Genomic DNA, 72,089 nt, shown 5'->3' with positions numbered 1-72,089 from the left:
TAAATATATTTACTTGCCACTCAAAAACTCCTTTGTAGATTATAGTGTGGCCATTGTCTTACCGTCTGTCACACAAAATGTTTTTCCTAATATAAAGTGTGGCTATTGTAAAACTTTTCGTCACACATAGTGAAGTACTGTGTGGCTAATCATAACTTATAGACACTGGAGGTTATTGTAAATGTGGCTAAAAATGTGAACTTGCTAGTCAAAAACTCTTTTGTAGTTTGTGGTGTGGTCACTGTATTACCGTTTGTCACACATAATGCTTTTCCTAATTTAAAGTGTGGCTATTGTCAAACTTTTCGTCACACATAGTGAAGTACTGTGTGGCTAATAATATCATATAGACACTGGAGGTTGTTGTCAATGTGGCTAAAAATGTGAAGTTGCCACTCAAACACTCTTTTGTGGTGTGGCCATTGTCTTACCGTTTGTCACACATAATGCTTTTCCTAATTTAAAGTATGGCTATTATCAAACTTTTCGTCACACATAGTGGGGTACTGTGTGGCTAATAATATCATATAGAAACGGGAGGTTGTTGTCAATGTGGCTAAAAATGTGAAGTTGCCACTCAAACACTCTTTTGTAGTGTGTCCATTGTCTTTACCGTTTGTCACACATAATGCTTTTCCTAATTTAAAGTGTGGCTATTGTCAAACTTTTCATCACACATAGTGAGGTACCGTGTGGCTAATAATATCATATAGACACTGGAGGATGTTGTCAATGTGGCTAAAAATGTGAAGTTTCCACTCAAACACTCTTTTGTGGTGTGGCCATTGTCTTACCGTTTGTCACACATAATGCTTTTCCTAATTTAAAGTGTGGCTATTGTCAAACTTTTCGTCACACATAGTGAGGTACTGTTTGGCTAATAATATCATATAGACACTGGAGGTTGTTGTCAATGTGGCTAAAAATGTGAAGTTGCTACTCAAACACTCTTTTGTTGTTTGTGGTGTGGCCAATGTCTTTACCGTTTGTCACACATAATGCTTTTAAAGTGTGGCTATTATCATACTTTTCGTCACACAAAAATGTTTATGTTGTGGCTAATGGTCATTTATAGACTCTAATTTTTGTAATTTCAGGTACTTTTGGTCACACCTATTTAATGTGTTCTATGTGGCCAAATTGTGTGTAATTAGGCAATATATAATTATTTTTATTTTTGGTGTAGTAATATAAAACAGCTATAAGCAAGCATGACAAAACAAAATTAGAAACAAATTATATTAACAATAATATTCACTTAAGCAAATGTATATGCAAAATATCTTACAAAATACAAAAATAACGACTACCTAAGGCGTCAGTTTTTTGGCACTGCTCCTTATCTTCTGTTTGGTCACCCGGTCTATCGTTGTGTACTTTGCCTTTGGCTTCTTGCCAGCTCTGTCTGGTTCTTTTGAGGATGAGAGTGGTGGTAGCTGGAACAACAGAATATGAAAAACAAATATGTATAATTAATGTCGTATTTTGTAATTGAAATAGAACAAAATAGCAGGCCTGCAGACGAACCGAATGTTCGTTTAACTGTTCGTGAACCTTTCGGCTGGAAGTTCGTTTATGTTTGTTCAATTACGTTAGTTTAAATTATAAACAAACGAACATAAACGAACACAAGTGTTCATTTTTTAAACTAAATGAAAATGAACATAGATATTTGTTCGGTTAAGTTAAAAGGGAACAAACCTCCTGGTCACATACGATTAGGTGTTCTGGCCAAGCAGCAAAAGAACCACGTGCGTTGCCAACAGTCACAATTTCACCAGCCTCACAAGGAATAATTGCTTGTTCCTTTATGACTTCATCAATATTAACTTTATAGCAACCCTCCGGGATTGCTTCCATGCAACTGTTGTGGAACCGGTGACCAATAAACTTTACCATTTGCCACCTTGTTACGCTTGTCATGCACACACAAACGACACTCATACACCTATAAACCAGCATGTGAAATTAAGATGGCTTAGTTGAAGTCAATATATAAGTACATACCCATGTTGGTGGGAAATTAACAATGTTTCGCGCAGTACATACCTTTATGACAGCAGGTGGGGAAGCTTCATCCGTAGATACATCAACTTTTCTTTTACGGCTTCTCCGTTTTACCTAAAAACCATTCAATGAATCAATCAACAATTAAAGGAAAAACTGAAATTGCCAAATACTTACTGATGGTTTTTTCGAGCCATTACTATCTGGAGTGTGGTGTAGTTGTGTTGATGCTTGGTCAACATTGTTCTCTACGGGCTTCATTGGTAATATAACAGAAATTGGAATTGTTAGGACTTATTTTGTTATAAAATATAAAAACTGAAACTGCCAATATCTTATTGATGTCGCGCTATGGGGACCGACTACCGTTTGGTCAACACTTTTTTCCACATACTTGGCCTGCAATTTGGTAAATAGAAAATAAGCACACTCACATTGGAAACGAGTTATAAAAAGTACTGAAATTGTCAAATGCTTACTGATGTCGCAATATGGGGAGCAGGTACCGTTTGGTCAACACTTTTTTCCACAGACTTGGCCTGCAATTCGGTAATAGAAAATGAGCACACTCACATTGGAAACGAATTATAAAAAGTACTGAAATTGTCAAATACGTACTGATGTCGCGATATGGGGAGCGGGTACCGTTTCGACAACTATTTTATCCGCATACTTGGGCTACAATTAACTTATGCAAAATCAGCACACTTACATGGAAAGTAAATTATTAAAACAAATCAATCAAACTGTCAAATGGTTACCTGAGAAGCGGATCCTTGTTGCACAGCCTCACATGAGGTTAAGATGTTTCCCACAGAACTGGCCTACAAATCAAATTATTAGGTTATGGAAAATGAAAAATCACATGGAAAGTTGTAATAAACAAAGAAACTGTCAGATACTTACTGGTGCTGGCATTTTATTTTGCGCCACAGCACTAGTACTTTGGTTAGAACCAACCTGGTTGGGAACAGGATTTACCTACGAATTGTGACAAAAACAGTGCCAATTATGTATGTCGAATGCATTAATAATATGTAGCATACGTCACTTACTTGACTTGCCGACATTTGCGGCAACAATCCTTCGAGATGTCTGAACCTGGCCTCAAATGCTAACTATTCCTTCTCACGGCTTTCTAGCATAGCACTCGTGGATTCAAGTAGAGTCGTCAACCTGTTCACCACTTCATCTCTCTGCACCGCCTCATACTCAAGTTGGGTAATCCGTTGCTTAAACGAGCATTTTACCCGACTCACACCCCAATATTTACCTGTTGTCAATCCGTACCCAATCCATTTTAAAAACCCACCTTTCTCTTTGCCAAGAACTAAGGTGACGGCATCTGTGCACGGTTCAAGTGCCAGGGCTCCGGAGGCGATCTGCTCCTCATGCTGAGCCTGCAAGAAAACAAATATTATAATACACTTGTAACACGCTTATGTATCCACATAAAGTGTTGAGACAAGTTATACAGACTCAAGTTTTTTTTGTAAACGAGTCTATTACGCTTGTAACACGCTTATGTACAAAAACACATATAACTATTCTAATACGCTAGTAACACGCTTATGTACAAGAATCAAAGTCTATTACTCTTGTAAGACGTTTATGTATCCACATCAAGTGTTGAGGCAAGTTAGACAGACTCAAGTTTGTTTGACGCCAATATAAGGCTGTGTGTGTGGCAATGAATTGACTTTAACATGATTTAAAAAGTTTAATACTAAAACATACTAATTTGGTTGCCACGCCTTCGACAACAGCATTCTTGTATGCACCATCTTTGTCCTCCCTTCCTTTCATCCACATTAATGCACGGCCGGGGATCTCATCCGGTCCAATTTCCTTCTTTTTGACCTTGTAAAATATTCAAGAGAAAGCAGCTGACGGTCATGCGTTAGACACATAACCAACAAATCATTGAACTAGAGAGAAAGCAGCTGACGGTGATTACCAGTTTCTCTCGAAGGTAGGTATAACCCCCTCGTCCCATGTGATGATCAAAAACATTCTTTGCTCGAGCTCCCTTTGATGAAGCCGATTTTTTCTTCAACCACACATTATAATCATTTCATTATATTTAAACAAAAAACATAAACCATATATAGTCATCAATCTACGTTTGCAGAGTAGAGGATTTATACCAGAAACTGCTCTGATTGTGTGTACTCAACGAAGCGATCCCAGTCTTCTTGCCTGATCATCGTCCTGTGTCCCTTGGGTATCGCCTTCAGCTTCAGAGGTTTACCGATGTTCGGCATAATGTATTTGACATACATTTTTCTTCTGAAATCCCGAAGAAGGTGTCCGAGCTGATTCATCACAGAAGGCCTGTGAGACGCCTCAATCTCAAAATATTTCTGCATAATATAATACAATAAAGGTAAATTACTTCTCAAAATATAAAATGCACAAATAAAAATTAAGAATAACCGTTATTTGTTCCCACAGTTTATCTCTAAGCTCCTTTGTGACCTCCCTCCAACTTAAATGTCTCAAGCCAACTATTTCCCTTACAACATCTCCTAAAAACTTGCAAACTTTGATCTGTTTTGGCCAGTGAACCTACCCAGATTATCAAAATCCACTGTTAGTTTGACACCACCAGAGTTTGCATATTGGGTACGCAGCTTAGGTAACCTCGTCAACCCCCTTGTAGGTTTTTTCGTAGTAGCAAAACTGTTGAGGGGTTGAATAGCCTCTAAACTGTTGAGGGGTTCGATAATCATCGTCCCTATAACCTCGTCTGCTTGACCGTCGTCGTCGTTGGCTTCCTCGCTGGAGTAGCCTTCAGTGTCGTCTGATTGAGCGTCGTCGTTGTAGTTGGCTTCCTCATCGGAGTATAAAACATGTTCTTCTTCGATTCTTTCATCTATAAGCTTCATCTTCAATTGTTTTTTAATAATTTGGAGTGTAATTTGGAGTATAAATCACTGTCGGCTGATTTGTGGAGTAGAAAATTTTTAATAATTTGGAGTGTAATTTGATTTTTGAAGTGCTAAATGTAATTTGGAGTTTTTGAATATTTGGAGCCAATATTTTGGAGCTTTTTGAGTTTTGCCTCCCTTTTAATTAAGAACCAATAGATTATTGGCATAGTTTTTACGGCAGAGAACCTGTGGCTGAAAATAGGCACTTTGACAGAAGATGGTTGGATAAGCGTGTATTGGTATTAGGATATTTATATATGTTTATGTATATTAGCGTGTTACAAGCGTATTAACAAAGTGTTTTTTGTTTTATTTTTAGATTTAACCATAATTACCGTTCATTAAAAGTTTTCATACAAAATGCACCATTACAATACATTCCATGAAACAAAATAAGAGTGAATAACAAAACAGATGATACAAGAAACTATAAAATTAAAGCATTTAAAAGCTAACCAACCAACATTTAACACAATAAACTAAAAAGTGTATCAATACAACCATACATATACAAATAACCAACCAAATCACAAATGTTCCAAAATTCACCAAACACGTCACCAAATATTTCCCAAATGTTCCAAACATCACCAAATCACTAATCAACTTTTGAAACTAACAACGTAGCTTCATTGAAGTCATATTCAAATCTGCACTTATCACCAATCTATATTTCATTTTCCACCTTGAATTTTTTCCATTTTGGTAACCGATATCTGAATTTCAGGTTCGACAGTTCACCAAGAAGTCTCATTTTTTTTACGACCTTCGAGATTGACCAAAGTGATTGGCATTCCATCATAGGCATCAATCTTGGTGGCAATGTGACTCGGAAGACGCTGTGAAAAGCAAATTTCAAATATACATGTAAATAAAAAAGAAATTTAAAAATTCAATTTACCAATTTCTTGGTGACGTTCATGTGGAAGACGATTTTAGAGTCATCATCTTGCTCATCAAAATGAATTGGATTTTGGGAGGAACTACCTTGATTGCTTAATTGATAGTTGAGAAACAGCTGATTTGGACCAGGAAGGATAAATTCTATGCCATCTTCATGAAAGACATTAATATGAAATGTCTTATCTGATATGATTTCAAACACAACAAACGAACCACCTTTCAAGTTGTTTTGTATAAAAACATCAATCCATCCATCCTCTAGCCTACAACCCATTCCATCCCAAAGACATGAAACTTTAAACATATATCTATCTGGAGCAATAAGCTCGAAAAGCGAATTCATGTAATTGTCACCAAATTCTTGAATCACATACCACTCAGGGAAATCCTATTAAACATGTTAATTAAAAGACATTTGAATTTGGAAACAATCATTAAAAACATAAATTAAAACTTACCAAGTAATGGACATGTCGGTTTCTGACTGGAATACATATCATAGTACCAGATTGATCATTTACGTTTCTTTTGAAAGTAAACATATTCAACATAGATCTTGATTTAAGCTCAAAAACAACATATGTTCCAGCTTGTATACAACATTCTCTGATTAATTCAGTCCAACTGGTTCCAAAATAAAAGTCATCAAGTACTTTGATTATAACTACAGAAAACGTTCTACCACTTTGATCATAAATCAAACAACAACCGGTATTCGATTTCATGTCAGCAAACATTGGTTGAACAGCTTTAGGAATGAGCTATAAGTAACACAAAAAATGTTCTTAGAATGTATATGTTGCAAAACTATAAAATGTTTCATAAAAAAAATTAACCAGATAACATTAACATACCATCCTACTCATGAATCACTGTCGATATCTACCAGGAACTTAACTCCATTATTGAGACGTGGCATTTTTATGTTCTTACCAGGGAAGTAGAAGTCGATTTAGGGTTTTGAAGTTAAAGGGGTTTTGAAGTTAAAAGGGTTTTGAATTTTGCTTTTATTTATTTCTACACATTTAATTATTAATATATTTTGGTTTTTTGTTTTATAACTTTTTAAAAAAATAGTATAAAAACATAGTCTTACTTTTAGTTTTTTTTTAACTAACATTCCGGTAATAAATTTCGTTAAAAGTTGAGTTCGTTTAATAAATCGTATTTTTAAAATAAATTTGAAATTTTATCCATTATTGAAGTATTATCTTAACCGTTAGTAAGATTTTCTGGATAAGATTTACAACTTCGTAATAGAGAGGCTCATAACATTCTAGTGTTATCATTATCATATGTAGTTTTGTATCATTATCATCTTCTAGGTTATCATCATCACCATATGTGTTATGATGATGATCAACATCATAAAGTTATAATCGTTATCATGTATTTTAGTGGTTATCATCATCATAATCATCGATCACCATCACCATGAAACGGCATCATCATCAGACGTGCGGGTAATCAACGTGGTCATTGTATAGGCTATCGTAGTCGGCATTGATCATACGGGTAACATATATCTCGCTATCAGTGTCGTCATCATCGTCACACATCTCCATCATCATCAGCATCATCATCATCATCCGATTGCCATGTACGGGATGTAGTCAGCATCGTATGGGTTGTTGTAAACAAACGCCCAATATTAGCGATCACTCTCGGCACCATCTTATGAATTGTTGTCGTCATCAAACGACATCATCAGTCGTACATGCTACCATCATTATAACCATCGTATACGTTATCATGGTCGTCGTACATATAATTGGTCCTCATCATATATATGTGTGATCATCATCATAGACGTCATGCTCGTCGTACGAGCTACAGTCGCCATCGTATGGGTTGGCGTAAGAAAACTGTATATATAGGTTAGCAGCATCAATATGATAACCACCACCAACCCAGGTAGTTATATTAGCATCGTCTTGTCATAATTGGGCCAATCATCATGGTTATCATACGGGATAGCACCGTCATTATCTCATGTATTACATATCAGCAATCATACTACACACCACCGCCCACATTCGCCACAACGACCCCCAGCACCAACCACTAACCACACTCCACCACCACCCACCACAACCACCCACCACACCACCACCACCCACTAATATTATATATAAATATATATAATATATATATACATTTATTTATACCCATCCACCACCACCACCCACTACCCACCACCACCACCCACCCACCACCACCACCGACATCCGCACCCACTGCCCACCACCACACATCCGCCACCACGAAACACCGCACCTCCGCCACCGTCCACCACCATCATGACCACCTAAACCCACCACCACCCACTAATATTATATATATATATATATATATATATATATATATTGCTACAATAAAATACTAACCGTACAATTAAAATTTAAAAGCACGCGCCTTCTTTTAAAAGGGTCAAATAACTACCCTCGTAAGTCACTCATCTACTTCTGGAACGTGGATAAGTAAGTCAAAATTCCTAAAAACCGTCGACGATTCGTTTCTACTGTGAAGCACAAGCACAAGCTCGAGTGGTTTAATTCTTCTGGAACGGAACCAAAATGAAGAACCCTAACTCATCTACTTCTGGAACGGAACCAAGGACGAAGCAAAAGCACGATAGGTCTCAAAATGAAGATGGAACAGGTGTTACTTTATGATTTTTTTAGCGTTTTAGGTTTACTTAATCTTAAAATGTAAGCATTTGTTTGAATCTTCTTATGTATTAATGCGTTGGATAAGCGTGTTATTATTGTAATACATATCCTTGTTTTTTTTAAATCTATGTATAATATTAAAGCATGTTATATGCGTATGATTAGCGTGTTATGGCTTTGGTATGAGTTTATCATTGTGATGTTTGATAAGAGTTTTCTGTTTCCTTGTGATTCGTGTTGTTATCCCCTACCCTCGTGTTTTATTGTATGTATGTGATTCAGTTGTCGAAAAAAACAAGACTGATAAAAGGAAGACTAAAAAAGTTGCTCCGGTGGGGAAAACAAAACATGTTGTGGAAGCAGACTCTGATTCAGACCTTGACACAAAAATTGACAGGTTGTTGTCAAAGCGGAAACAGGTGGAACACAGCACCTCTGACCCGGACTTTCAGCCTCCGAAAAAGAAAGCCATTAAAGAAAAGTAGCCAGACGAAAGGGGAAAACCTTTTGTTGGAGGCAATGACCACTGCCCAAAAAACTTGTGTGGAAGAAATGGGTTTCGGGTCAATGTTAAGACTTCAAGTAACCCAAACTCCAACAACTTTGCGATATTGGATGCTCATGAACTATAATAACCGTTTAAATGAATTGAACATTGGGAACGGTGTTATTAAGATAACACCACAAAAAGTACATGAAGTGTTGGGGATACCAATGAGTAAGATTCCTGTTTTAGACAAGATTAGACCATGATTGTGGGAAGATGTTACTACAGATTTGTTCAAAAATCAATTCTCGACAAATTCAAGAATATATATAAAGCATGTGAAAGACAAACTGGCCGCGGATCAAGGAGTTGGTGAACTGTTTAAGATTAATTTCATTGTGTTGTTTAACACCTGTATAGGATTTGTGACAAAATCAACAACAGTCAATCAACGATTCATCTCCGCAAATGATAAAACCTCGGATATTCCAAATATGGACTGGTGCAGCTATCTTATTGAAAACTTGAAAATGACAAAGGAAGAATGGAGAGGTATCAACGATCAATACAATGGTCCAATGACCTTCCTTGTGATGCTTTACACGCATGAATACCAGAAAAAATATGGTCCATTTGGGACTCCCGTCACAACGCCTGCAGTCAACTACATAACAACAACTACTCTTAATAAGATGGAAAAATACTTGGAGAATAATGGTCCTCCCTTAGAAGAAGATGCTACTGAGGTTGCTGCTGTTGCTGCTGTGACGTTTAGTGTTGACGGGAAAGGGATTGATGCGGCTGCTGCTGTTGTGACCGTTAGTGCTGCCGGGAAGGGACTTGATGAGACTGTTGATGCTGCTGTTGCTGATACTGCTGCTGTGACAGTTAGTGCTGCCGAGAAGAGACTTGATGAGACTGCTGTTGCAGCTGCTGCTGCTACCGCTGCTGTGACGGTTAGTGCTGCCGGTAAACCTGGAGTTGAAGAAAACACTGCAGTTGAGGAGAAACAAGAACATGGTATTAAACTTGTTATTTTCTTCTAAAAAAACTCTCATATCTCTTATCTCTACATGCATTTTATGTAATACAACATTATATGTAATTAAAAAACAGATGGTCAAAGTGCATCTGAAACAGATAATGCCGATCAAACAGCTGAACAAGATTTGGATGATTATGTAAGCGATTATTCACCTTTAAGTTTGCAAATGCCTATCGTGCTTGTTGACTATTATTTAACTCCATTACAACTGGTTGGGATAAATTGAAAATGTTTTTGAATTAACAATAACTATATTTTCTTTTTACAGTCTTGGAATAAGGCAATGGATAACAAGTTGAAGAAATTTGATAAAACTTGCTCCGAGATCAACGAGTTGGTCCGTCAAGGAAAGGATAGACATCCATCAAATGAGAATATCTTTGCTAGATGTTGTGAATGGGAAAACAGATTCACTAATAATGTAGTCCCTAAAACACAAGATTCAGATGTTGGTGTTGATGGTCCAGTGGCTGCTCAGAAAGGTATTTGGGCTAAATTAATTATTAGTATAATTAAAACGCTCTTAAAACACTTATGCTGTTATTTTAAACTTATTACATCTGTGTGATGCAGTTGATTCAGATGTTGGTGTTGGTGGTCCAGTGGCTGCTCAGAAAGGTATTTGGGCTAAATTAATTATTAGTATAATTAAAACGTTCTTAAAACACTTATGTTGTTATTTTAAACTTATTACATTTGTGTGATGCAGTTGATTCAGATGTTGATGATGTTGTTAATACAGTGCTTGCGAAATTAAAAGAGGGTATTTAATTATAAATAAAAACCAAAAGGAGTTGAAGGTATTTAATTATAGTTACAATTATTTTCAGTCAAATTTAATGTGAGTTGTTTTATGTTTAACAGTTGACACCGGATTGTCAACAAGTGATAGCCCAGATGCACTGAACTCATTTTCTGAGAGAGGTTGACGTATCCGCTAGTGTCACGCAAGATGAAGATATAATTTTAGAGTATATATTTTTTAGTCTTGGAGACATTTGGGAGGAGGTCTACAAGTCCACTCACATAGAATCGTTCAAGGTGGTCTGTGAAAGCTTCTGTCCTGGCATTTATATAGACGCCAATGCAATGGATGCATTCAGCTATATAATGAACTATGAAGAAAAGAAAAAATCTGCAGCATCACCGTTCAGATTCTTTGCTTCAAGCACTGTGCTGGTACAAATTAATCTATTTTGTTTGTACTATTAGAAAACACACAATAAACGCTTTAATCATCTGCATTTTAATTATTATACAGACAAGTGACCATTATTCTGAGTCAAGGGGTTTCACAGACAAAGAAAGACTGGATGTGTTGAAAGACAACATCGAAAGAGAAATGGCAAGGAGTGGAATTCTATCACTCAAGGAGGTTGCTATAGTGCTCGTGCCAATTCTACAACGCGATCATTTCTTTGTGGTTACCTTCAATCTTCAAATAGGAGTGATAGAATTACTTGACAACAGTGCAAATCAAGAAATACCAGCTAATGCAAAGTTTAAAAGCTTAGAAGACAAATCAAAAGCAATTAGAGAGAATTTTGAAGAAATATACGGAAAGACTCCTGATATACTGGTAAACATATATACCTTTAACCCAAAAAACATACATACCTGTTATAAAAATTGTCAAAATACTTAAATTGCTTTCTATTTTGTGTAGAGAAACGTTTTTTGCATGTATCTTAATACAATCAAACACCCCATTACTCAGCAAATCCAAGTAGCAACAATCAATAGATTGAAGATAACATGGAGAACAAAAAGTAATGGAATAGATTGTGGTATTTTTGCTATGAGACACATGGAGAAATATGATGGGAAGAGACAATGAGGGTGTAATCTCCAAACGGAAGGCCCTGAACAACAAAGACAGCTAAAAGGGTTGAGGTTAAAGTATTTGTGCAAAATCCTCCTCTCGGATACAAACAAACACGGAAATACTCTTATCCAGAATGCACTGCTATTCCATGAAAATGACGACACTCGTTTAACCGGAGAAGAGTTGATTGCTGAACTTAAGATAAGGCAACAAAAAATTTGAATGATTTCAAAACTGACTGTTATGTACTTTAAGATACTTGTTATAGAGATCTCTAGTCTTCTGTTAACAGTTTATAATGTACTTTAAGATAATAGTTACATGTTGAATCAATGTTTTAACACAAACATAAAAATTTTATTATTACCAAAACACACCATCACAAACATACAAATTTTATTACTACTAATCTCTGGGTGACACACATAAAAACACACCATGAAACACCATCACATACTAATCTTTGAGTGACATAAGAAACTTCAACTTCAATTCCATTGAGCAATTCAGTTCAAGAATTGCCTTGCCCAAAAGTTTTAACTCGTCAAGCTCTCTCTGTCCTACATCAACCATAAACAAAACAACAAGATCTCGGATAGTACTAGCGGGCATTCGAGTAAGAACTTTTGCAATGACATCCCTGGCATCCAAGTTGTTGCTAGTCTTTACAAATTCTTCAGTAAGAGTTTCCCGACAAGCTTTATCTATCTAGATTTGAGCCTCAATATGCCTTCTAAGGGCAGCCTTGTAGAATCTGGATGATGATGATGATGATGACGACGAGCAATCCATTATTAACTAAAAAAAATAATTTAAAATTATGTAGGTATATGAGTTTCACAAATGTGGTGTAGGTATATATAACCAAAAGGCTCACAGATAAAGAAAAAGGGTGTCCCACGCATGGGAAACGCACACGGACGAATAGTAACTCTGTAATAAAAAAACAAAAGGGTGTCCCAAGCTTAGGAAACGCACCGGGCGAATAGTAACTGTATTAAAAAAACAAAAGGGTGTCCCACGCTTGGGAAACGCAACAACTTGTCTCATGTGTTTTTGTTTAATCTAGAGATTACTTGCATTTATATCACCTGTCAGAATTAATTGATCACAATTATACGTCGCCTGTCAAAAATGCCAGGAAAAATATTATGGTAATGATAGCCAACATTAAAGTTAAGCTATATCTTACTAGATCTTACTATATCTTACTACAAATCAAACTTAACTACATTAAGTTTGGTTATTCAATCACACTAACAGTTTCAGAAAGATAATAAAAATGGATTCTTCTGAGAAAACCGTGAAGGCCATAGTGAAAAAAACGATGGATTTTCATAAAGAGAAAGACGACTCTTTGTTGAAGAAAGTAGAAGTGATTAGGGCTATACTCGCTTGGGAAAAAACAAACACCTTCCAATCCTGTAACCTCATGTTGCGGGAAGACGACATTGAGTTTCGAGCAATGGTTGCTGATTATCAGCAACAACAGTCTGAATGCTACGACTCAGTGTGTGAGACCCTGGTTGACACCATAACTATGGTGTCAACCGACATGAGTTTTAAGGAGATGGGGGTGGAGACTGTGGACAAGGCGGAGTGATGGTGATGTTAGCTTCTCTCTTTTTGGTTTTTTTGTGATGCTTTATGTATTGTAATTAATGGTACTTTTTGTGATGCATCTTTTGATGAATGGTAAATATGGATTAATGGTTCTCATCTTTCTTTGTTAAAAATGTGTGTAATCAATTAGCTTAAAATATGTTATATATTTGTTCAAAAGAGTCTATTACGCTTGCAACACGCTACTGTACAAAGACATATATAATTAATATCCTAAAACGCTGGCAACACGCATGTGTACAACAACTCCTTTCTAAACCCTCGTATATATATACTTATATATCTAGTTATGTTTTCAATAAAAACTCCTTTTTCACCATGGAATAAACCTCATTGCGGACCACAACATCCAGTAACAATCGATCTCAGGTTTATTGTTTTTGTGGTCAAGAAGCCATTCTAAGAACATCAAGGACCACCAAAAATCCAGGTCGGAGGTTCTACAATTGTGCATCTCAGGTTAGTGAAATTGCAAATAAAGTTGGAATTCATCTACAATTGTTGACCCTAAACTGTATATTTTTTAACTTAGGGCAAAATATGTGATTTCTTTTCATGGTCTGATTGTGTTTCGTTCACAAGATCTTATGTGTGCACAAGATGTACAGACATAATTCCTATCTTGATAAGGGCAAATAAGTCATTAGAGGATCAACTTGCAAGGAGTTTAGCTTCACTGATTGAATCAGAAAAAAAAAAAAGTGAAGATATTGTATTTTATTTGCTTCTTGTTGTTTTTAGGGCTTTTAATTAGTTTTGTAATTAAAAGCTAAGAAACTTTGTTATGATTTTAGACCAGCTATTATGATGTATTTTTATGTTTCTGAACGGATTTGAAGGCCTTTTAATGAGTAGTTTAGTTTGAGTGTTTTCAAAATCACAGTGTATTTATTTCATTAAAAAGAGGTTATTATAAAAAATTAATAAAAATATGTTCCCTCCGGAGTTTCGAACCCGCGGTATTTGCAATCTATGTTTAATCACAAGCGCCTCAACCGTTTGAGCAACACCCTGAGAACGTAATAGAACCTCTTCTAATATTTATATACCAACATTTAGAAGTTTAAAATTTTCATTTTTACCCGCCAATTAATCGAGTTATCTTCTGGAAGACTCCCAAATCAATTAGTATTTATTGAACCAAATAAAATCTCACCAAACCCTAATAAATGATCTGCTAATGTATTTATTGAACTCTCATTAATCTCAGGTGAGTACCAAATATTTTTGCTTTTAATTAGTCAGTTACATTTATTGGCGTTAATTAGTATATATATATATATATATATCGTTGATGACACAGTTAATAAAAAAATTCTTGGAAGATGGATAAGTTTTGGATGTCAGTAGGCGACAGGTGCAGTAAAGCATATAGAGATAGTGTTAAGGCATTTCTACATTTTGCAGTTCGTAATTGCAAGGAGACATCACCACCAATTTTTGTTTCATGTCCATGTGTTAGGTGTTTGAACCACGTATCTCTTAGTGTAGACGAGGTAGAACATCACTTGTACAGGTTTGGAATTGAAAAGAATTATACTACTTGGATAAAACATGGAGAAGCCGACACCAACATTCCAACTAATTATGTTGATAATACTGGGTTTGCCTGCACCTGCATTCCAACTAATTATGATAATAATACTGGGTTTGTTGACACCAACATTCCAATAGATGCCTGTGAAACTGTAGAAATGGTAAATGCTACAAAAGACAATTTCAAAGGCGACAAGAAGTATCAACAGTTTCTACAACTACTTGTTGACGCTGAGAAGCCCCTATATAAAGGATGTATTGACTTCACCAAGTTGTCTGCATTAGTACAACTACTCAACTTGAAGAGCAAGCACGGGGTATCTCATAAGTTCGTTGATGAACTTCTGAAATTGTTGAAAAAGATGCTACCTGCAGATAACGAAATGGTAAATAATATGTATGAGGGCAAAAGGATGATGAAGGCAATGGGCTCAGGATACGAAAAGATACATGTGTGTATCAATGACTGTATTATTTACTATAAGGATTACAAGGATTTGGAAGCATGTCCAGTTTGTAACAAGTCAAGGTGGAAGGTGGATGAGAAGACTAACAAAACTTACATAAACACGCCCGCTAAGGTACTGTGGTACTTTCCCATTATTCCACGATTCAAGCACCTCCTTCAATCAAAGACCACAGCAGAGAATTTAACATGGCACTCCACGAGTACCAATAAACCCGGTGTTTTACGCCACCCATCAGATTTACCAGCATGGAAAGCCATAGATGACAGGTACTCCGATACCATCGGAAGCGATCCAAGAAATCTTCGTCTAGGGATTTGCACTGATGGGGTCGACGTACATAGAGGCAACAGAAACCGCAGTGTCTGGCCTGTTTTAGCAGTCATTTACAACCTTCCACCTTGGATGTGTATGAAAAGAAAATTCATCATGCTTTCCTTATTAATATCCGGAGTGCCAGGAAACAATATTGATGTGTTTTACAGCCTTTAATTGACGATCTAGCATCTTTATTTGAGGTCGGGGAGCCAACATATGATGCATATAAACAAGAAATGTTTACACTACGTGCAGTTGTGTTATGGGCGATTAATGATTACCCTGCTCTTGGTACACTATGTGGTTGCCCTTACAGTGGATTCAAAGGTTGTGTGGTGTGTCAGGGCGACACTCAGTGTGTTCGACTTTATCACACAAAGAAGCAGAGTTATGCTGCCCACAGAAGGTATTTATCACATGACCACCCTTTCAGAAAACAAACAAAGACGTTCAACGGAAAAGAGGATATGAGAACCGCTAAAGAGCCTATGACAGGGGAAGAGATATACGGCGAGGTCAAAAACATTAACAATGAATGGGGAAAGGGATCTGAATCCCTAAGTGGAGTAAGAGGAAAAGGGATAACACAACGCCGCACCAATATTGGAAGAAGTTCAACATATGGTACCAACGGCTCAGCTATTGGAAGTATTTACCTGTCCAACATTGTATTGATTTGATGCATGTTGAAAAGAATGTGGCAGAAAGTATTGTCAGGACGTTGTTGAACATTCCCGGTAGGACAAAAGACGGATTGGCAGCTAGAAAGAATTTGGAGTTTTTAGGGATTAAAAAGGAGTTGCAACCGAAAGCAAAAGGCAACAATACAGAACTGCCTGCAGCATGCTTCACATTATCAGCGCAAGAAAAAGACATGTTTCTTGAAACATTGTATAAACTGAAGGCTCCACTAGGGTATTGTTCTAACTTCTCTAGTTTGGTGAATCTTAAAGAAAGGAAGCTACAAGGCCTTAAATCACATGATTATCACATGCTTATGCAACAGTTTCTGCCCCTTGCAATACGGTCCATCATGCCATAACCAATGAGAATATGCTATAATCAGACTTTGTTTTTTTTTCAAGTCAATTTGTAGCAAAGAAATCATTGTACAAGAGCTTGATAAGATGCAGGAAGAGCAAATAGTTACACTGTGCCTGCTGGAGAAGTACTTTCCGCCATCATTTTTTGATGTCATGGTTCACTTAATCGTGCACCTTGTAAGAGAGATAAAATTATGTGGGCCACCATGCTTTCGTTAGATGTATCCCTTTGAAAGATGTATGAAGGTTATCAAAGGGCATGTGCGAAACAAAACTTATCCAGAAGGGTGCATTTCTGAGGAGAACATTGCGGAAGAAACAATCGAGTTTCTGAGCGAGTACCAAAAAAACATCAAGAGTACTGTTGGTATTCCACATGATAAGAATGATGATAATGGGGAGACAATTCCTGTCACAGGCGTTAAATCAGTTGAAGTTTCTCCTGATCTTTTCAAGAGAGCACATTTCTATGTGCTGCAGAATACGCCTGAAATAGTGCCGTATATCGAGTAAGTATTACTAACATATATACTCTAAATTATATATATATATATATAGGGTGCAGTTACTGTATATAGAAAACTTAAACGCTCAGCAAACGCACCCATATATTAAATCAGAATATACCGTACGTTAAGGCATTAGCGTACAGTAACTGCACCCATATATATATATATATATATATATATATATATATATATATATATATTAATTCATAATATATTATACTCCTACTTGCAGACAACACAAGACCTCTTTGAAAAACCAAATGCCTGGTAAACGACAAGCATTGCTGGAGAATGAGCATACTTTAAAGTTTGGTGACTGATTACGCGACAAGGTAGATCAATTTATTAAGTCTTCTATAATTTTTAAAATTCTTTTATAGTTTCTGCAATGTATGTGAAGAATCTAATCATTGTAATGAAATTCAGGTTGAAAGAGAGCTAGCGGGCTCCCCAGGTTCTGTATCGGAAACCGTAAAGTGGATTGCACATGGAGCACACCGCAACGTTTACAAATACTACTCGTACGACATCAACGGTTTTGAATTTCGTACAAAATATTATGATGGTAGAGTTTAACAGAACAGCGGGGTTGGTGTAGAGGCGGATGACATGCACATCAAAAAAGACAAGGTGACGTATAGACAAAACTTTTATTTTGGGGTTTTGCAAGAGATATGGGTCCTAGATTATCATACTAAAAGGATTTCGGTCTTCATGTGCCAATGGGTTGACCGTAAACATGTCAAACATGATATTCTTGGTTACACGTCGGTCGACCTAAACAAATTTGGCCACAAGGATGATCCGTTCATATTGGCCTCGCAAGCACGCCAGGTGTTTTATGTTCAAGATCAGCTGGATAGAAAAAAGCATGTTGTCCTCATGACTCCACCCAAGAATGATAGGCATTCGTATGACGAGGTCAATGAAGAATTTAGTACGGTAACTTTCCCTCATGAGGGTAATACATTGCCACTTGTACAACCAAATCAACTGCTTCGTAATGAGTCGCCAGATGATTACTGGAGGCTCGGGAAAAAGCCTACAACTATTCGTAATGGAGATTGACACCGATGTCGGGGTTGTCGACCCAGCAGTTGTGTTCGTTCGGCTAGTTAGATGTAAATAATGTTTAAATATAGTTGTGATACATGATATCACCATTCTTTACTTTGTACTTATTAATTCAAACTAAAGAAATATTTGTTGTTTTTAATACTATTACTACTTATACGTACAGGCCGGTTTGTTGAATTCATTTTATCTTCTGGCTATTTTGGTCAATTGGTGTCAAGTTCAAACATATATCATGTTACATCGATAAAAGTCGCAATTGACTTGTAGTGTACCATAGTAAGATCAATAAAGTCATTACACTCATAACTAACTCGTGCGATATCAAAGTTACATTAATACAAAGAAAGCCCAAAAATGCATCATGTTGTCTAAGGTGTTCGGTGACAGTCATCATTTCTCGTCTGATGGTTTTGTTTCTTGCACAACCTCTATTTGGTTATGTTTCAACATACTTTTCAACAGCTGGTTTCCTGCAAAACATTATCAACTCATTTTATAAAAAAAGACCATTATGCCCTTCTTTTCACTAACCTGCATACCAAAATTGTACCCTCCAGACTTTGAAGAAGCCTTTGAACAAATAAAATTCAGTTTTGAAAAACCGCTTCCAAACTCAATGCCATCACCAGTAACCTTAGATTTAAGATTTGGTGATGGCATTGAGTTTTGGAAAGGATTTTATCAAAATCTAAGAACTTTGGGAAGTTTAAGATCTGTGGAAACCTTAGATTTTTTCTGCTTGGCCAAGTTTGGAATTCACATAACATATATAGAAGTGTAATAAATTTCAGTCACCAGTTTTATTGCAGTCATTAAAGTCTCTGTTGTTATATAGTTGGTTGTTGAGTGTATAACACACTATAACTGCATACTATCTGTCAAAATGGTTTCCACATGCTTTGGAAACGCACATAAGCTAATTATTTTTGAAAATTAATTACATTTATACCTACTACCTGTCCAAAATCTTGGAAATATATTTATGTAATGATAGCCTACATTCAAATTAATTAAAATAAAAAAAACTTGTAAATCACACGCTTTGTACGCTTTTAATACCTGTAAAAAATCTTTGAAATATATTTATGTAATAATAGCCCACATTCAAGTTAATTAAAATAAAAAAACTAGTATATCTTACTAGATACGCTACAAATCAACTGAACTACAATAAATTACTGTCTCAACTACCAAAAATTAAATTTTAGGTCTATTTTGTTATTCAATCACACTAACATCTATTTTAAAGTTAATTAAAAAAAACTACATCCAATACGCTATACATACGCATAAACCAAAATATAATAATAACATTTACAATTAATAATTAATAACATTTACAATAATAACTCCTAGTTAATAATATCACGCTTTGGAAACGCTCAAAGCTCTACAGTTAATAATAACATTTAAAATAATAACATTCACATAATATAAATGATTAGGTATTAAAAAAACCAGTCATTAAATTTCAGCCACCAGTTATATATATCACGCTTTGGAAACGCTTCACGCTTTACAGTTAATAATAACATTTACAATAATAAAATTCACATAATATAAGTGATTATGTATTAAGAAAACAAGATCAAATACATTTTATTGTTAACATGAAAACAGTGAGAACCAACTTGCTGTTATCATTAGGTTTAGTTTTATAGTTTTTTGCTGTTATTATTTGTTCGTATTTGCTAATTTTCGCTTATGAGACGCTATAACTATTTGTTAATTTATATTTTGTTGTTATTATTAGATTTTTTTTCTTTTGCTGTTATAAGTATTGTTGGTATTTGCTGTTATTATTTTGTTCTTGATTTTTTATTCTTTTGTTGTAATTTTTAAGGTTTTTCTTTGTTATTATAAGTTATTTTTTATGTAGATTGGTATTGTAGTTGGTATTGTTTCTTACGTTCTCGGTTTTTTATAAATTAGTATTATTTCCTACGTTCTCATGTTAAAATTAAAATGTACATATTAAAAAAGTATTAATATGATTAATCAATTCACATAACATAAACATATTAATACCAAAATATAAAAATTACAATAATAACATTTAATTACATTAATATAGAAAACCAAAAATTACATAAAACTATAACTAGCTCCTAGCATCCGACTCCGTCTTAGAATCGACATCCATCGTAGACCTCCTTGTAGATTCCGTATCCGAATCTACATCCGGATTCTCCTTTGGAGTATGAGAGGGCATGATCCTCTCGTACATGCCATCGGAGGTGTAGGTGGAGTCCCTAAGCCTACGGAGGCGAAGGTTCACCTGAGAATGGAATGCCCCATAAACGGACACCGCCTTGAAGTGCCCCAAGTCGTTCAACTCGATGTAGGCCACCTCAATTCCCGGCACTACCATTTCAGTGCTGAAATAATCAACAGTCGTGTACCCAAGCCACCTAACCATTCGGTTAAGTTGTTGGTACGAGAAGGTTTGAGGGTTGACATAGTCAATATACCTCACCCTTTGATTCCTCCGGAAGGCGCCGGAAAAAAAGTGGAATCGTATTATGAAAAACGTGGGGTCGTAGTAGACGGGGGCTTGAGCACCCGGTGCACGTTCGAGCCAAGCTGCAGCCATTATCAGAAATTATAATCGGAAGAAAGGTGGATTGTGACTATGATAGTGGATTCTGATTATGGATTGTGATTGTGATTGTGATTGTGGATTGTGATTGTGACTGGTATTTAAACACCATCGGAAACCGCCGATACATCTCCCTGACAATTTGAATTTGGCAGCACAAGAAACTGTAAAGGCAATGATGACATCGCCACTCGTCAAATCAACGTGTGGCCATTAATTACGTTTTTGACACGCTTAAACATATTTTAGTGTGACAATTTATCAATTATAGCCACACATAATAAGTGTATATGTGACAATAAAAAACTTAGAAAAAATAAAACTAACATACTCTTTGGTCACACAACCTCTTATAAGTGGCCATTAATTACATTTGGACACACTTAAAAATATTTAAGTGTGACAACTTATCACTTATAGCCACACATAGTAAGTGTATCCGTGACAATAAAAATCTTAGGAAAAATAAAAGTAAACTACTCTTTGGTCACACAACCTCCTATAAGTGGCCATTAATTACATTTGGACACACTTAAAAATATTTAAGTGTGACAATTTATCACCTATAGCCACACATAATAAGTGTATCCGTGACAATAAAAAACTTAGAAAAAATAAAAGTAAACTACTCTTTGGTCATACAACCTCGTATAAGTGGTCATATATTTTAAGCGTTTTAGCCACATTACTAATAAATACAATGGTTGTTCGTCGTATTTCGCCACTTTATTAAAAATGTGGCTAGAAAATGTGACATTAGGTCACACAACGTAATATAAGTGGCTATATCTTTTACCTTTTAGACACATCTCTTATCATTACAGTAGCCGTTTGTCACATTTGGCCACACTATTAAAACATGTGGCTAGTTAAATGTCACAGTTTGTGGCTAATGCATGTGTTTTTGGTCACATGTATCAAAGATAAAACAAACTATGATTGTAGGTCACATTTCGCCACACGTTTTTATAATGTGGCTAGTTTTTGTCACAGATTTTTTCAAAGTGTGGCGAAAAGTACCTGAGTAGGTATAGAATGGTCACATGAAGAATAATATGTGTGGCCAAAACATTCTAGAAGGTTTTCAAACATGGTCAAAGACCTTTTAGCCACACATTTAAGCCGAAGTGTGGCAAATCGCCCAGACCACATGTGTGGCCGAAGTTCGATATTCACGTGGTGTTATGTGTTGCTTTATTTGTAACTTAGTTATTTAGATCATCCCGTATATTATACGGGCTCTAAAACTAATTGTTATATAACAAAAAAGATATAGAAAATAGAACCGGTAATTCAATTAAAAAAAGAAACAAAACCTGTGGACACACAATAACTTTAATAATTTATATGTGACATATTATACCTTTTGAGTTGGCCTTTCACAACCATCAATCTATCGATACAAAAGTTATGTTTCCACCTTAGAATTTTCTAAAACTTAAATTACTAGCACTTTTGACTTTAATCACAACTATGTTTAAACAAATAAAAGAAGGAATTCACCAAATTCCAAAATATCCTTCGGTTTTATTTCATGTGGGTTTTTAAAAATATTAATTTTGATTTAATAGTTTATTTTAAACTTTTATGATACAATATTTCTAATTTTAGTCCAACTCGTTAACATCATCTGTCAACACTTAGTAAATACAACTTTGAGGGGGTTTTTTTTTCACATACTTTTCATCATATGAATTTTTTTTTTTTCTGTTTTGTATAAAATTTATACTTTTTGTAATGTTTTAATATTATCTAGAAACAAGTAACATGCATACATGATGCATGCTCGATTTGTTTGATCTATGATGACTTAATTGGTTTATTAATCGTGTAGAAAAACATCAACATTACATCGTTTATCTCCCTTCTGTCTCATTTTTTTCGCTAAGCTTTTGAAATGGAAAACGACATCCATTAAAAAGGCATATATAATGGATAAGCATAACATCAATTTCTAAAATTTGGTTAAAGTTCACGTGAACTATTCTTCTCTTTCTATAAATACATTTTGTGTATTTTTCTAACATATATAATAACTTATATTTTCCTTCTTATTACAAGCAGTCAAGCAAAATATATATATATATATATATATATATATATATATATATATATATATATATATGTAAAGAAAACTAATTAATACTTTTCAAGAAACTAAAATACATACTTACAACGACATAGGCTTGTATGTTCAAATTATTGTTTTTTCCTCACGTATTCTTAATGAAGCTAGTAGTTAACTTTAAATATAAATGTATACAGAAATAACCGTATAATTTACTTTTATCGAAGTATATGGGTAAAAAAAATACAAGAGTAAAGCAAATAAGCAAGAGAGAAATTATAAAACCATAATCATATATGTTTTATTTTTATTTAAAAAAACTTACTGTTAAATATTCTTTATAATTTTTATTTATTGCAATTTGTTTGATATTTTAAGTTAAACATGTAGTAAAATAAACGTAAGTAGAAAAATGAGCGTTTATGGTACTCTAGCTAGTCTAGCGCAGGTGCTTCCACTACCATTATTTTCTTTTCTTTTCTACATAAAGACTTAGACAGCCACCATCAAACAAACAAACGGAACCCACACGTACTCATTGTCATTGATATTTATTATTAATATCTCCTTTTTCCTTCACAATATATATAACAACTAGATTAATTCATCAAATATAATCGAATTAAGATCATGAAGTTCTGCAAGAAATACGAAGAGTACATGCAAACCCACGATCAAAATAACCTACCCGCTGTCGGTTTTAAAAATCTCAAGAAAATCTTGAAACGATGTCGCAGAGACAAGTCACCCGGTTGCACTCATCCTTGCCAGGGTATATATATGCACATATATGTTGTTATTATTATGTTTATGTTTATGTTTTGTAAAATTCTAATAATATATACATATGTAGTTTGTGATGGAAGCTTCTTTCCTTCGCTTACGAAGGAGATGTCTATGGTGCTTGGATGTTTTAACGAGTGTGCACAAAAGGTGGTTGATGTTCATCTAGCAAGTGGGTTTCGCAAATACGTAATGTGGTGTACCCACAAGTTGCAGAGGAATAATCATGGTGCTTTGATTCAACAAGGCAATGATCTTGTTGGTTACGCACTTATTAATGCCATTGCTATGCGAAAAATACTTAAGAAATATGATAAGGTATGTCTTGTCTTTAATGGTCGATATTTAATTTGACCCCTTTATTAGTTAGTGGGTTTATTTGGGTTGTGTATAAAAAAAATAGTCTAGAAATTAGTCTCTCATACTACTAACGGTCCATTTTTAATCAAACGTGTCTTAACCAGTTACCCGACCCTCCGCCTTTATGTTTTTTTTTTTCATATTGAACAAACAAACACTTATATTATAATTATAATGCAGATACATGGCTCTAATCAAGGTGAAGCATTTAGGTCACGAGTCCAAAGCATGCACACGGAAATCCTTCAATCTCCATGGCTTTATGAGCTTATTGCTTTCCATATTAACTTAACAGAAACAAAGGGTAAAATGGGAAATCGCGCTGAACTGTTTGAAAGATGCGGTATTATATTTGATGACGGAAAACCCTCACTTTCTTGTCATCTATCTCATGCGGTCACACTTGAGATCGACTTGACTTGCTCCGTATGTTTGGTTAGTTTTTCTTACGTTCTTAGAGGCTGTTTGAGAATCTTGTGCTGAATCATTATGAAGTCTGATTAATTAAGAGCCCTCATAAGCTGTAAAGATTTGTCTCTTTTCATTATTTATATTCAAAAATTACATTTAACATTCTTTGTTAGCATAATACTTACTTTACTATCTTATACACCACCTGTTGTTAAAAACTTCAGTTATTTTTTAAAAAAATCACAATTTTACCCTTTCCCTTTAAAGGACCAAATGGGTAATTTTCAAAAAGAAAATTGTTGTTTTTTCTCTTATTTTTAAAACAGTTTATGAAATAAAGGTGATAGCAAAGAATAAAAGAAAAGAAACAAAAGAAATGTAAAAGAGAGAAGAAAAACAAAGAAAGATAAAGAAAATAATTATGAAAATTATAGATTGTTCCTTTAGGGGTAAAGACAGAATTGATTTTCAAAATGTTAACACAAAGATATTCAGCATAATTTTTAAAGATAAGGATGAAAACTTAATTTGCTGTAAACGTAAAAAACTTTTTCTTGTAATTCTTTCGAAATAATTTTTATAGAAAGAATATTGTTTAAGAGCATTCTCTCACTTTTTTAATCTTCAAATTCATAATTACACTAAAAGTTACTGTAATTTTTCTTTTATTTTTAATTAAATAATATTTTTTCTATTCTCTACTCATAACCATTTTCAAAAAATATTAAAAAATGTATAAGGTACTATAAGAATTTTTCAAATATACATAAAAATCAAAACATTTTCTTTGGTAGTTTATGCATATCACATTAAATCACTCTTAATATTATAAAACCTCACCCACGTAATATGATGGATGGATTGAGAATACTCTAATATTTGTTTTGGTAGGATACTGTGTTCGACCCTGTATGTTTGACTTGTGGACACATATTCTGCTTCCTGTGTGCTTGCAAGTCTGGATCAGTAACAATTGTTGATGGATTAAAGACAACAAAACCGACAGCAAAATGCCCTCTTTGTAGAGAAGTAAATATTATTATTGTTATTATTATTATAAAATTAGCATAAACATCTGGTTATTTGTTTATTTATTTTTTTGTTATTTTACAGGCACGCGTTTATCATGGCTCTCTTCATTTGGACGAGCTTAACATTTTACTAAGTAAAAGGTACATTTTCTTCGTGACGAAAGAAAGTTCAACTCAAATAAGTAAATGTTGTGTGGGGCCACCCATATTAGGTGTGTGAATTTCTAACACGACATAAAACTCACGGGTTTAGGTCATTTTTTGGGTCGGACCCCTCAAAGGGATTGTGTTTGTTTATTTATTCTTTTAATGTGTTTTATGTAATAACTTAAACTAATTGTATTTTTTTTTGTAGGAAAGTTTGACTATAATAGTACTAACTATGAACTATTGACGCTAATAATTTATACTTACACGTTAACCAATGACAATTATAACTTTCATATTTTTAGTCAAGAGCAATCCCGATAACATAATCATTATAAATTTATTGTTAACTTTTACTTGATCTCTCCCATAGTGATGATTATGAACCAAACGAAGAAATGTACATGCAAAATCTAGCATAAAATCTACAATGATTGTGCTACTGAGATTGCACTTAGTAATAAAAGTGAAAGTTAAGATTATCATTGGTCAACTGTAAGTATGGGTTACTAAAATTCAATTTTCTTTTTTTATACTTCAAAAATAATAATTAAAAATAACAAAAAACTCGGAGCCTAAAGAGAAATAAGGCCCCCTGGCTAGTAGTAAACATAACTCGGTGTGTGTTTGATCTATGCACAGTAAAAATTAACGAACCAATAACCCGCTCATTTTGTCACATCTACAAATTATAAACAAAAAATTGATAAACAATTAATAATTTGTGCAGCTGTCCTAAATATTGGGAGGAAAGACATAAGACTGAGAGAGCAGAAAGAATTCGCCAGACAAAGGAGCATTGGGAAGCACAATCACGATCATTCTTAGGGATCTAGACAAACAAGCATATTTAATTTGACAAATAAATTGAAAGATTAGATATATTGTAGTGTGCTTTTGGTGTTATGATACAATAGGCAGCTAAATGTTAATTTACAAGGTTAGTTATGCCGTTTAATCTTGATGTACTTCACATATGTTCATAAACATCTTCTTATTTTACATTTCGTTCTATGTGTGAAACTATTATTATGTTTATGTTCACATTCTTTAGTCTGTATGGAAAAATAATAATAAAACTTTAACATAACTATGATATAATAAAATGAAAGAACATAATTAAAATACGCTCAATTAATTTGATGAAAATATTGATCCTGACAGTAAAATGGTTGAGAACAAATGTATTTTGTGATTGTACAAAGGGAAAAGATTGTATTTTGGGCGTAACTACTATGACTTTTTCTAAGTCTTTTAATTTTGTAAACATCTATAATTTTTTCATCTATAATATATATAAACGAAGACATAAAAATCCTACGTGTCGTGATGTGGTCGTTCCCTCTTTTTTGGAGTCACCAGAATTGCTTGATTTTTAAATGGAGGCTTCTCATGCATTTGACTCGAATTCATGGGTATGAGTCTTACCAAACCCATATATTACTTAAACGGGTTATAACATCTCATTAAATTATAAATTATTCTCACCAAATTATTTATGTAAAAATCCTATAAAATAGGATATAATAAAAAATAATATCTTATTTATTTTAAAAAATATATATATATATATATATATTATTTAAATTAAAAAACCAATTTGATAGTAAAAAAAATAAGCAGGTCTTGGGTCTCATCAAACCATAAGTATATTATTAACTTTCATAAATATTATTTATAATTAAAAAACCAATTTCATAGTAAAAAAAATAAACGGGTCTTGGGTCTCATCAAAACTATATAACTTTTAAACCGGGTTATAACATCTCATTTATTTGTGAATCAATTTATCATTAAACCATAAGTGTATTATTAACTTTTATACAATAAAAAAATATAAATTAAAAAATTAAATAAATATTAAAACAAACAATATAAAACAACCCCCGTAATACGTGGGATAAAAACTAGTTCAATATAATTTTTTAAACATTCATTTTTTTTACATTTGATATATCATCATCATCATTATCGTACGAAGTAAATCCCACTAATAACAAAACTATAGTAGGGTCTGAGAAGGATAAGATGTAGAGTTGTAGACAACCTTACATTTACCCCGTATGAATAGAGAGTCTGCTTCCGGTGAAACCCCCGACTCGTTTCATTCGATATATATGTTTTTTAAGCTCTCTATAATTTCAAGCATTTTTTTTCGTTTTTTAATTTTGAGTAACATATTACTATAATATGAAAAAGAACTTGAAGGCGGCACCGTATTGTTCAATGAATTTTGTTTTTTAGTTCAGTTACCATAATAAATGAAATGGGAACTAATCAGACGTCATTTTTTTCAGTTCCGGTACCATAACAAACCTGAAAAAACCCGACCAAGTTCGCGCAAACTCGCGACCTTATTTAAAGTCATGACCGACAACGCTCGGTTTTTACCAATGCTCAAGTTTATCGAACCCCCCCCCCCCAAATAAGTAAATAAATAAATTAAATTGGTTGTTTGTCCACCTCAATTTTTATATACATTTTCGTTTTTAGTTCGGTACCGTAATGTACATAATCAAAACCGAACAAATTCGTGTCAAGTTAACGCCTCAATGCTCGGGACCACAACACTTGTGTTTTACCACCTCCCGGGTTTGCCAAACAAATAAACATCGTCTTAAATATTTTGTTTTCTTATATGTTAATTTGACGAATTATATTTTTGGGTTTTAACGCTCAAATTTGTGTCGATTCATCGTTGTAACGTTTGAGTTTTACCACACCCGTGTTTCAATGCTGAGGTTTTTGGGTTGAAAAACTAGTTGATATATAAATAACAACTCAAAAAATGTAAGAAGTTGGTTTTATTTCTATGTTGTACTTGATTTCTTTTGTTACAATTTTGTGCTAGTATTTGTTTTTTGTGCTTGTACTATTTAAGAGAAGTAGCAACTACCAAATAGTTTTGTAAACAATAAGAAGCAATCAATAGAGGCCCAAAAGAATTGGGGCAATTTGTGGAGGGTTTAAGAATAAGAAACAGTTGATTGGTTGGTTAAGGTGCTGTTTGTTTTTGCAGACATAAACTGTCTGCAAGCTGATTTCATCTGTTTTCATGTCTGCAACTGAAGATGTGGTCTGAAGATCTGCAAGCTGAAAATATAAGACTGTTTGTTTTTATAAGCTGATACTGTCTGCATAACTGTCAAACTTATCTCACAAGATAGAAGTCATTTATTCAAGTTACATCTAGTTTTTAGTCTTTGCTTTCCATGCCGATTTGGTTTTGGTGGGTGGTGGAAGGTGGTGGTGGTGGATGGTGGTAGTGGCGGCGGACGGTGGGTAGTGGCGGTGGATGGTGGTGGTGGACAATGGGTGGTGGTGATGGATGGTTTTGGTTGGTGGTGGACTGTGGTGGTGATGGATGGTGGTGGTGGTGGGTGATGGATGGTGGTGGTGGCGGTGATGGATGGTGGTGGTGGTGGCGGTGATGGATGGTGGTGGTGATGGATGGTGGGTGGTGGACGGTGGTGGTGATGGATGGTGGTGGTGGTGGCGGACGGTGGTGGTGATGGATGGTGGGTGGTGGACGGTGGTGGTGATGGATGGTGGGTGGTGGACGGTGGTGGTGGCGGTGATGGATGGTGGTGGTGGTGGCGGTGATGGATGGTGGTGGTGGTGGTGGTGGGTGATGGATGGTGGTGGTGGCGGTGATGGATGGTGGTGGTGGTGGCGGACGGTGGTGGTGATGGATGGTGGGTGGTGGACGGTGGTGGTGATGGATGGTGGGTGGTGGACGGTGGTGGTGGCGGTGGATGGTGGTGGACGGTGGCGGCGGGGTACGGGGGTGGTGGTGGCGGCGTACGGTGGGTGGTGGTGTTGGCGGACGGTGGTAGGAGCAGTGGATGAGAGGGTGGCTGCAAAGGGAGAAGAGTAGGGTTTTTTTGTGAAGATGTTTTAAGCAAGATTTCCTTGCTTTTCTTTTAAGATGAAAGAAGATAACTTCAGATCTGTTTTAAGAAAAAAAACAAACAGTCTTCAAGGGTAATGTCTGCGCGCCTGCAGACATTAGATGTTTGAAGAAAAAACAAACACCCCCTACGCTTCTTCTAGGGTTTTCGTTATTCCCAATTTCACTTACAATTCAATCCAAACATGAGGTAATCTTCTCTTCAATTAGCCTTTGATCTTCACCGTTTCTTTGTACCGATTTTAAACCCTAATTTTATTTATCCATATTCTTTTTGGGGGTTTTCAACGATTGATTGCCTTTTAATCAGCTTCAATTTATTCATTTTTAGTAACCATACGCTCTATGATATTATTAGGTTTGTAAAGGTTGAATCTTTTATTCTTAATTAAAAGATCAACATTGGGATTTCAGTAGCAGCATATGTGTGATCTAATCTTGTATATTATTAGTCTGTTAAGAGTAAATTTGTAACATACCAAGCAAGATATTAGGAATCATGCTATTATATATATATATGCCTTAAATTTAAAACACAATGCCTACATAGACTTGTTACACTTCTTAGGGTTTTGGGTCTGCTTATATTAAAGCTTTTCAACACTCACAATATATGCATATGTTATTTGTTAAATGTTTTTTATTATCATATATGATATTTGTAGTCGCCATCCTGAGGTGAAGTGGGCTCAAAGAGAGGACAAAGTTTTTATCACAGTGGTATTGGCTGATACCAAAGATGCAAAAGTCGATCTTGCCCCTGAAGGCGTTTTTACATTTTCTGCTAAGGCTGCTCAGCATGACTATGAACTTAAGCTTGAGCTTTTCGACAAAGTTAATGTAGAGGTAAGTTAAAACTGCGGTTTAATTATATATAAAGTTAAGTTCATAGATGCCGTTGTCTTTGTAGTTTCACAATAATATCAACTTGTTTATTTGCTATGATATGAAAAGGGTGTATCTTTTAATGTTTTGAATGGGTAAATATGACATTTCACTTGTGTTAATATGTAGGAAAGCAAAATAAATATAGGTGAGAGAAGTATATTTTGCATTTTGGAGAAAGCAGAAGCCAAATGGTGGAGTAAACTTTTGGCTGGAGATGCCAAGACGCCGCATTATGTGAAACTTGATTGGGATAAATGGGCCGATGAAGATGATGATGCTGGTATGCTGTTTTCTTATTCTAATTTATCAGTGACTGGATTCACCATTGCATAAATAATATCATTTAAAAAATGTTTTTTATAGGGAATTATAAAATCAGTCATTTGACCTACTTATTTTGCAAAATTAGGCATCGACTTTTCGCCTTTCAAAAACAGACATACCTAGAGTAAATTAATCACAGAACACCATATAAGCTTTGTTGGTTGAGGCAAAAAGTTAGCCGGTACAGAAGATTTTGAAAAGTACAAATGATGCATGAAACCAACCAATGAAATTAATACATGTGTATAGGCTGCGGCTAGAATTTAGCCTTTGTTTCTTAGCTGTCGACTGTCATTAAGTCGACTTTTACAAAAAAACTCATAAAACCAACTCCAAACCAATTTTATAACCTCTGTTTTTTCAAACTGTTATGTTAATCAATTGCCTTTGACCAAAGGTCCTCAAACCAACTTGTCCTTCCTTTCTATTTCTTGTTAAGTGGTTTTGGAGTTGTTTTTTTTTTTTCAGTTTCTGTGTAGCAGAGGTTATTTACTTTGCTGATAACTCGCCTTCTTAATCGGTTGTGCTTATATGGCGTTGCCTGATTGGTTTTTTTAGATATGTGTATATTTATAAGTGCTACAGGTCAAAGCTTATTTTAACAAAAAAATGGGTCAAAATGCTTATTCTGATGATTTTCTTTTATTTTTCTATATACATTAGTCAAGTATGATCATGAAAAGAATATTATATCAATATCGGTTTAGATCTTTTGAATAAAATGATTCAAGAGCTTCTATCATTTAACTTTGAGCGATTTTAGACCTGTTATTTTGATTTTACTTGTTGACATGTTAGAGTTTAATAAAATTTGATAATGTTTGATTTAATGTTTCAGGTCCTGCAGATCTTGACATGGGAGGAATGGACTTCTCGGTAATAAATTGTCTTTCAAACAATCATCTTAATTTCACTTTAATCTGCTTTAATTCTTATTATATTAATCAAATTTTTACAGAAATTTGGTGACATGGGCGGTATGGGCGGCATGGGTATGCCGGGAATGGGCGGCATGGGCATGCCTGGCATGGATGGAATGCCAGATATGAGTGATTTTATGGGCGGTGATGATGAAGACACTGACGATGAAGGTAATTTTTTATTTTAATTTTGACTAGAAGTATTTTTATGGCCAAAATAACAGCATTTGGATGGGAATATCCAGTTAAGAAACTGATTATTGAGATACATCAGATAATTACTTATTATTGAGATAAATCATGTAATTACTAGTTATTTTAATTTTGATCAAAAACATATGTGGCCAAAATAACTAACTATCCATTGAATTAAGAAACTTATTATTGAGATAATCAAATAAGTCCTGTTGATTAAATAATTTTTTGATGTAGGCCAAGAATCAGGAGCAACCAGCAAAGCAGTAGATGCTGTTTCCGAGGAGATAACTGAAGGTGCAGCTAGCACATAGATCTTGTCTATGTGTTGGTGTCGGTGCATTGACCTGGTCAATGGGTTTAGGGTTTTAAGTTTTACCTGATCTATGGTGCCCCCATGACTTTGGATATTTGACTAAAACTTTGTTTTCCGCTCCTCGGAGAGGAAAACTGTCTTACTATCCCTTTTATTGTTGAACCTTTTGAGTGTTGTAATATCAATAGCGATTCTTTGGCCTTTGCTACGAGTTATATCTCTGTCCCTAAAGTAGAGGTTTTATGTGTTTTGCAACGTCTTCATCAGGATTCTTATCTTTAGAGTTTAGTGAATAGTGATTTCTTAAATATACGTATACTATTCATCATTACATAAATGTTTGTTAGTGTTTAAAAAGTGAAAAGTTAATAATCTATGTAGTGTGATGTTGGTTTGGTTTCAAAATCGGCTTCTATTTACGTTTTAACTTACATAAAAACCGATTACCAACCAAGTTTTTTGTATTTTGTAATTACATTAAGTTGATGTTTAACTCTGTATGTGTGTGTGTGTCTCAAGGCAGTGTCTTTTTGCTCTTAAAACAAATCAGAATTCCACCTAAATTTGCAATTGAGTTTGGAGTAGTGTAATTGTTCAATTCAAACTTGTATATATATATTCTTAACGATTGAATGTCGCACTCTATGGGATTGAACCTTGACCTCTATTCTACAGCCTGACCACCTTACCACCCCACCAAATTGTAGATCATTACTTTTTATTTTAGTAACGGTTTGGCTTTGAAAACACAAAAAAAAAATAATAAACAAGGGTTACTCAAATGCAGTTGAAACTGGGCTATGAACGCCCCTAATTATAATTGCAGTTGATTAATGGTATTCTGGTATGAGTATGCAGTAGGATCAAGAAATGGAACGCTTTGCTGCCTATATAACTCAGTCAAATTAATGTTTTATTATCACGCAAATAAAAAGGTTGAAAGCTTAGTTATGAATTATGATACAGATATAGTAAATTGTAAACGTCTTGTTATCATGCAGTAATAGTAATCATCTCTGATTAAATAAAGTAAAATGTTGCGTTTCATTATACCTACTGATTATAATGAACTAACTAAAACGTTGCGTTTCTTATCCCTGATTAAGTTTTTATGTTGTTATAAAACTAAAAAAACTTTTACTTTTATCGTCAAGTTAATGTTTCAGAAACTAACTAGCTCGAACACTTCAGAACATAACCTCTATGACCCAGTTCTTGACATTGGACTCGTGTTGAATCAATCTCTCAACCGATTAACCAACAACTTAACTTAAAACATATTTGATTTTAAAGATATCCTTCATATTTCAACCCCTACAAAAGTATCACTAGCCAAGTGCCGTCAATATTTATCTTTGACAATGGCGGTTGACGAACCGATTAGCATGAATCCCAATGTGCCCTTTGTTACATAGCACACCTTTATGGCACTCTGACTCCGTATTACATTCGTGTCTAAAGATCAGAGATCACGCTGATAAAGTAATGATCTTTAGACACAAATGTAATACGGAGAGTGTCTCGAGGGTGTGCTGTGTGGATATCTGACCAACCTTAAGTTCAGGCGTGATCTCTGATATGTGGATACGCAACACATTTCATTCGGACGTCGAAAGACATTCCTTGATACCAGCATGATGCACCATCCTCTTTAGCCAATCAAATGCCTAATGGCCGAGTTCACACTTTGCATAGACTACCTTAACCAAAAAGAGATTAGTCTTATCTCTGTGCCACTAGACATATATCCTACCGAAACCTATTCATTCCTTTGATTGTCGTTCACGTCCTCGAATTGAATCACTTAAATCTTGAGAGTAACAATTATCAGCAGTGATAATTGATCTTAAGAAACCTATCAATAAGTCGCATATCATAGTACAAGTTTAAAAGTTGGTTTCGTCATCTGATACTTGAAACTAGCCGTTTATCTTTTATTTATTTACTTATAAAAGAGCATATCTGAATAGCTCAAACTGTTTTGGCAGCTGAATAACCAATCAAAAAAACCTATATCTGATATCATAGCAAGCAGTTTGACGACGATTTTCATTAAAACCGGCATCACTAACAGTAAACCCTCTTGCGAGTAGAGTTGGAAGACATTTAATAACAATAAAAGCAATGAGATTTTGTAAAAGGCATAGGCATGGGTATGCAGTAGAACATTCCATAATAACATTCAGTCTTACAACAAAATTTGGAATAAAAAGTAACAGTGTATCATAAAAATGAACACTAAACCCTGTTTAGCATTTTTCAAGATAAACATAAAAACAAAGGCATACATACTTTCAAAGTTTCTAAAACATTCATTCCCACTTACATAGCAAAATTAAAGACTTAATTTTTGTTCTTCCGTTTCTTCTTAGACGATGGTGCCGCGATATACATTTCAGCGTCTACTTCTTCAGATGCAGATTTTCTATTGCTCAACTCCTTTGCCTTGTTCTGAACAAATTCCATTAAATTAATAAAAAAAAGTTGTATTTTACGTACAATCATTGCTCATTACTTAAAGAACAGGCTAATTTGGGCAAAAATAAATTGTCAATGTGTTTGTTTAGGTGACCCTCAAGTTAGTCAACAAGTCAAAACTTGTTAATTAAGTTTCAGCCGAATTACTTTCATAAAAGAGTTTTCAGAAAAATTGTGTATCTCAAATGGGTTACCTTCAAAGATGCAGCAATTGCTGCAATATCGTCCTTGCTGCTTTTATCATCATCTTGTACTCGCGTTTCCTGAAAATTCATAATAAAAGGGAGGATGTTAAAAAAAATAATACTAATAATCATCGTTATCAAGCATACTTCTGGAGCCTTAAAAGGATTCTTATAAAGATACTGTAATAACAATACAGAAAAAACAATATCTTATAAAAGAAAATATTATTATTGGAGTAATTTAGAAAAAAGTAGTACCTATGGTTTGGTCCAAGTCAGATATTTGGGGTCTATTGTCTATGTTCCACAAGTTGCAAGTTTTGGTCACATGGTTAAAAATTTGTAACAGACTTGCAGTTTAACATTAACGTTAGTCTAATTTTAAGTTATGTTAAATGACCAAAATACCCCTTATTAGAATATAAAACTAAAAACAAAAAAACAAATAGAAATAACAATAATAACAACACAACAATAATAATAATAATAATAATATAGAAAAATACATGTGATCAAGAATACCTCTGGAGCCTTAAAAGCATCATACCAAAAAAAAAAGCATCTTATAAAAGAATTATTATTATTGGAGTTAATCACACACATTATCTCTTTAGTTTGGTCCTAGTCATCACCCTTTGAAGTACAAGTTTCACAAATTTTTGCGCCACGTGGTTAACAAATATGGAGTTTAACACTAATTAAAGTTAAATCTCACTTCAAGTTAAATTGAAATGACCAAAATACCCCTCTTATTAGTTAAAAAAAAAACTATGCATACCTCTGGAGCCTTAAACGCTTCTTCCCTCTTCCGTTTATTCTCAGCAGTTTTTTCTGCCTGTTTTTCCTGTTTTTCTTGCCATCTATTTGTAGACTTCTTTTTGTCACTTAAAAAGTATTCACCAGTGTCCAGTAGCTTGTCAACCTAAAAAAACATTTATTTTTATATTTTTTAATACCACATGTTACGCAAATAATAAAAATGATTATTATTTCTGATCATATTTTCAAACCTTGCTTGGTGGTTGTGGTGGAGGGAACGGTGTATACTCTTTCTTCTCTTTAGACGTAACCTTCTTTTGTTTAACATTTTTCCTAAAATATAAAATCAAGTATCAACACAATTGACCCAACTACTCTTAAGCTATCTTTTTTTATATTTTACTCATAACCAGCATGCCTGTAACCGAACTGAACGTTCAGTGAAAAGTTGGTGAAACATTTGACCAGAAGTTCATTTACGTCCATTTATCTAATAAATGAACGGACATCAACAAAAAATTGTTATTTCGTCAAACAAACAAACATAAACACGCCTCGTTAATTGATGTTCGTGAACCTTCATTTATGTTTGTTAATTTGATTAGTTAATGTTTGTTTTTTTGTTTACGTATGTTCAGTATGTCAATATATTCATCTAAATTTTGGCCCATTATTCTAGTTTTAATAACTTTTAACATGAACATGTACACCTTCTTAACAAACGAACACGAACAAGGAAACTCGTTCTTAAACTGTTTGTGTTCGATAAGTTAAACAAACAAGCACAAACATATATCGTTTGTTAGCTTGGTTCGCTTACAAGCCTAAAACCGGGTTAAAATGGTCAACATTAGGTTAAGCAATATTCAAAACTTACTTCTTGAACTTAGGTAAAAACCTATCCCAGTTCTCATTTGCAAGTTCTGGATTTCTAGCAAGATCTTTCTTCATCATGAGCACCTAACAAAAAACATAAACAATAAATACAGAATACGCGCATCAAATCATTATGATGTTAAATAAGGATTATTCTTTAAACCAAAAATGATAATATGAATATACTCACTTTAATGTTATATAAGGGGTGCATTTTATTCAAAATACAATCTTCTACTACTCTTCTAACTTGTTTCAAGCCTTTAAACGAACCCATAGCAGAAACTGAGTTTCCCTGCGCATTAACAAGTATTGAGCATATTAAACGGTTTATATTTAAAGAAAGGACACTAGTCAAACCTGAACAAGAATATAGCACTCAGTCAAAATCTCTAGTGCCTGCATTCCAAAAATTAAATAATATTAGAAATCGCCTAGCATATAAATTGAGCTCATAAGATTAAAAAGTGTCTGAAACAAGAAAGTAAAAATGTAACATAATGATAAATTTATAAATATCCAGACAAACAACGCTTCTTTTTCTTTATTCGCTAATAATATAACTATAATAAATGATTACTGATACACACTTGTTGGCAAAAACTAACTTGATCACAAAAACATTAATTCAAGTATATACATAACAAAGAATTACAAATGTATGTCAGTTAATTTAAAATAAATAACCGAGCCGAGCGCAAGGTTGAAAAACTACACACGAGCCGAGCTCAAGCTTTAGAAACAAAGCTCAAAACAAGCCGAGCTATAAAATAGACTCAAAACGAGTCGAGCTTGAGCTTAGTCAAGCATGGGATTGGCTCGGCGCTGCTCTTTTACACCCCTAGTAGTTGACCCAATAAAGCATTCACATCCCATTGGCCCATCCCCAACCCTATAATTTAACTAAAAGTCACAATTTGCTAAATTTGTTTCACTTTCTAGAAAGCTCCCTAGCCCTGCTTGCGGTGCGCACATATGATGTATATATGTGTGAACCCTCGGGTGGGCAAAAGTGAAATTGCACTAATTTTGACGTTATTTTACTAATCTCGTGAAAATAACGTTAAAAGTGACGGACGGTTAATCAGGCATCATGTAGTGGCGTTGATAGCTGAAAGATAAGGGTACATGCACCGATCAGCCGGTGTCCCGATGATTGAGTGCTATGTGCCTTATGTCCAAGGCTTGATGCAAAACTACTATCGAGCCGGGGTCTCACCGGAAGCAGCCTCTCTATCCCTATGGGGTAGAGGTAAGGCTGCTTACATCTTACCCTCCTCAGACCCTACCATAGCTTTGCTATTGGTGGGATATACTGAGTACGATGATGATGATGATGATTTCTAGAAAGCTCCCGCATCACATTCCCCATATTTATCTCTATTCAATTAAACAATACTTCTTTATCCTTATTTTTATTATTTTTTCTTCTTTTTCCACTAACATACACCTGTACAAAATATTTTAAAAAAAGGTATGGTGGATGAATAATGAGAAACAAATTTGGGAGATTGGATTGTTTCCCGTAAAAATATGAGAGATGGAAACAGAACATAGAGGTGGTTTACAATAATTTTTCTTTAAATTTAAGAATGTAGTTAGGATGGGTGATGGAATGCAAATGCTCAGGAATTAAAATAAACCAAACTGGGCTGTTGACATATATAGTAGAAAAGATCCAGATTACGTTCAACTTTAAGAGGTCATGCATATATAAACACACCACACCACCAATTTATTGTTAATGCATAAACCTACTAAATCGCTTACAAGATTATGTTTGTAGTGATATTGTTTTTGTAAACCTATCTTAAAAGATGTTTAAATTTTAAAACTTTATTTTTAATTTGAGTTCAAGAAATACAAACCCTTAGAGTGGAAGAATTAGGGCCAATCAACCGCTGCCTTCGTTTGGAGAATTTGTCCTGCAAATAAAAAAAATCATCATTTTCGCGTTTAGTTTTAATGCATGTACATTTAAATCCACGTTTATATTTCAATATTTGTTATTATATATTTGTCATAACTTTCACACGACATAAGTGTCATAAAAAATCCAAGTGACACTTAACTTAAAAGAAACGACTATGATTAATTTTAATAAAAAAAACAAAAAAATAAATAACTATATAACACAGCAACAATTAATACCTTATTTCGAACTAACCCACCAATCTTGATGATGTCACATTGCATTTCATCGTTTAGAATCTTGACCGCCTGTGATAATATAACTTTCATGTAAAAACCTCACATTAAAGTAGGAGTGTTAAACAGGTCGTGTTCACAGGTTAACAGGTCCAAGTGTCCAACACGACACTAAACCAAAAATTTGTCACAGACCTGAACCTGAAAACCGTGTCAGAAACATGAACCCAGACACAACACGCATATTCATGGGCTGAGCCGAACACAATCCCGTTTGACCCCCAAAAAAATATATTTTTTATTGTTTTCACATACTAATACATTAAATTTTCAACAAAAAATGTAAATTTATAACAATCACATTTTGATTATAAAATCTTATGTCAATATTGATTGATATATATATATATATATGTCAATTTGCTTTAAAGCATTAAATTTGGGGAAAAGATATAACCAATTTAACCTATTACATATGAAAAACTAAGCGGGTCAACTTGCAAAACATGACCCCTTTCAGCTAAACTAGTTGAACCGAAAATGTCCCATTAGGTTGGTATGGTGTGAATTATAATGACTGAATGAATGATGTGTACCTGAGGTGCGGGTACACTTCGAGACAAGAGTTTCATGAGATCCCTAGCTTTGATTATAATATAGGGGTCCTTTGTGTGTCTTGTTGTAGAAACAGTCATTGATCCTTTAACCTGAATATCATCATCATCAAGAATCGACATTTGGGAAAAGTAAAAAAAAAAACATTAGTAGTGAGGTGATGAGAACGAACCAAGTCCAGCTCACATGTAATAGCATGTTGTTTCAATATATTTTTAACATCGGGCCAAACACTTTGCAAATACTTCTCTGCAAGCAGCAATTGAGAGATCAACAACTAGTAAGAATGAATACAATAATAATAGGCAAGTACCTCTATACTGAGGGAAGAGAGTGGAGAAGGAGCTGACTTCAAGTAAACACTCTTGTTCTGGAGGAGGAACGACATCCCACTTTTTAACACCTCTCTTTTCATCCTCGTCTTCCCAAGGCTTCGGCTTGTCGTGCTTCCCCTTGTGTCTCTTTCCTTTGAAAACCTCCTTCTCACTATCATTATTCACTTCTTCCACATCCATTATTATTCTGATGATACTCAAACCAAACCAAAATCAATAATGCCTTTTGCACACACACATTATTATTATTATTATTATTATTATTATTATTATTCACTTCCTCCATAATATTGCAGTGCAACAGCAGACAAAAGTAACAGTATAAACACAGACGTCTCAATAATAATAATAATAATAACGAACTAGGTTATTATCTACAGAGAGATGAAACCCTAACTAATTCGGGATGGATTTGATTTGAGTAATAAAACCAGCGAGAATGAATTATTATTATTATTATTATAATTAAATTAAAGTAAAGTAAGTGTGAGCAAAGGATAGGATACAATAGTAGTATAGTCCGGCGGCGGTGTACATACCTGGCGGCGAGTCGAGGTCCGTCCGGTGAAGAATGCAGACTAGAGGAGAGGAGACTAGGGTTTTCATTTTTCTTATTCTTATATAAACCTTTTCTAATTATTTTTTATTTTTATATTTTATTTTTTTTAAATAGTTTATATAATGACTGTTTTACCCTTACTTGTATACTAAAACAAACGTGCCCCCAATGCTTAACAATGTACAACATTACAATATTCTGTCAAAGTTTTTCTCCAAACAAAAAATCCAATGCAAGCCTACAACAAGAAGCAACGTACAACATCCAATGCAAGGTTTACGTATGATTATTCCAATCACAAACCAAAGACAATTCGACTTCAGAGTCATCTACACTTGTTACTCTAACGTCTCTCGTTTGCCTATTAATCCATCAATAAACACATGCTCTCCAATCTTACTGACCGTGACTCGTGAGTGCCTCTAATAAGAACCTAAAATCCTCCACATTCTTGGCGGAAAACCTAACATCATCGAGATATATCGTTTCTACGAAGAAAAAAACTATCTTCGCGTGATTAGTGAAACATTTTTTTATACAAATTTTACATGTATAAATTTTACAAAAAAATGTATAAATTTGCCATTAACTAATATTTTGTCTTATTATCTTTTATTTTTCATATAAGTGAATTCAACGAAATTTTATACAAATTTGACTATCTTTTTAATTTCTCAAATGGTAACATTTTTTTTTAACCTTCCTTTACTCCAACGGACACATTTATCCTCTTTAGTTTAGACTATTGTTGTACACTATAAGGAAACAACTATACTCTGATTATACAATATGCAAATTCAAAAAATTGTATTGAAATTTTCTTAATTAAAGATTTAAAAAAAAATTCATGTGATTCTATGACATTTTCTTAGCCATTGCATTGTGAATAGACTCTAAATGCAAACTGAACAAATCATGAAATTCAGTGCCAAAGAAACAAACTAAATATAATAAAAAGATACATGGCAAGATCATGGCTTCGAAACATTGTTGGGTTACCTTGTAACGTCGCCTATTCACAAGAACAAGTCACCCAAGAACAGAATTGTAATTCATTGTTTGTATGTTCCTTTTCATAGGAAAATGGTGTTGAGTTTGAGGGCAAATCGAAGATCATGGGCCGCTGAGGGAACAACGCTTCCCTATTGTGCTTCGTTCTTGTTGCTTGAGCTTTGGGATACCCTAGACCCTTATTTGTGTCTGGCTTCAACGTCATAGAGAGGAAGGCACGGAGAAAAGCTGTAGGACGGAAGGTTGTTGGTACATGGTGTGAATAGTGGATTAGTAAATTTACCAGTTCATTATAGATACCATCTCTCTTAAATTATAAAGATATGAGACGATATAAGAAACAAAGGAGTATACATTAGAGGGGTGTTTGGCCTAGCTTTTATTTTATGACTTATGTTTATATTTTAAAGTAGCTTATAGTTTATTTTCTATTATCTGATAAGTTCTTTTTAAGTGTTTGGATTAGCTTATATTCTACAAGTTGATTATGCGTCTTAATAAGTTGTTAAATCCACCATTCTTTAGTTTTGTTACCGTAATAAGTTGATTCAGTATTATCAATCCACCATCATTTGAGGGCAAATGAGTAACTTAACCCCTTAAACAAATAAGCTTCTTCAAATAAGCTAAAGTGTGTTTGTTTTTGCTTCAAAGGTCTGCAGGAGAGTTATGTCTGCGGGCGCGCAAACATAAGTTTCTGAAGATAGTTTATTTAAAAAAAAAAAAGAAAAAGATCTGAAAACTGCTTATATGGTCTTAAATAAGAAGCTAATGTCCAACATCTTCACACTTCTTCACACTTCTTGTCATCCTACCAACATCCAATGTCCACCACCACCCACCACCACCACCACCCATCACCTACCGTCCACCGCCACCACCACCACCCACCGTCCAACATCACCACCGTCAACCACCCACCACCACCACCGTCAACCACCCATCGTCGACCACAACCCACTACCACCACCCACTGTCTGCAACCACCACCACCACCACCCACACCACCACCGGTCATCACCACCGTCGGCCACAACCACCGTCCACCACCACCACAGTCCACCACCCACCACCACCATCCATCACCACCGTTCACCTCCTACCACAATCATCTACCACCAATCGTCAACCACCACCCACTTCCATAGTTCGTACACCACTATCAATTATTTTAGCAGTCTACAAACGTTAAATGACTTCTATTCTATCTATTGTGATATATATGATAGGTTACTAATTTTCAGCTTATGCAAACGATATCCAGTTTATAAAACAAATAGTATTATATTTTCATATTGCAGACCTTCAGACCACATCTTCATATGCAGACATAAAATCAGATGAAATCAGATTGCAGATAGTTTTTGTCTTCAAAAACAAACAGCACCTAAATAACCATCTTCAAGTAAGCTTCTTTAAATTAGCTTATATAAGTTTATAAACATAAGCTAAAAAAGCTAAACTAAACACCAAATTAAGCTTATTTTGTAAAAAAAAGCTAAAAAAGCTATAAGCTTTGCTAAAAAGGCTAGGCCAAACACCCCCTAGATGGTTTTGTAATTTTACCACAAAATATAACTAACAGGTAGAGTATCAAATGGGCTGTGAACGATCTAATCATTTAACAACTACACCTATTAAAAGTAAGGGCTATTTGATAATCTTGTACTAAATCATTAAAATGTTTGATTAAGAAGTATATAAATCATTCAATGTCTATAAAATTTAACCATTAAGAGGCTACCAAACAGCCAAAAGTCATCTCAATTCTCAACCAAAGATTACAAAAAAATGGGCTAAAGTCATATACATCTGCAAGTGACACCAAAACTAACCGAAAAATAAAAGAAAACGAAACTTAAATCCTAAATTTTAAAAAGAAAATAAATAAATAAAGCTTTTCACAGGTGGCTTCAGATTTATATAATAAACTCTTAAAAGGTTATAAACAAATACAATCACTAAAGATTGAAAATATGGCACAAAAAATATATAATCTCTAAATAGACCCAAGTAACCGTAAATGTTTTCATCATACAAAATATAATAAACATTCAAAAACAAAAAACAAAAAACAAAAAAAATCAAGGATAATCAGCTTAGACTGTCATGTTGAGAATCATGGAGTTTGCCTTCTTCAACTTCATAGATGTTTTTCTTAAGAGAGATTGTCCACAAAAGATCGGTATCGGATCTAACGGTCACCATTTCTCCCATAGCAATATTTGATGTGCTCACCAAACCCCCAAATCTCATTTCTGTATTATCTGTCACACGAGAGTTGCGTTTATAAAGAATCAGGTCTCGTTTCCATGTTCAGGATTACTAATTTGCCCTTAAAAGTTAAACTAACAGTATACTGGTATGCAGTTGGGTTCACAAGATTTTGTTTAGTCATTCGACAAATAGTCCAAGGACAATAGCATGAATCACAGTTTGTGGATCACTCAAGGTGAAGATATCAACCCGTTTAGTAGAATGAGTTATATTTGTGTTATATTTACTACAAAAAGTCAAAACAGGTAAAAAGCAGGTATAATTTTTTTACAAAATAAGAAAATATATATACAATATGGAAATAAACTAGGTCTCATGTCACCATAGTGATTAATAAATGCATAAAACCTCCCAATATATAATTATTCAAACAACTAGGCTTTTATTGAAATAATATAATTTTGTAATTATACTTGATATACTAATTATTCATTACCCTTCTTTTGTGAAAAGCGATTTTAACCTATAACGCATAAACACATAATCAAAGGGTTTATTGTTCTTAATAAATAACAAACGAGCCGAGCCGTAGCTTGAAAAACTACTCACGAGCCAAGCTCGAGTTTTAGAAATTGAGCTTAAAAAGATCCAAGCTTATGCTCTCGTAAAAGGAGTCGTCGAGCTCGGGCTCAGCTTGTTACACCCTACCTGACCCGCCAATGTTTCCACCCACAACGAATAAATATTCAAAACAAGTACCTACCAAGATTCCATTGTAGCCCGGTAGTCGTAGAGCTTCCGGAAGGTGCACCAATGGGAATAAGGCCACAATGTGGGCCCTCAACCGAAGACACAATACTAATCTCATGATGTCGGGCACTAGGAAGCAATTGAATAAGACAATCATCAGACAAAAGAACAATCCGTGTCGTTGAAAAGCGACATAACGTGTTAACATTTCCCATTTCATGGTCAAACCGACCACCGAGAGCTCCAGCAACAAGTATGCACAGCTGTCGCCCCGAAAGAATACACGATTATTATTATAATTTGTAAAATGCAATAACTTAACATGACAAAAGATTATTATGTTACTTACGTTTGACTTTGTATTATCAGAAACGGAATCGAGTATATACGCGATGCATTTATGTAAATCTGTTGTGTCTTGATCGTCAGAATTATCTACAATTTTGGTTCCCTGCATTTAGTTAGGAATTAATAACATGGGTTAATTTTTTTTATAGCTAAAAGATGTGAAAGTTAAGTGAATTTAGGTTACAAAGAGTTCCAACAATGTGAAAATAAGTAAATTTAAAAATTTCAAACAACTGACTGTAAAATTGTTGACGGGTCAACTCAGCACGACTCATTTTGATCTATTCTAGGGTTGTTCAAAAAGCTTGTGGCTCGCTTGAAATCGACTTGTATGTAAACGAGCTGAGCCCAAAACAAGGTAGGCTAGGCTAGTGGCTTGTTTAATGTAAAATGTAAAAAAAAGTTCAAAATAAACTAGCCAGCTCAACGGGCCACAAGCTGGCGTGAGCTTTTGACGAGCAGAACTCAACCTCAACATTTCAGCTCGTTTACAAACTTGAGATAAACCTGGCTCGGCTCGTTTAAAACCTAAATTCTATCCTAAAAGACTACTCATTTGATCTGTTAGTCCGTTACCTCACCTACCCTTTTACCAACTGTAACTTGTTAACCATATCTACGCCTAGAACATAAACAATGCACATACAGATTATAACCAACTTACCAAATTTCTGTAGAAATTCAAAACGTCTGGTCTGATTGAATCCATGTCTCCTTTAATTACATCTGGCTTGTATCTACAACACGCATGCACTGATATTAGAATCTAACAAAAACTGTTTTCTTTTTATGAAACAACAAAATAAAGAAAACAGAAATTATTCACTAAATATCAGTCAGGTACTAGTACTACCATATAGCCAACATAGAAATACCAACGAATGAATTTGGGAGTCATCATGCACACACAAACATTAACACAAGACTCCTTGTTTGTTTGCCAACAATCAAAATCCCAAATCCCAAATGTCAAAATAATAATAATAAAAATCGAGATTTTCTTGAAAACCAAATTAGATTTTACTGGAAATCACATCTTGTTCTTTGAAATATACTTTCCGTCTTATCATGTACCCACGAAATACTTTAATCTGAAAGTTAACATACACGATTCAAAAGGCTATCAAATGTACGCTGGTTGGAGTTCGAATTTACAAGCAATACTTGATGAGATGTCACTCATACAACAACGAAAATGTTTTGTTTTTCTTAAAAAAAAACCTTTTTAAACATTTTATAGAGACAACAGATTGGTTCCTTCCAATTATATGAACAGTGGTCTGTCTGTCTGTGTATAGGATGGTGACTGTTGTGAATAATACCAACTATTATCACAAGTGTTTTAAAAGTTATAAAACCCTACTTTTACTTCCTTACTTTTTGTAAAAAAAGGCAAGTGAAAGTGAAAGAAACAAACAGATATAAATAGTCTGAGAGGCATATGATCGAACACCTTATATGCATACCTTTGACGGATATCGGCGTGAGGGTAAAAGAGAGGCATGTCATCAAACAAGCGATTAGCTCCACCATCAGCACATACACGAAGTGTTGCTGCTCTACAACAATCATTCAATCAATTAATAATAATAATAATAATTATAATATCAATTACCCAGGAGATTAATTAACACTGACCGTGATCCCATAGAATTGGGGAAAAGCGAGGGAGGCGTTGGTTAAGGATAATAAGCGCGTACGTCGTTGTTGTCTTGACGTCATCCGTTGGTGGTAGTAAGAAGGTTGAACGGTGAATCATCATTGGTGGGCTTTTGATTCACGATGAAGAAAAATTGAATCTTGCAGACAGATAAGAGGTGAATTGATTATGATTAGAATAATATTAATACGAGATACATATACATATGTCGGCTAAGTCCGGGGTGTGTGAGTAATTTCACAATTTAAATCAGGGGCATTTAGGTAATTTCAGTATTATATTTTTGTTTTTTTTTCCGTTAACCCATTTCCCCCAAATTCATTCTCATTAAACCCTAATTTCTCAAACTAAATTCAAACTGATATAAAAAGGGATACAGGTGAATCACCAATTGACAACCCAACCCATGATCTCCACTATATAATCACACTAAAAATGCGCAATCGGAGATACGTAGTCGCTAGGGACGACGAAGGCGATCTGAATCAGATGAATCAAAGCCAAGTCAACGGAAAAGGAAAATGGATGAAGACGACGACGGTATACGGGTGAATCACCAGTTTGATTAGTTCTCTCAAGCGTCCATGAAAACGCGTCGGCGAGTTGGACGGTGTTAACTCTCTGCGACGGCTCGTACTGCAACCAGCGGCTCTACGACGTTAACTCTCCTCATCGGAATCTCGTTCACTATAGCGAGTAAATGATGAAGAGCTAGTGCGATGCACGTGTCCACCTTGTAATCTACCGTCTCCGGCGTTAGCATAATCACCGGAATCGAAAAGAAGAGATGAGGTTGAGGAAGAACATGAAGGTTGTGATGGTGTACTACCTTGATTGTTATTTTGGTTCAACAACATAAAAAGGGAGAGAAAAATAAAAGAATAAATCAAATAATAATAAAATTACGCAAATATCCCGGACTTAACGGAAGAAAATTAACGGGGTTAAAAATAGTACTAAAAATGCAAGTTTTTTAAAACTAAGGTAGCTATTTGCACAAAATTCAAAATTAGTACTAAAATTGCGTAATTGAACAAATAACAGGTTCTAAAATGGCACTTAACTCTTGCTTAATATTTGTTAAACCCTCTTGATTTAATTTAATACTAATTCTTAAATTATCGTGTGTGTATTGTGTAGGGATTTTTAAATTTGCTAACACTTTAACTAGAAGTGGTAAGATGGACGGGTTGGGTGAGGATGATGAGTTTCGGTAAATGAAAATGAATTTCATGCATTGAGGCTTCTAAAGAAAAGAAAAAGGTAAGGCTCAGTTGCTGAAAAACTTCATACAACGAGGCTTACTAACAACAATGAGAATGAGCTCTTCGAAAGAGAACTCGACATGGAGTCAGAAAAGCAACGTCAAACAGAAGAAAGACAATTACAGAATTCTGCATTTTAACACATTGTTATAAAAGGAGCATGTCACCTAATGAGAAAGACATAAATACAAGTAAGTTTGAAGTTTAATGAAAATTAAATCTAGGACCATATTTCATGTACATGTAGATTATTTGATGTTTTATCTTTAACATGTTTTTAATGGATGTGTAAAATGTTTGATTATCAATACCAAGTTATGTATTTTATGTAGGTGTAAGTTCTAAGATAATCAAAAAACAAGCCGCGAGCCATTTGTAAAAAAAATATACAATACTGATCGTTTAGCACAAAAATGTTTACTAGATTATGAACAATTTGGTCACAAAACGCCACAAAAGCAATTTAAACACAACGCATGCATTATCATTAAATAAATTAATTAGTCTATACAAGCATTAGAAAAAATAAAAAGCTAAATAATTTGATCTGTAAAACAAGCATAAACAACGTTACACATGACTTAATCCGGAAAAAGAAAAAGGAAAACTCTTCGATAACGACCTACAACCGCAACGGAATTTCCATTATTGCAGGTCTTTGTATACCAAGACGACATGGACTTTTATGATTAAACGAAGACTAATCAGCATCGATGACATCCAAATTAATTATAAATTAAGGAAACAAAAGGACGGCTATACACTTAATACATGTTTTACATGAAGTAACTTAGGAGCTTTTTCTTCCTAGACCCGCCTTCACCATATAGTTCGTTCCATTGAAGAAGTTCATTCATATTTGAAGACTCCGATGACACACTTGCACATACCTGCATGCATAATAAATCAATTTGAATACGTCGGTTTCATATTTGTTTTATTTCTAACAGGTCAAATTAAAGAAAGAAAGAGGGCTAGGTCTGTCCCTAATGTATGCACCAAGATATCAAAATAGTGGCAACTTTAAGTGTGTTCTATAACATACAACATTTTATATAGCTAACTTTAAAGATTAGGTAAAAAGATGATGATTATAAGACAGGTAACACGCTAAATATAGTTAAAACAATATCTTGTTGCACCCGGTGTGGTATGTGCGGGCTGATATGTTCGTCACAGTCCTACGATTTTCAAACCCGACACAACCTTAGACCTCATCTAAGGTCTAAGGTTTCCAAAGCCAATTGCAAAAACTATAGAGTGAAACCCAATTTCACCGTCTATTTCATGGGGGAAAAAACGAGAGGGCGAGAAGTCGAACGGAACTGATGAAATATAAGACTTAGAGAGAGTAAGTTGAAGATTTAAGTTCCAGACACCGTCGTTCGGTGGGCGGCAGCCAAGCAGTGATGGTGGCCTGTAGTCAGCAGTAAAACTCCAAAGCCTAACCGTCACACGCCACCTCCTGACTGTAACCCACCAGACGACAACCCGAACTTCAAATCTTCAACTCTCTCCCTCTTCATCTCTCTGATTCTTAATCTCGTTCCTCAGTTCATTGGATTTCTTTCCCTCGGCTTTTTCCCCCATGGTATAATCGTTGGCATCAGGTACCAGTTTGCGCTTTCTGCATCTAGGTTGTAACTTGCAAACCGTAGAAAGTAGACAAAATCTAAACTTGTCTGCACCATGTTTGAAAACCATATAGATCTACGAAAAGCATCTCAGATCTTTGAAAAACATCTTCGACGACAAAAATATAAGATTGCACATACAATGCCGATACAAACTGTAACAAACAAAACAAAACGCAGGTGACAGAATTCTAGCATGACACTCCGGTGACTATCAACAGGCTCATACAACCCAGTATATAGCACCAATAAGAAGCTACACGTTCTTTACCCAGACACTGGTGAGACATTAAAAACCAGGTCTGTTTCAAATCTCATGACAATCAACAGGTTCGTATTATTGTATACTTTCCCACATACCGACATGTTGCATGGTAAGTATTTTCTCCTAAATCGCAGCTAAACGCACTGTAAGTTTTTCTCACTTAAAACACTACAAGTTGGTTCTTACTTTCTGTTAATTAACACAAAGAAACTGTTAAAAAGTCACATTATGAAACACTACAAGCTGGTTTTTTCCCTCTTAAACCATATTTTCTACAATGTTGGGGGAACTACAAGGAGATTGAGTTGTTAAGTCATACTACAAAACTATGGGAAAGGGTATATAACACTAAAATTAGACACGGAACTTAAATTAGCAGGTTACTGTAAACAAATATATATAGATGATTTCGTTAGTCGTAGAGAGTAAATAAAACCTAAATGTGAGGCTAGAGGAGTTGCGTGTAGAGGGGTCAATCACTCAATCATGTGATTGACCGTCAAAAGGTAGACTGTCGTATGCCACATCATGTGATTTGGGACAGCCTTGAGGGTAGAGGGGTCAATGAAAATATATATAGATGATTGTGTTAGTCGTAGAGAGTAAACAAAACCTAAGTGTGAGGCTAGAGGAGTTGCATGTAGCTTTAGAAAAAAAATGTTTAAAGATTTGTCCCTCTCAAGATCAAGTACTTTTACTAGTGACTACATTGGTGCAAACAAAGACGAGGATGTTCAGATCACCATCACCATCAAAGACTAAGTGGTTCCACGGTCAACCAAGTTTAAGTATTTATTAACATTTGTTCATAGTGACAGGGATAGAAAAAAAAGATATAGCCAATCGCGCCCAAGTGGAGAGTGGAGACACAATGTTGAAAGGCACAAAAAAATGAGTTTCTTAGAGAAAAATGAGTTTCTTAGAGAAAGATTAAAGGTAGCTAGTATATCAGACAAGATAAAAGAGGGAGGATTAAGATGGTTTGAGCATGTAAAGCAAAGACAGGCGACTGTGTCGTTAAAGCAAGGGAACCCTCAATATAGAGGGAAGGAGTGGAAGCAAACCAAAGTGACTTAGGATATGATGTTATATATGTTACGTTATACCTTTCCATCATTTTCCTATTATTGGTAGCTTATTAATTTTATAATTCTAATTGTTTCTATTATTAAGATTCCATGAGAAGCGCTCTATGTTTCTAAATCCTTTTCATGTCCATATACGGTTTTGAAGTTGAGGTCTCACTAGAGGCAACCTTTCTATACTTTGAAGTAGAGGTAGGTCTGCCTACACCCCATCCTCCCAGACCCTACCAATATAAATGGGATGTTAGTGGATATTGCCGTTGTTTTGTAATATTCATTTACAAATAAAACAAATTCTTTTAGAGGTTCATAGGTTCATTAAAAAATACTTGGTAAAAGGGAAACTGTTAGCTACAGTGGGTTTGGTATAAAAACTTGGTAAAAAAAATAATTATTTTTAAACAAGCGTAAAACATTGATGCATATATTAAAGTCAAAATAATTTTAGGGTAAACATATTTAACTTTTCTTGGTGCATAGACGGTTCAAACAGTTTTAAAAACAAAGGAAGTCATTTTATGATAAAACAAAAATGGACAAGAACTAAACAAGCACCTGGTCATGTGCATATTTAAAATCATCTGAACATAAGGGGCGGACATCTACACTGCTATGCAAAGCCGGCGGTGGTTTATTTTCTGCCAATGCCAAAGCTTTCTCCTGTATACAATATGATATAATTATGAGCCACAAAATTCAACACACGTCCATTTAACTAATAAACAAATTTGAATGCATAGTGAAGTTTATGTAGGTTTAGGCATAATTATAAAATGTGGCACAACGGGCACTTTGATTTTTTTAAAAAGCGGTTCAGATAAAGACAGGTAATCACCATGTGTGGGTCGGATAAGGTTGGGCTAACTCATAACCCGAGTTGGAATGACATATTTAACCCATTTCAGTTATTTCATGTTCAACTTTCTATGTTTGACCCCGTTTCCATATAATGGGATGGCATGTCACCTCTAGTTATTTTGCTTAACATTAACATAAAGGATAGTAATAAACAGAAGCAAACCTTTTTTTCCTTCTCCAAAATTTCTCTTATGGGACAGTGAGCTGCCGTCACACAAAGATTCTGAAATTTTGAACACACAACCAAATTTTCAAACCAACTACTTGAAGACAATTGGATCAAAACCACAAATCAAGAACAAGAGAAAACAAAACAGACAGCCCGATTCTTATTGCTTGAAAGAAAGCAAACAAAAGTATTTTTGTGTTTGTGTTTATTACAATGCTGCAGGACTGCCCCTTTTATATTAGGTAGGCTAGGTAACTAAGAAAGGAAATTTGCTAAAAATAAGACACAAAAATATTCAGCCATAAAGACTAAATAATAACAGAACCTAATCTTGCTCCTAGGATCACTCCTCCTAGAATTACTCTTTATTGACCCATGATTTATTCAATTTATTCTTTTTATTCAAGATTAACTAACAATCTCCCCTTTAATCTTGAATAATCTTCATTCCCAACAGCTCTTTCATTTCAGCAAATTGTTGCCTTGGCAAAGCTTTTGTAAGAATGTCTGCCTTCTGCAACTTCCCACTGATGTGTTCAACCTTTATCTCCTCTTTCTCAATGCACTCCCGTATGAAATGGTAGCGCGTGTTAATGTGTTTGCTCCTTCCGTAAAACACCGGATTCTTCATAAGTGCTATGGCGGATTGGTTATCAACTTTCATGGTCACCATTTCTTCCTTCCAGCCTGTTATCTCAGCAAGTAAGCCTCTCAACCAAAGTGCTTGGCAAGTTGCGGTAGCGGCTGCCATAAATTCAGCTTCACACGAGGATAAAGCTACAGTGTTCTGTTTCTGAGAGTTCCATGCTACCGGTGCATTATTGAAAAAGAAAACAAGGCCTGTTGTGCTCTTACCATCATCTAGATCGGTCATGTGACTGCTGTCACTAAAGCCGAGAATTTCCTTGCTGCCATTCTTAGGATAGTGTATCCCAAGTTCAGTCGACCCTTTAACATATCTTAAAATGTGTTTGACAGCTTGCATATGTGTTTGTTGTGGCGATTGCATGAAACGACTTACGAACCCAACTGAGTAGCTCAAGTCTGGTCTGGTGTGGGTTAAGTACCGAAGACTCCCCACCAGTTTCCTATACTCGGTTGCATCAACTTCAGCTCCAACATCTTTCTTTGACAGCTTCAAACCAGGCTCCATAGGAAACTTTGTTGCATTGCAATCTGCAAGTCCTGCTAGATTCAGTAGTTTGCGAGCGTACCCAGCTTGTTTTATAGATATGCCACAACTTCCTTGGCTTACCTAGATGCCAAGGTAATATTGGAGTAATCCTAGATCACTCATTTCAAAACGGCCTTCCATTTCCTTCTTGAAAGTTGCTATATCTGATTGTCTCCCCCCGGTGACAATCATGTCGTCTACGTACACTCCCACAATTAACAATTGTTTGTTTGTCACCCTTTTGTACACAGCATGCTCATGTTTACACCTTATGAAACCCAACAACTTTAAGGTGTTATCTAGGCGTGTGTTCCATGCTCGAGGAGCTTGTCTCAAACCGTAGAGTGCCTTCCTTAGTTTGTAGACTTGGTTTTCTTTTCCTTTCTTCACAAAGCCTTCCGGTTGGGTTACATACACCTCCTCCTTTAATTCTCCATGGAGGAATGCAGATTTTACATCCAAATGATGTACTTCCCACCCAAAGTAGGCTGCCAATGCGAGGATCAATCTCACGGTCTCCATTCTTGCAACCGGTGCAAACACCTCCTCGAAATCGACCCCATACTGTTGTACATACCCCTTTGCGACCAGGCGTGCTTTGTGTTTTGTAACTGCTCCATTTGCATCTTGTTTTACTTTGAATACCCATTTCAAACCGATGGGTTTATGACCTTGTGGTAGATCAGTCAACTTCCACGTGTCATTCTTCTCAATCGACTTCAATTCTTGCTGCATTGCTACTTCCCATTCCTTTTTATTTGCAGCTTCATTGTAGTTTCTGGGTTCATTTTCCATTAGGAGTAAATTTATGTTGCTGTTTTCATAAGTTTCACCAATAGATCTATAACCCCGAATTGGAGTGTCATCAAACACCTCATCTTCAGCCATAGATGGGTCTCCCACGCCTTCACTATCAGTTGGTTCCCTTGGTAGGATAGGTCCTCTACCTGTTACTGCCATCATGGGGCTGCTGGAATCTGACCCAGTTGAAGAATCAACAAAAGAATTGTTTTCTTCATGACTCTGATCATCCAATGGCTGGTTTAGGTCAGCCGTAGATGCATCAAAGTATGAGAAGTCTTCTGTTTCAGAATCAGTGTGCACAATAAATTCTGTAACTTCTGGTGCACTGTTGCTTGATGATTCTGACCAATCCCACTTTGTATCTTCTTCAAACACCACATCTCTACTCACCAAGATCTTATTTGTTGTTGGATCTAGAAGTCGATATGCCTTAGTGTTTGGTTGAACACCAAGATGCACTAGTCTTCGGCTTCTATCATCCAGCTTTTTCAGATGTGTAGTCATTATTTTTGCATAACATACACACCCAAAAATTCTGAGTTGATCTAGGTTTGGTTTTCGGCCCTTTAAAGTTTCATACGGTGTCTTGTCCTTTAAAGCTCTTGTAGGAACTCGATTTAGGATATAGAGAGAGTGCCTTATTCCTTCTCCCCATAAATCTTGTGGAAGTTCCATAGCCTTCAAGATAGTCCGTGTCATCTCCAAAATGGATCTATTTCTACGCTCCACCACACCATTTTGTTGTGGTGAGTATGGTGCGGAGAATTGATGTGTGATCCCCTCTTGATTACAAAAGTCTTCAAAGGCACGAGAAACGAACTCACCACCATTATCCGTTCTCAAATTCTTAACTTTTGTTTCAAGCTCCAATTCCATTTGATTCTTGAATCTCTTAAAACATTCAAAGACTTCATCTTTTGTCTTGATCAAATAAGCCCACATGAACCGGCTATAATCATCAACGATTAGAAACATATACCGGTTTCCACCTTTTGTGGAGGGAGAGATTGGACCACACACATCTGCATAAATTAGCTCAAGAGGCTTCTTGGCTTGATTACTTGTTTGATTAGGAAAAGTGGTTCGAGTTTGTTTCCCAATAAGACAAGAATCACATACCTGTTTTGGGTGCTCAATCTTTGGAACTCCTATTGCCATATTCTTGTTTTCTAACAGCTTTATGGCGTCAAAATTGAGATGCCCGAGTCGGGCATGCCATACCCAAACCTCGTCCTTCAAATTTGACAGCAAACAAACCGGATCTGCCACCTTCAAATCAATCTTGTACAGCCGGTTTGAAGACCTTAGCACCTTCATGATGAGTCTCCCCTCTGCATCTCGCATCCATAAGTACTCATCTTTCATGAGAACCGAATATCCAATTTCTGTAAATTGGCCCAAACTAAGAATATTACTTCTTAGATAAGGTATGTAATAGACATCTTCAAGAATCTTTTGTTCACCATTCTTGCATGCTAAGATAATCATTCCTTTTCCTTCTATGTTCACGTATGAACCATCTCCAAATCGAACATTTCCAACCGTGTTGAAATTGAGTTTGGAAAAGATTGCACGATTACCCGTCATGTGGTTGCTTGCACCATTGTCAAGGAACCATGTGTGATCTTCCTTTGATTCTTGATCATACCGCTGTGGAATCACTTTATCTTCATTTAGAAAAACAAATTCCTTCTTGCTTTCTGAATGAACTGTCATCAACAGTGCTGGTCCATCTTCTTGTACAAGATTTGCTGCCTCATCTCTTCGTTTTGTGGGACAATCAGACGAGAAATGGCCCTTCCCATCACATCGGAAGCATTTCAAGTTTGATCTATCCCTCCCCTTTGAATGCTGTCGTTCTTCAGCTTTCGCACCATTCGAAGATGATCGACCTCAGCCTCTCCCTTGGCCTCTATTACTCCTTCCAGCAGACCCACGTCCCCGACCAGAACCCTTTTGATCGCGGTTTCTGTTCTGCCAATCTTCATAGGATAATAGGAGTTGGTCGCCACCTTTAGTACTTGATTTTATTCTTTCTTCATAGGCTCTCAATCTCCCGATTGCTTCCTGGAATAACATAGTATCCAGATCAGCAAATTGTTCGATTGAGGCTACGATTGGTAGAAACCGATCAGGAACAGCCCCAAGAAACTTGCGAACTAGTTTCTTTTCTTCCATCTCCCCTCCAAGGCTGTTTGTTTTAGATACGATTTCTCCTAATTTTCCAGCAAAGTCTTCTATTGATTCACTTTCCTTCATCTTCAATGCCTCGAACTCTGTTTCTAACAGCCCCAAACGGGCTTGTTGAACTCGTTCAGCTCCGATGAATCTTGCCTTCAAAGCATCCCAAACTTGTTTTGCCTGCTCAAGATGAGCAAGCTGCAAAACTAGTTCTTCTGGGATTGCTTGATACAAGTATGCAATCGCAAGGCTGTTTTTCTTCGGATCAACCTCGACTCCAGCCCTTGGTTCGATTGCTTCCCAAACACCATGTACATTGAAAATAGCCTTGATTTTGACAGCCCAGATAGTGTAGTTTGAGGGAGTCAAAATCGGGCATTGCAATGACAAGGTATGCTCTCTTGGTCCTCCATGGATTGCTTCTCTTGGTCCTCCTTGGTTTGCTGGATTTGCCATGCCTTTTCTGTTGCTTTCTGAGATACTCTCTTCTTCTGTCCGTCGAAAAAGACTGAGCCTTCAAGCAACTGAACACTCTTAACTTGGTGCTCTGATACCAATTGAAGACAATTGGATCAAAACCACAAATCAAGAACAAGAGAAAACAAAACAGACAGCCCGATTCTTATTGCTTGAAAGAAAGCAAACAAAAGTATTTTTGTGTTTGTGTTTATTACAATGCTGCAGGACTGCCCCTTTTATATTAGGTAGGCTAGGTAACTAAGAAAGGAAATTTGCTAAAAATAAGACACAAAATTATTCAGCCATAAAGACTAAATAATAACAGAACCTAATCTTGCTCCTAGGATCACTCCTCCTAGAATTACTCTTTATTGACCCATGATTTATTCAATTTATTCTTTTTATTCAAGATTAACTAACACTACTACTAACAAAAAAAATAGTAATAATAATAACAAGGATAAAACAAGACCTTCAAATCACTTCCAGAGTATCCATCAGTCATATTAGCCACTGCTTCAAGATCAAAATCAGGCGCAAGTTCCTCTTTTGCCAATATCACTCTTAATATTTTCTCCCTATTTGTGGCATCTGGTAAGTTAACCATCAACCTGCAATTCAGAAAGCAATAAGAAGTTTAGATGTAATTTTACTTCTAGTTAGTACATAGCTAATTTAAAAAGTCAAGCAATTCAAAATTTGTAAGATTGAAAATAAAAATTTTTAAAAAATCCAACTAAGACTATAATCTGGGTATTTGCAAGTTATATTTTATAATTTAATTATTAAAAAAATATCACAAAAATAAAGCATAAGACCAAGTTAAAATTCAACAAAAGCCCATAAGGTTTTTACAATAATTGCTCTAAATGGAACTAAAAAAAAAGAAATAATTAAAAGTCATGCATATGCACACACACGCTTGTATTCATCAAAATTAACATAATATTTTAGTTTTCATCAAGTTTTACCTGCGAGGTAATCGCCTAATTACAGCCTCATCAAGATCAAAAGGCCTATTAGTTGCACCAAGTACAAGTACACGTTCTTTATCTTTAGTACGTAAACCATCCCAATTTACCATAAACTCGTTTTTCATTTTACGCATTGCTTCATGCTCACTGGGATTTTCACGTCTTCCCAGCATGCTGTCCACCTGTTATAAAAATACACAAAATCAAATTCAAAAACCAAAAGGAGGAAAATAGTCTTGATTACCACAAAAAGAAAAACAAACTAATTGCATAAAATACAACCAACTTTGTTTCAGCAATAAAAACCCTCGTTTTTTCATAAACCAATTTCTTGGCCCCACATTAAAAAGAAGTCAGCATGGTCAAAAGTACTGACGTATTTATCGACATACAGATCACCTCATATCAATAGTTTTGAAATATTAAAGATTCATGGAAAAAAATCTTTTTGAGGGTTTTTATGCATTTAAGTCAAAGAAAATGGTTAAATACTTCCAAGAGAGAGTAAAGAAACAAAAAAGTAAGCAACTATGATCATGTTTCTATTTCAGGCAACCAACTTTGTTTTCACTACTAAAAAGTAAAAACCGTTAAAACGTTAAAATATTTCAAGTAAAGGTAATTGTCAACCTTGGCATCAAGTAAACCAGTTTTCAGCACCGCATCAAAAGAAAAGGTCAACATAATCAAAGGTACATGCATGCATTTAGCCACGGCATACCTTTTTTATTGTACGGACATACAGTATACCTTAAATTGATACTTTTAGAAGTTAAAAAGAGTTTATATCAAATAATTTTAAAGTTAAAAGATGATAAGAAGACAAGAATCATCAAGCATTGAGAAATTGCTATAGCGCCATTAAAACAATGTACTAACCTCATCAACAAAAATGACACTTGGCGAGATTTTACTAGCAAGGCTGAAAACTGCTTTAACATACTTCTCTCCTTCGCCAAACCACTACAAAAAAATCATCATGGTGTTACATTATTATGTACTACTAACGAATCAATATATAAAACAATAATAATTTAGAATGAAAAATAATCGGTACCTTTGAAGTAATACTTGACATTGATATGTTAATAAAATTTGCACCAGCTTCAGTTGCAACAGCTTTGGCAAGCATCGTTTTACCGGTACCAGGGGGTCCAAAAAGCAAGATTCCTTTACAAGGCTACAAAAAGGTATTTTTGGGTCAAAATCACCTAAAAACTTAATATATAGACAAACAATATAACAAATTAGAGGTGCCATTTTCAAAACAATTACATATAAATGGACTGATGTGTTCTGTCAAATCATAAAAATTTTGGTCAAATGAGTATGTGTCAAACGAATTGTACATGACCAAAATCTATTTTAACTAGGGGCGTAAACAAGCCAAACAGGTCGTGAGCTATTTGAGATCGGCTCGCTAAATGCTCAAATAAGTCGAGCCCAAGCTCATGCCTAAATAAGTAAACGTGTTACGTACTTACGTGCCCAAGCCCGAGCTTCATTAATCAAGCTCAAGCTGAATCGTGAGCCTAAGCAAGTCCATTATTTGTTAAGATTTTATTTTATATTACTACAATAATTACTATTATGCATAAAACTATGATTAAAAAAAATATAACAAAATAATAAACATCATGTTACGTATAAAAACTATAATTAACTAATGTGTAAAAAAATATATTATAAATGTATATAAACCAACTAATAAATAATAAACGAGCCAAGCCAAGGTGAGCCTGAAAAACTGCTCACAAGTCAAACTGGAGTTTTTGAAATAGAGCTCGGCTGAGTTAAAAGCCAGGCTCGAGCTCTGGTATGTTAAACTAGCTGAGCTTGAGCTCTGCTAAGTTAAACGAGTCGATCTCGATCTCTGGGAAGTTAAAGGAGCCGAGCCCGAGCTCTAGTAAGTTAGATGAGCGGAGCACAAGTCTAGTCGAGCCAAACTACACCTTTATTTTTAACCACATCCCATTCACCTTAACAAAAATATACTTGTGCCTTTACCTTGGTTAGCTGTCCTTTACAAAACAACTCAGGCCTTTGAAGAGGTAGCATCACCAATTCTTTCAAAGTATCTTTCACAGATTCTAGGGCTCCAATATCTTCAAAAGTAACACCAAGCTCAGTAGGAGGAATAACTTCTGCAAGAAGTCTCTTCTCAAATTCATTTTCAGTGACCACATCCTGAAATATCACAAGAAATTTACCTTAATCTTAAATGAAATTATTATATGACAAAATAATCAAAAGATGCATGGAAAGCATAATCTTTACCTTCAGTGACTTCTTAGTACTTTTACTCTCGTTTTGAGTACCTTGCAGTATGTTAATCCCATACTCGAGACTACAATTCACAACATAGAGCAAAAAATAAGCAGAAGTAGTAAAGGGGGTGCAAGGGTATACTTTTTTAACCTGATTTACTAATTAGTACACCTTTTTTTCTTAAATTTAAATGTTCAGATAACAAATCCTGCCTCCCATTATCTACCTAATAGTGAAAAGTAGTTGCCCATTAGGTGCAACTGACTTTCTATTAAAAGGTAAATAAAACTGCCTAGATGTGTCTTCTTTTCACAAAAATATCCTTTTTATTTGTCATTTTACTTGACGAAAAATATTATTGAAGTGAAAAAAATATAACCTAATTTCTCATGTTAACTTGCAAGAAATGTAGTCCTATTTCACAAGGTCTCTTTTTTTTCAAAAGATGTCCTTTTTGTCATTTTACATATGTATTTCTTAAAAAGTTAAAAAATTGGCAATTAATCAAACAGCTGAGTATCTGTTTAATGATTATTAAAACTTCAAACAGCAAAGGCACATCACCATCAACTACAGCACATTTTGTTACAATTGATTATATCTTTCTGATTATTAAAAATAGCATAACAAGTTTTAAATTGCACATTCAAATATCCCCTAATTGTGTTATGAGTTGTCACCTAAAAGAAAGAAAAGAAAATGACAATACCTTTCATTAGAGAGCACAGGCTTAGCATCTTTTACAAGAGCTTCAGAATTCTGCATAAAATGATGACTCAAAGCCCATCCAATAACTTTCTCCACACCTGTTAGCATTAAAAAGTCAAAATCGGTTATAAAAGTCAAAGAAAACTTTGAAGAGAATCAGAAACGGGAACAAAAGTGTACTCACTTTCATTTGTCAAAGTTTGATCTTTTATTAAAAGTTCATCAAGGTTGGAGCATTCAAGACCGACACGGTTCAGAACCTGAAATCATGAAATCAAGGTATCGGGTTATGTTACTTCATACAACGGACGAGTAAAATCAGATGAAAAGTCAAACAAGTCGAAACTCTCTTGAAGGTTGCATTTTATGCATACAGCTTCTTATATCTTTTTATTCAAAAAAAATGATTGCTACTGTAATGATATAGTTGTTATTATAAACATAACACAATAAATATAAGTTTCAAAAGACACTTACTGCACGGATGCTGACAGTATTTGATTGTGATTTCAACGTCTCTATATCACGATCCAGCTGTTGCTTCCAGTCTGAAAGTAGCAACTCATCCTACCATGATTTTAAGAAGATTATTAAAAGCCATAAACATTAAAAAAAATATTGGAAAAAAAAAGTGGCTTTACTTACCTGTGGCATCTGTATAGTCACTTTGTTTGGGAAAAGACGAGTAAGTTGCTTCATTGTTTTTGGGGTTTCTTTGCTTCTATCATGCAGTTTACCAAAATCATTCTGTATAACATTTAACCACTATTGTGTTAATAATCTTGTAAAGTTAATTTAATGCAAACATCCCTTCAGTTTATGTAGCATCAAAACATATATATACATATATATATTGTTGGGTTCGTAGGCCTTGTTGGCCCGGTTTATTATATGAAGTCAAAAGAGGAGACGGGTGTGGGTGTTGGGTTCGTAGGCCTTGTTGGCCCGGTTTATTATATGAAGTCAAAAGAGGAGACGGGTGTGGGCGGTCGGGCCCAAGCCCGGCCCGGTTTAGATTTCTTGCATAATAATTTACTAACCCTAGTTCAGTCTCTATATAAACAACATTATGTACTTGTAATATTTGTCACTCAATAAAGAAATACCTAGTTGCCACCCGTGGACGTAGGTCAGTTTAGACCGAACCACGTTAAATCCTCGTGTTCGTTTATTGCTTTCGTGTCGTGTTCAGTTTCGTGTGTGCGTTTAATCCTAACAAGTGGTATCAGAGCTTAGGTTCAGATCACGCGAAGAACACGTTGAACCAGCCGAGTCGCCGCCAAACCATCCAGCCGCCGCCACCCTACTGCGCTAGGGTTCCGCCGCCGCTACAGTACCGCCGCCGCCGCTACAGTCCGCCGCCGCTGATTAGGGTTCCGCAGCTGCTGGTTCGTTTTTTCTTATCAGTTTCGGTTTAGCAAAGTACGAGCTAAGAACAGTTGAATCGATTCCTATTTTCATTGAAGAACAGTTTTAAGTCAGAAGAAGCGTTAAAGAAACGGAGAACCAGTGCCAACCGTGTTTGTCAGGTTTATCGTTTCAGTTTAAAGTTTCGGTTTCTGATTTACAGTTCGTTATTCCGCTGCACGTTAAATAGGTTGATTGTTTAACAGAGTTCAGTTGAACAGTCGTTAAGTTCAGGCTCGTGTTGCTGTGTCTGTCTCTGTTTTTTATCCAGTTTTTCGTTTTAGTCATTGTTATGGCAGAAGACGGAAAGTTTGACGGACAGAAGTTCGGTTGGTGGAAGATGCAGATTGAGGCACTACTTTGTCAGAAAGACTTGGATGTAGTGTTTGAGGATGAAAAACCAGAAAAGTTGTCAGAAGCAGATTGGAAGAAGTTAGACAAGAAAGCTAGGGCTTGTATTACATTGTCGTTGTCGGAAGATGTGGCGTTTAACGTCATGAAAGAAACCACAGCCCGTGGTATGATGGACGCACTATCCAACATGTATGAGAAGCCTTCGGCAGCGAATAAGGTCTATCTTATCCGAGAGCTAGTGACAACAAGAATGAAAGAGGGTGGGTCAGTTACAACTCATATCAATAATCTTAATTCGATCTTGTCCCGCTTAGTGTCAGTTGACATTAAGTTTGATGATGAAGTTCAAGGCCTCTTGTTATTATCCTCTTTGCCCGACAGTTGGTCGCAAACAGTGACTGCAGTTTGTAGTTCGTCTACAAATATTACTTTCGATGGGATTCGAGATCTGATTCTGGGAGAAGATTCTAGACGCAGAAGTTCAGATGAATCATCAGGCAATATGCTAGTCACAGAAGGTAGAGGTAGGGGAAAACAGCGAGGCAGTGGGAGCAGGAAGAGGAGTCAGTCTAAGACTCGTAAAGATATTGAATGTTGGGGTTGTAAAGAGAAAGGACACTTCAGGAATCAGTGTCCGAATGGTAAGAAAGAGGTGAACGTTACAGAAGAAGACACAGATGACGGGGTCAGTAGTGATGAGGCTTTGGTTTGTAGTGTTGAGAGTAGCGTTGATGCTTGGGTGATGGATTCTGGTGCATCGTTTCATGCCACTCACTGTAGTGAAACGATGAAGAATCTTAAATTTGGGGATTTTGGAAAGGTTCGACTAGCGAATGATGATATTTTAGAGGTTACGGGTATGGGAGACGTTGATTTGATAACTTCAGCCGGTACTTCTTGGACTTTGAAAGACGTGAGGGTTATTCCAAGTTTGAAGAAACGTTTGATTTCAGTTGGGCAGTTGGATGACCAGGGGCACGATGTTAAGTTCGGGAATGGGCAGTGGAAAGTAGTCAAAGGGAATCTCGTGGTTGCTTGTGGCAAGAAAATGGGTTCGTTGTATACGGTCGATATGTCACCGAAAGGAGTGGATCCAGTTTTGGTGAAAGACAAAGTCCGGTTCACAGAATCTCGTGGGCAGAAGAAGGTTCGTTTTGCAAGTAACAAACCCAGAGCCAAAGTGAAGATTCAGGATAAACGAGCTAGGAAGGTTAAATCAGTTGGGGGACATCGTGACAGTGGGAGCACAGGTCGTGTTTCAGTTACAGTTCCAGGTCGACAGTGGATTAAGAAAACCAGTATTCCAGCTGTAAAAGTCTCTCCAATGAATTACTTGCTGAATATGGAGAGTGTTCTCAGGTTATCTCAGGATCCGGTAGTTCGTTACAGTGGGAGCCGGTAGGGACAGAGAACGGGTCAGGGGCAGTTTCAGCCATGACTGACGTGTTGGAGCTCCGGGGAGCTTCAACGGGCCTTCAGGTTAATTGATGAGAAGGCGGTGGCAACTAGAAGAAGTTTAATGTTCAAATTACAGAAGTACAATCAGGAGTGCAGACGAGAGTACTCAAGGCCTCCGAGTGGGAGATTGTTGGGTTCGTAGGCCTTGTTGGCCCGGTTTATTATATGAAGTCAAAAGAGGAGACGGGTGTGGGCGGTCGGGCCCAAGCCCGGCCCGGTTTAGATTTCTTGCATAATAATTTACTAACCCTAGTTCAGTCTCTATATAAACAACATTATGTACTTGTAATATTGGTCACTCAATAAAGATATACCTAGTTGCCACCCGTGGACGTAGGTCAGTTTAGACCGAACCACGTTAAATCCTCGTGTTCGTTTACTGCTTTCGTGTCGTGTTCAGTTCGTGTGTGCGTTTAATCCTAACATATATAACCCACATGAACAATATTTCAGGAAAAGTGGCTTAAACATCTATTATATTATAACTCAAGAATATATCTTAATCTTGACAAATTATCCATTGCATACCGGGAAAGCTAAGTCAAGCAACGTTGTATGATTGCTGCCAAACTTCGTGAACAATAATCCTCCTGATGGAGACTGCAAAACAATGTAAATTAGATGATTAGATGTCATGAATGTCTGTGTAAACATGAGTTCATGTATGTATATGTATCATATGTTTGTGTAAACTAGATGATTAGATAGATATATTGATCATGTGTACAAATATGCATATATGTATATATATTCTTGTCAACGTATGAATGTAAGTATGTCTATATACATACCTATATGCCATATGTGTAATATACGTATGTATATGTATGTGCAACTTTAATGATCAAATGACATGAATGTGTGTGTGTGTGTGTGTGTGTGTGTGCATGTATATATACTTGTGTACATATATATGTATATGTGCGTATGTTTGATAATTAGTTTTCATGAATGTGTATAAATATGCATGTGTATGCATGTATGCTAGACGATTGGATATAATGAACGTATCAAAATATGTATAATGTATGTATATCAGTATATGTTTGTGTAAGTTCGATGCTTAGATATCATAAATGTGTATTCATGTGTGCAACTATGTATTTGTATGTATGCATATGTTTGTGTAAGTAAAGACTATTAGAGATCATAAAAATGTATGTAAATAGGTATGTGTACTTACTTTCTCCTTTCGACTGTCCAACTGAGTGTGTGAAGCAATGACAACCACATTTCCAGGTATGTTTTCAAGCTTATTTTTAAAGGAACTATATGCCTCTGGATTTCCCAGCATTGATTTTTCTATATCTTTTACAAACAAAAGCAATGAACTGTTTTTACTTTCTTTAACAGCAACCTGCATACACAAATGGACTTTTCAAATTAGCTAGCTATGCCCCCATTTCAAATGTTTATTAACTTAATTACAGAAAAGTCTACTGAAGTTATGAATGCTAATTGTAAAAAAAACTGTTTTTTTTCTTTGTTCACGTTTTATAGCACAAGCTTCAGAGTCTGCAATGAAAAGTTGTAAGATGACAGTAAAGTTCAACAAACTGAACATCACAGTCTTCTGCTATTCTTTATTGTTAGTTATTATCTAGTTGTCAAAAAAGCTGAGATATTGCTACTAAATTAACTGTTAATACCACTCGCTGCATCATATGTTACTTTTAATTAACTATCAAATATAATATATTTCATTACTACTTACACTACAACAGTTCTTGTCTGATACTTTTTTTGTTCCTATAATGTATTATTATCTAGTTACTTATGAAACTTGCTAACTATTGACTCCCATTGCTTCAATTATTACAATAGTTGGCAAATATAATTTATGGTAGTCAACGCAAAAAAACATCTTATTAGCCTAACTGTAAGACTACTACTGACTAGTGACTACATGTCTACTTTATGTATAAAGTATACTTTTAACTGTTAAAACAAAACTGCTCATTATCCCTTTAATTGACCATAAACACCATACAGCAAGCCAACCTCAGTTTCATGCTAGGTTAGGAAAAAGAATGGCTTTATAAGTAGGCAACAAAAGTATAAAACTTCTTTCATCAAGGCCATCTAAATATTAAAACTACTTTATATGCCACCCATTTCCCATTTGTACCAACATTGACCAATAAAACAAACTAAATGACGAAAATGCTCTTATTGTTATTTTGTGGATAAGATATTTTGAAGTTTTAACAGTAACATGTTGACACATAATCGAAAATATTGATGTACTTTAAAAAAAACGTAATTCTAATTTTCATCATTTAGCATGTCTTGGGTCAAAATTAGTATAAATGGAACAAGACACATACTTGAATGGCCTATAAGGTTATAAAGCAGTTTTAATATATGAGTGGCCATTATTGATAAAAGTTGAATACTTGGGTCACCTCCATATACATTATCCACTGATAATATAACCAAGATAATATGATTTTCCAAACTTTAAATAATGTCAACTTGAAAAAAAAGAGGTCTATTCTCACCTCAAATAATTCATTAATGGCAAGCTTCTCAATGTCTTCAGCATTAGAAGAATCCAGGCGAAGTGAATCAGCTGCAAAATAATCCAGAAAAAAATATACAATACAATTTGCATTTTGCTAATAATAAACAGTAACAAAATACTATGCTACAATATTCACTAATTGCATGTTATATAATTTACCATAGCAGAAAAAGCCATGGTCTTCCTCACAAAGTCCTCCAAGATCATTGCCTTCTTGAACTGATTTATCGAATCTAACTCCAATCTTGGAAGATCCATTTTCTTCAAATGGAAGTAGAACTTTCCCCTTGTAACCATATGTTGGCCCCCTAGAAATAAACAACATAGACTTCTAATATTTGATAGAGCTACCAAAAAGTCAAATGTTTCATCTGATGATGAAGTTTAAATACCTTAAAGGAGTCTGCAAAGGAGAAAAGCTAGATGACAGAGAACCCACATATTTAACTCTATCACCTGGCATTAAAATGAGAATAACAGTTATCGCAATAAACCCATAAACAGTAGAGTTAGCAAACTGGACTTGGATAACCGGTCAAAATTGTCAAATAGGCTGTTTTTAAAATGGTTCAAGACAGACCCAACAGGTTCGATCCGGTACGGGAACGTGGAATGGGGTCGCAATTCGCTAGGTCTCTAAAACTCGGTACCATAGGGGGTAGGCTCATTTCGGATCGTTCCGGTACAATGTACCATATAATGTGGTACGATGCATGTAATTTCTCAAAAAATTATATATATATATATATATTGTTAATTTATACTTTTATTTATTAGTTATTAATTTACAAGTAAATCATTTGGATGTTTCTATGATATTTAAGGATTTTAAACCAAAAAAAAATTACATGTTTGGAAAACATATATAAACTTTTGAAAATGGAGGGGGTTAAATGTAAATAAACCCAAACTTAATGAAACCCTAACCCCACCACCCAATTCATTCTAAACGTCTCCTTCTCCTTCTTTCATCAAGCGACGCACAACCATAACACCGTAAGTAACCCTAGCAAGAAATTGGTTCAATTTTTGTCCGATTTGGGTTCTAATCGAGGTAAGAACTCATTCCACTTGATCAATTTGATTCAGTTTTGACCCATTCTCATCCAGTTGATCTAATTTTCTGGAACGCCAATTTCATTATCGGAATCGTGAACCAGAGCGAACCGGGATCGTGTTCGTACCGCGTTTTGGTACGAACGATCCAGATCGAAAATCGTGGCACTTTGAGCGAACCTTGTGACTATGGTATGTATATCAATTTGAAATGTAAATATAAATAGATTGTATGCATTAGCTACATAGCAAGTTATTTACTTCTCCTACAAGTATTAGATTATCTTTAGTACAAAAATGTCACAAGATTCATAGTTTATTTTTTGCATGAGTTGAGTCTGTAAACCTAGATCACATATTTCTCGAATCGTACAATATTTGTAATTTCTTTTCTGTTTCTTAATTCTCAATAAAAATCTAGCACCACTCTTATCAACTTTCACCCTATTTGACCAATACTAAACATTTATAGTTTATTTTCTGTTTGTTAATATTCAATAAGAATCTAGCCCCGCTCTTATCATCTTTCACAGTTTCACCTTATTTGACCAATTTCCCTTTAACCTAAACTTATTGGTTTAACCTGTTTGAGAAAAAGCTCAACCTAAATTGACTCATTCGTAAGTTAACCCGTCATATACCTTTCTTGAAAGTGTAGGTTTTTGATGATGCAGTAGATGCCTCCTGCTTGGGCTGAGCATGAGAGCAAGTAGTAGATCCACCAATTATATCAGCTTCAACACTTGATGTTGGCTTTTTGGAATGTATAACCCCTGCCTGTGGGGCCCGTTTAGCAAACACACTTGTTCTTTCAAGCCTACCACTCTCCTTTACTGAAGTCTCAGTTTCCTTAGAAGCTGACCCCTGGTACGAGAAAAAAGATTAATCGTAGAGGTAGGAAAATACGAATGTTCAGAAACTGGTAAATTTTTATCGGGTTGAGTTGACCTGAAACCTTTTTTCTATATTATGAAATTTTCTCATAAATAACTAGAAGGACCTTATTTACATAAATCCCTTAACTTAATGAGGACCTTTTTGTTGAGTTTTTATAACTTATATACAAAACTGAAGTCCAGGGACTCGTGTGTGAAATCACCAAAAATCCATAGTGTCTTTGGCAATCAGATCGAATGACCATGAAAGTAAATGGGTTGAAAATTGGCAAAAAGATAAAGCCTTGCTTGATGGTTATTAGTTAAAAGAAACTGTGAACAATAGAAAAAAACTTACACCAGGTAACAAAAGAGAATCAACTACAAGCAGCCTAGCACCATAATGTTTCGCAAGAGCCTTTGTCAATGTTTCCTGGTAAATTTCTGAACCTGTGTTGTAAGATTCAAAAGTTAAAAGTGAAGGTTAAAAAGAGACTATTTTTCCATTTATTCTAAACGGATTCAGCCAATTACCTGCTGGACCAGACAAGAGGATCCTAGGGCATAAAACAGGAAGATCAGATGCGTACTTCACGAACTCATTGCGTTTCAGGTGTATATAGGTAGAAGAAATCAGCACACTTTTTGTTGTTTCACTGTTAAAAAAATAGGGAACTAACTCAAAACGTTTTCTGAATGCAATGTTACAGAAACTGAAATAAGAATCAAGACTATTTCTTTTTAATAATCCCCAGCATCATTGCTTGATATCATATGATCACCAGCTTAAAAGGATGGATAAAAACCTCACAAAGCTAAAAGAATATTGCTACTTCACTAAAACGCCAAGAAGCAAAGTTCATCTTAAATTTGGTTATTTGTTGCATGTGTGTTCTACTAGAATATGGTGACTGCAATTTCTTGCCTTTAAATCAACATAAATAAGTCAAAGAGTGGTAACAAAACATTGTTTAAGCTTTCTGTGCTCATTTGTCTTGAATAATCCTTCAACCGTAAGGATAAAGTATTCTTTAAGATGATGAATAAAAAATCAACCATGAGCAGGTTTCAGAAAAAAACTAAGAAATAAGCAAATTGAGCGAAGAACAATAAAAACTGAAATTCATTTGCACAATAAAAACTAAGAAACTGCTCATGAATTGGAGAAGAAACGGTTGTGTGTCGGTGGGTTTAGGGTTAATTTTAATGAGTACTGAGATTTGGGCCAACAATTTTAATGGGTACTGGACTTAGGGTAGTAAAATTGTTAATATTATGAGCCAATAATTCTAAACCTATAAAAACAGTGAGATGACATATATGTAGGAAGCCAAATATCGGTGAAATATCACCAAAATTATTAGCATCAATATTCTGACTGATACATTGCTTGAGGATCGATAACGGATATATCACCGATTAACTGCATAGCTGAAAAGCTAGGATCTTGCAACCTAGAATAGAATGCATGTCACCAATTTGGTGTTACTTTGGTACCTCTTACAATTGTTACGATCCAAAACAGGACCATGAACTGCTTTTGGGTTAGTAATTCAAGCCTAATTCACTAACATCATTTCATTAAATAATTAAATCTATATCCAGTTTTGGACTGGACCTTTTATCCCAACTTATCTGTGTTGTAAATAAGAGCTCACGATCACTAGTCATAAATAAGAGCTCACAGTCACTAGATAAAAAAAATCAAGTATAAAAAAAACAATAAGGGTAACAATCAGCACAAGATATATCAAAAAGTGAGTCAGTGGTTGCACCTTAAAAAATATGGAAAATCATCAAATGTAACTTCAATTGTGTCAGGATCAAGAATTCCTTGTTGTAATGCATCTTTATATGCTTGACGCCTTGCAGCTAACGAGATCGGTGGCTCAACATCTTTAAGCATATCTCTAATTTCTCTCCGCTCATCAAGAATTTTCAAAATATCAATCTCAGAAGCAGATGATCCTGCAAGCATACGCAGTAACAGTCTTAATTCATGACTTGCCACATCAGCAGCAGCAACATTATCACTAACACCTTTATCGCTCGATGGTGCCACATCAGCAGCAACATTATCATTAGGATCAGAAGCATCTTCCATGTCAGTGTCAATTACACGATTATCTTCACAAGCAGAGGGTAGACTTGAAATTCCAGTTTGTAAACCTTTGCCTTTTCTAGAAGGTGGCGGAAGAAGAGATAATTCTTTTTGGATATTAGATAAAGATGCTAATATTGAGGCTCCTGCAACTGCAGATGGGTCCCTAGATCTTGCCTCTAACTGTAATCCTTTTAAAGAACCACTATTTGCTTCCAATATGCTCACGGAGGGTGCCACATCAGCAGCAACATTATCATTTGATAACTGCTGAAATATCTAACTGTCTGTTAAGAAAATCAATTCACACATATACACATAACAACAGAGGTAGGTCTGCAAACGCTTTTTATCGCCTTCTAGCTTTTTGAGAAATATATAATGTAAAAAAGATCATAATTGGCATCAATAACTTTAAAGAAACATATGAAATCCAAGGATACGTAAGCATGCCTTCCTGAAGAGCTAAAAACAACTTCGTCTCCAGCCCTAAGTGGCAAGGTTGACCTTTTAGCACAAACCTTGCCATTGACTTTGACCGTACCCTTGCCACCAGTGATTTCAAGCAAAGTAATCGATGCACCTCCTTGCTATAAAAAACAAAAAATCCATCTTATTAATAACTGAACCAACTGTGATAAAGAATAAGTAAAAGATGAAAATACCTGTGACTTTATGTGTCTCAAGCTACACAATGATTTGCTGATGGATTTATCACTGAGCCACAAGTCACATTGGTGACCTTGACCAACGGTGAAAACATCATGTTCCATAACAATATGAGGATTCTGCAACATATATATCAACATGATCGATCACATTCAACTTAACCTAAAAATGTAAAATTTAATCAAAGCAGTACCTGAGGACACTGAGAAAGAAGCTTCCCCCAAGCAAACCCAACATTAGATTTCGACTGACGTTTCTTGGACCGATTCAAACTAGTCGAACCGCCATTGGCCTTCGTCTTCGTCTTCTCTACATCAATCAACGAATTCCCTATGAATCAAACAAACCAAATTAAAAAACAAAAAAAAAATCAAAACTTTCACAAACAGTTGGAGGTTCAACAGACCTAGAGACATCGGGAAGACCAGCGGCTGGGCTTCCGCCTGCGCAACCTGAGACTTGTCTGGCACATCAACGCCAGTCACCTCCTCACAAGCATCAGACTCTTTCTTAGACGGATCATCCGATCGGACCTCCTGTTCCTGCGACTCGGATTCCTTCACGACGGCCTCGATCGGCTCGGCCGGCGTACCGGTGGTCGATGAGGATGCCGCCTCAGCCGCCTGCAAGAAGCGATCACCAAAATCCATAATTCAATTAAAAAAAACCTAATTTACGAAATTGAAAAAATCGGAAACCCTAAATCAAGAACAATAATAATGATAATAATACCTTGGATCTCTTGCCTGTGGGAATTGGAGAGGAGGACAAGGTGCGTTTGGAAGATGAAGAACTCCGCCTTGTTTCCACCATCGTATCAATTTGGATTGGATTGGAATCGGAATTGAAATTCGATTGCAGATAAATAGATAGATGATTGGAATGAAAAGGGGGAAGAAATTGGTTATTTATCTATTTATTTATATTTATAAGGAAGATGAAAATGAATAATAATGAATTTGGTAAACAAAAAGAATATAAAATTGGTTTCAGACTGGGGATAAATAAATATTCTACAATGGAATAGCAAGGGGCATATTATATGTAGTGGGTGGGAGATGATTTTATATATATGCATCATAATATTATATTGATAAAAGATCCAATACAATAATCCCTAATCATACATTACGTACGCGAGTTCTTACACTGTTGATTTCAAAATCACGCGATGGCAATATTGTAAATTTCATCAACTATGATCCACTGCTCCCATCGATTCCGTCCGCCTTCACTATCATCGTTCATCAATTCGTCACCGTCCAACGATTGTATTCACTGTCGCGACCATCGACGTTACCGTCGTGAACACCATCTTTCTCCGTCACGAGTTGTTCACAGGTTAGCTTATCAAATTGATCAATTGAAATTGAAATTGATGAACTAATTGATCAATTAAACTTTGAAATTGATCCAATTAATCATCAATTTGAAGTTTCAGTTATCAATTTTGAGTTTGAGTT

General features: G+C 35.3%; 5 protein-coding genes across 8 annotated transcripts; 2 read left to right on the top strand and 3 right to left on the bottom strand.

The window, feature by feature from the left end:
* Positions 1-23,734: 23,734 nt before the first annotated feature.
* LOC143575343 (E3 ubiquitin-protein ligase NLA-like) lies at positions 23,735-26,793 on the top strand. Its single transcript, XM_077059748.1, has 6 exons — positions 23,735-23,884; positions 23,966-24,213; positions 24,436-24,690; positions 25,558-25,695; positions 25,780-25,838; positions 26,575-26,793. The coding sequence occupies exons 1-6, from the start codon at positions 23,743-23,745 to the stop codon at positions 26,678-26,680; spliced, it is 948 nt and encodes a 315-aa protein (XP_076915863.1). The 5' UTR covers positions 23,735-23,742; the 3' UTR covers positions 26,681-26,793.
* Positions 26,794-29,887: 3,094 nt separating this feature from the next.
* LOC143575341 (uncharacterized protein OsI_027940-like) lies at positions 29,888-32,605 on the top strand. Of its 2 annotated transcripts, XM_077059747.1 has the most exons (7): positions 29,888-29,944; positions 30,420-30,600; positions 30,769-30,922; positions 31,805-31,842; positions 31,925-31,960; positions 32,000-32,057; positions 32,319-32,605. In XM_077059747.1, the coding sequence occupies exons 1-7, from the start codon at positions 29,940-29,942 to the stop codon at positions 32,393-32,395; spliced, it is 549 nt and encodes a 182-aa protein (XP_076915862.1). In that variant the 5' UTR covers positions 29,888-29,939; the 3' UTR covers positions 32,396-32,605. The 2 variants fall into 2 exon arrangements, with proteins under 2 accessions (XP_076915862.1, XP_076915861.1); XM_077059746.1 differs by having other exon boundaries at positions 31,925-32,057.
* Positions 32,606-34,509: 1,904 nt separating this feature from the next.
* Positions 34,510-40,395, bottom strand: LOC143575332 (KRR1 small subunit processome component-like). The gene is made up of 14 exons (XM_077059736.1): positions 40,333-40,395; positions 39,772-39,980; positions 39,631-39,707; positions 39,440-39,550; positions 38,847-38,915; positions 38,564-38,620; positions 37,056-37,094; positions 36,886-36,990; positions 36,697-36,779; positions 36,071-36,152; positions 35,839-35,982; positions 35,070-35,138; positions 34,708-34,848; positions 34,510-34,642 (listed from the first exon to the last, which is right to left on the bottom strand). Exons 2-13 carry the CDS (start codon positions 39,971-39,973, stop codon positions 34,741-34,743), a joined length of 1,146 nt encoding a protein of 381 aa, XP_076915851.1. The 5' UTR covers positions 39,974-39,980; positions 40,333-40,395; the 3' UTR covers positions 34,510-34,642; positions 34,708-34,740.
* A 2,878-nt stretch (positions 40,396-43,273) lies between these two features.
* Positions 43,274-46,440, bottom strand: LOC143575340 (thiamine pyrophosphokinase 1-like). Of its 2 annotated transcripts, none has more exons than XM_077059744.1 (6): positions 46,317-46,440; positions 46,145-46,232; positions 45,343-45,415; positions 44,680-44,781; positions 44,344-44,593; positions 43,274-43,630 (listed from the first exon to the last, which is right to left on the bottom strand). In XM_077059744.1, exons 1-6 carry the CDS (start codon positions 46,438-46,440, stop codon positions 43,458-43,460), a joined length of 810 nt encoding a protein of 269 aa, XP_076915859.1. In that variant the 3' UTR covers positions 43,274-43,457. The 2 variants fall into 2 exon arrangements, with proteins under 2 accessions (XP_076915859.1, XP_076915860.1); XM_077059745.1 differs by having other exon boundaries at positions 43,276-43,630; positions 46,145-46,237; positions 46,317-46,437.
* A 1,650-nt stretch (positions 46,441-48,090) lies between these two features.
* On the bottom strand, positions 48,091-71,543 carry LOC143575331 (uncharacterized). Of its 2 annotated transcripts, XM_077059735.1 has the most exons (28): positions 71,359-71,542; positions 71,033-71,249; positions 70,820-70,956; positions 70,623-70,745; positions 70,401-70,547; positions 69,897-70,236; positions 69,632-69,824; positions 68,391-68,512; positions 68,215-68,306; positions 67,623-67,845; positions 66,318-66,381; positions 66,085-66,233; positions 65,903-65,973; positions 64,585-64,758; positions 63,930-64,001; positions 60,828-60,929; positions 60,660-60,749; positions 60,367-60,442; positions 60,184-60,280; positions 59,484-59,553; positions 59,214-59,393; positions 58,264-58,386; positions 58,086-58,169; positions 57,204-57,388; positions 56,705-56,843; positions 51,609-51,668; positions 51,143-51,247; positions 48,091-48,493 (listed from the first exon to the last, which is right to left on the bottom strand). In XM_077059735.1, the coding sequence occupies exons 1-28, from the start codon at positions 71,437-71,439 to the stop codon at positions 48,380-48,382; spliced, it is 3,630 nt and encodes a 1,209-aa protein (XP_076915850.1). In that variant the 5' UTR covers positions 71,440-71,542; the 3' UTR covers positions 48,091-48,379. The 2 variants fall into 2 exon arrangements, with proteins under 2 accessions (XP_076915850.1, XP_076915849.1); XM_077059734.1 differs by having other exon boundaries at positions 69,632-70,236; positions 71,359-71,543.
* Positions 71,544-72,089: the final 546 nt, after the last annotated feature.

Source organism: Bidens hawaiensis, unplaced genomic scaffold, assembly GCF_021521415.1.
Source record: "Bidens hawaiensis isolate Kalapana, Puna unplaced genomic scaffold, B.hawaiensis_p1.1 tig00027337_1, whole genome shotgun sequence".
Classification (NCBI taxonomy): Eukaryota; Viridiplantae; Streptophyta; class Magnoliopsida; order Asterales; family Asteraceae; genus Bidens; species Bidens hawaiensis.
The sequence above is the reverse complement of the archived record's forward strand: the minus strand, read 5'-3'. Positions and strand labels throughout refer to the sequence as shown.

Excerpts from the sequence above, each read along its gene's own strand:
- LOC143575343 (XM_077059748.1), top strand. The coding sequence starts at position 23,743 with ATGAAGTTCTGCAAGAAATACGAAGAGTACATGCAAACCCACGATCAA. Across the intron at positions 23,885-23,965 it reads TTGCACTCATCCTTGCCAGG|TTTGTGATGGAAGCTTCTTT; the intron begins GTATATATATGC and ends ATACATATGTAG. Across the intron at positions 25,839-26,574 it reads AACATTTTACTAAGTAAAAG|CTGTCCTAAATATTGGGAGG; the intron begins GTACATTTTCTT and ends TAATTTGTGCAG.
- LOC143575341 (XM_077059746.1), top strand. Across the intron at positions 31,843-31,924 it reads TGGGAGGAATGGACTTCTCG|AAATTTGGTGACATGGGCGG; the intron begins GTAATAAATTGT and ends AAATTTTTACAG. Across the intron at positions 32,058-32,318 it reads TGAAGACACTGACGATGAAG|GCCAAGAATCAGGAGCAACC; the intron begins GTAATTTTTTAT and ends TTTTTGATGTAG.
- LOC143575332 (XM_077059736.1), bottom strand. The coding sequence starts at position 39,973 with ATGGATGTGGAAGAAGTGAATAATGATAGTGAGAAGGAGGTTTTCAAA. Across the intron at positions 39,708-39,771 it reads TCTCTTCCCTCAGTATAGAG|AGAAGTATTTGCAAAGTGTT; the intron begins GTACTTGCCTAT and ends TGCTGCTTGCAG. Across the intron at positions 39,551-39,630 it reads TTACATGTGAGCTGGACTTG|GTTAAAGGATCAATGACTGT; the intron begins GTTCGTTCTCAT and ends GATGATATTCAG.
- LOC143575340 (XM_077059744.1), bottom strand. The coding sequence starts at position 46,440 with ATGATGATTCACCGTTCAACCTTCTTACTACCACCAACGGATGACGTC. Across the intron at positions 45,416-46,144 it reads CACGCCGATATCCGTCAAAG|ATACAAGCCAGATGTAATTA; the intron begins GTATGCATATAA and ends TGCGTGTTGTAG. Across the intron at positions 44,594-44,679 it reads CTGATAATACAAAGTCAAAC|CTGTGCATACTTGTTGCTGG; the intron begins GTAAGTAACATA and ends TCGGGGCGACAG.
- LOC143575331 (XM_077059734.1), bottom strand. The coding sequence starts at position 71,439 with ATGGTGGAAACAAGGCGGAGTTCTTCATCTTCCAAACGCACCTTGTCC. Across the intron at positions 64,002-64,584 it reads TGGACAGTCGAAAGGAGAAA|TCTCCATCAGGAGGATTATT; the intron begins GTAAGTACACAT and ends ATTGTTTTGCAG. Across the intron at positions 57,389-58,085 it reads GTGTCATTTTTGTTGATGAG|GTGGACAGCATGCTGGGAAG; the intron begins GTTAGTACATTG and ends TTTTTATAACAG.